This window comes from Strix uralensis, chromosome 23 (assembly GCF_047716275.1).
Source record: "Strix uralensis isolate ZFMK-TIS-50842 chromosome 23, bStrUra1, whole genome shotgun sequence".
Classification (NCBI taxonomy): Eukaryota; Metazoa; Chordata; class Aves; order Strigiformes; family Strigidae; genus Strix; species Strix uralensis.
In genome coordinates, this window is record NC_133994.1 from 10,370,563 (window position 1) to 10,440,328 (window position 69,766).

Sequence of the window (69,766 nt, forward strand, 5' to 3'; positions counted from 1 at the left end):
TTCGTTCTGAACAAGTGTTACTGTTTTCTGCACAAAAGCGATTCTGCGAAGCAATATGAACACTTGTGCTTCCCAGGCACAGAGAAGGTGCTAGCAGGGAATTCTCTGCCTGCCTTTCCCCAGTGCTCTGCAAGCTCTCCAGGACAACATAAAATCTGGGGCTCTGTGCTTTCTTTCGTTCTGAACAAGTGTTACTGTTTTCTGCACAAAAGCGATTCTGCGAAGCAATGTGAACACTTGTGCTTCCCAGGCACAGAGAAGGTGCTAGCAGGGAATTCTCTGCCTGCCTTTCCCCAGTGCTCTGCAAGCTTCCAGGACAACATAAAATCTGGGGCTCTGTGCTTTCTTTCGTTCTGAACAAGTGTTACTGTTTTCTGCACAAAAGCGATTCTGCGAAGCAATGTGAACAGGCACAGAGAAGGTGCTAGCAGGGAATTCTCTGCCTGCCTTTCCCCAGTGCTCTGCAAGCTCTCCAGGACAACATAAAATCCGGGGCTCTGTGCTTTCTTTCGTTCTGAACAAGTGTTACTGTTTTCTGCACAAAAGAGATTCTGCGAAGCAATATGAACACTTGTGCTTCCCAGGCACAGAGAAGGTGCTAGCAGGGAATTCTCTGCCTGCCTTTCCCCAGTGCTCTGCAAGCTCTCCAGGACAACATAAAATCTGGGGCTCTGTGCTTTCTTTCGTTCTGAACAAGTGTTACTGTTTTCTGCACAAAAGCGATTCTGCGAAGCAATGTGAACACTTGTGCTTCCCAGGCACAGAGAAGGTGCTAGCAGGGAATTCTCTGCCTGCCTTTCCCCAGTGCTCTGCAAGCTCTCCAGGACAACATAAAATCTGGGGCTCTGTGCTTTCTTTCGTTCTGAACAAGTGTTACTGTTTTCTGCACAAAAGCGATTCTGCGAAGCAATGTGAACACTTCTGCTTCCCAGGCACAGAGAACGTGCTAGCAGGGAATTCTCTGCCTGCCTTTCCCCAGTGCTCTGCAAGCTCTCCAGGACAACAGCAAATCTGGGGCTCTGTGCTTTCTTTCGTTCTGAACAAGTGTTACTGTTTTCTGCACAAAAGCGATTCTGCGAAGCAATGTGAACACTTCTGCTTCCCAGGCACAGAGAACGTGCTAGCAGGGAATTCTCTGCCTGCCTTTCCCCAGTGCTCTGCAAGCTCTCCAGGACAACATAAAATCTGGGGCTCTGTGCTTTCTTTCGTTCTGAACAAGTGTTACTGTTTTCTGCACAAAAGCGATTCTGCGAAGCAATGTGAACACTTGTGCTTCCCAGGCACAGAGAAGGTGCTAGCAGGGAATTCTCTGCCTGCCTTTCCCCAGTGCTCTGCAAGCTCTCCAGGACAACATAAAATCTGGGGCTCTGTGCTTTCTTTCGTTCTGAACAAGTGTTACTGTTTTCTGCACAAAAGCGATTCTGTGAAGCAATGTGAACACTTCTGCTTCCCAGGCACAGAGAAGGTGCTAGCAGGGAATTCTCTGCCTGCCTTTCCCCAGTGCTCTGCAAGCTCTCCAGGACAACATAAAATCTGGGGCTCTGTGCTTTCTTTCGTTCTGAACAAGTGTTACTGTTTTCTGCACAAAAGCGATTCTGCAAAGCAATGTGAACACTTGTGCTTCCCAGGCACAGAGAAGGTGCTAGCAGGGAATTCTCTGCCTGCCTTTCCCCAGTGCTCTGCAAGCTCTCCAGGACAACATAAAAACTGGGGCTCTGTGCTTTCTTTCGTTCTGAACAAGTGTTACTGTTTTCTGCACAAAAGCGATTCTGCGAAGCAATGTGAACAGGCACAGAGAAGGTGCTAGCAGGGAATTCTCTGCCTGCCTTTCCCCAGTGCTCTGCAAGCTCTCCAGGACAACATAAAATCTGGGGCTCTGTGCTTTCTTTCGTTTTGAACAAGTGTTACTGTTTTCTGCACAAAAGCGATTCTGCGAAGCAATGTGAACACTTGTGCTTCCCAGGCACAGAGAAGGTGCTAGCAGGGAATTCTCTGCCTGCTTTTCCCCAGTGCTCTGCAAGCTCTCCAGGACAACATAAAATCTGGGGCTCTGTGCTTTCTTTCGTTCTGAACAAGTGTTACTGTTTTCTGCACAAAAGCGATTCTGCGAAGCAATGTGAACACTTGTGCTTCCCAGGCACAGAGAAGGTGCTAGCAGGGAATTCTCTGCCTGCCTTTCCCCAGTGCTCTGCAAGCTCTCCAGGACAACATAAAATCTGGGGCTCTGTGCTTTCTTTCGTTCTGAACAAGTGTTACTGTTTTCTGCACAAAAGCGATTCTGCGAAGCAATGTGAACAGGCACAGAGAAGGTGCTAGCAGGGAATTCTCTGCCTGCCTTTCCCCAGTGCTCTGCAAGCTCTCCAGGACAACATAAAATCTGGGGCTCTGTGCTTTCTTTCGTTCTGAACAAGTGTTACTGTTTTCTGCACAAAAGCGATTCTGCGAAGCAATGTGAACACTTGTGCTTCCCAGGCACAGAGAAGGTGCTAGCAGGGAATTCTCTGCCTGCCTTTCCCCAGTGCTCTGCAAGCTCTCCAGGACAACATAAAATCTGGTGCTCTGTGCTTTCTTTCGTTCTGAACAAGTGTTACTGTTTTCTGCACAAAAGCGATTCTGCGAAGCAATATGAACACTTGTGCTTCCCAGGCACAGAGAAGGTGCTAGCAGGGAATTCTCTGCCTGCCTTTCCCCAGTGCTCTGCAAGCTCTCCAGGACAACATAAAATCTGGGGCTCTGTGCTTTCTTTCGTTCTGAACAAGTGTTACTGTTTTCTGCACAAAAGCGATTCTGCGAAGCAATGTGAACACTTGTGCTTCCCAGGCACAGAGAAGGTGCTAGCAGGGAATTCTCTGCCTGCCTTTCCCCAGTGCTCTGCAAGCTTCCAGGACAACATAAAATCTGGGGCTCTGTGCTTTCTTTCGTTCTGAACAAGTGTTACTGTTTTCTGCACAAAAGCGATTCTGCGAAGCAATGTGAACAGGCACAGAGAAGGTGCTAGCAGGGAATTCTCTGCCTGCCTTTCCCCAGTGCTCTGCAAGCTCTCCAGGACAACATAAAATCCGGGGCTCTGTGCTTTCTTTCGTTCTGAACAAGTGTTACTGTTTTCTGCACAAAAGAGATTCTGCGAAGCAATGTGAACACTTCTGCTTCCCAGGCACAGAGAAGGTGCTAGCAGGGAATTCTCTCCCTGCCTTTCCCCAGTGCTCTGCAAGCTCTCCAGGACAACATAAAATCTGGGGCTCTGTGCTTTCTTTCGTTCTGAACAAGTGTTACTGTTTTCTGCACAAAAGCGATTCTGCAAAGCAATGTGAACACTTCTGCTTCCCAGGCACAGAGAAGGTGCTAGCAGGGAATTCTCTGCCTGCCTTTCCCCAGTGCTCTGCAAGCTCTCCAGGACAACAGCAAATCTGGGGCTCTGTGCTTTCTTTCGTTCTGAACAAGTGTTACTGTTTTCTGCACAAAAGCGATTCTGCGAAGCAATGTGAACACTTGTGCTTCCCAGGCACAGAGAAGGTGCTAGCAGGGAATTCTCTGCCTGCCTTTCCCCAGTGCTCTGCAAGCTTCCAGGACAACATAAAATCTGGGGCTCTGTGCTTTCTTTCGTTCTGAACAAGTGTTACTGTTTTCTGCACAAAAGCGATTCTGCGAAGCAATGTGAACAGGCACAGAGAAGGTGCTAGCAGGGAATTCTCTGCCTGCCTTTCCCCAGTGCTCTGCAAGCTCTCCAGGACAACATAAAATCTGGGGCTCTGTGCTTTCTTTCGTTCTGAACAAGTGTTACTGTTTTCTGCACAAAAGAGATTCTGCGAAGCAATGTGAACACTTCTGCTTCCCAGGCACAGAGAAGGTGCTAGCAGGGAATTCTCTCCCTGCCTTTCCCCAGTGCTCTGCAAGCTCTCCAGGACAACATAAAATCTGGGGCTCTGTGCTTTCTTTCGTTCTGAACAAGTGTTACTGTTTTCTGCACAAAAGCGATTCTGCAAAGCAATGTGAACACTTCTGCTTCCCAGGCACAGAGAAGGTGCTAGCAGGGAATTCTCTGCCTGCCTTTCCCCAGTGCTCTGCAAGCTCTCCAGGACAACAGCAAATCTGGGGCTCTGTGCTTTCTTTCGTTCTGAACAAGTGTTACTGTTTTCTGCACAAAAGCGATTCTGCGAAGCAATGTGAACACTTCTGCTTCCCAGGCACAGAGAAGGTGCTAGCAGGGAATTCTCTGCCTGCCTTTCCCCAGTGCTCTGCAAGCTCTCCAGGACAACAGCAAATCTGGGGCTCTGTGCTTTCTTTCGTTCTGAACAAGTGTTACTGTTTTCTGCACAAAAGCGATTCTGCGAAGCAATGTGAACACTTGTGCTTCCCAGGCACAGAGAAGGTGCTAGCAGGGAATTCTCTGCCTGCCTTTCCCCAGTGCTCTGCAAGCTCTCCAGGACAACATAAAATCTGGGGCTCTGTGCTTTCTTTCGTTCTGAACAAGTGTTACTGTTTTCTGCACAAAAGCGATTCTGTGAAGCAATGTGAACACTTCTGCTTCCCAGGCACAGAGAAGGTGCTAGCAGGGAATTCTCTGCCTGCCTTTCCCCAGTGCTCTGCAAGCTCTCCAGGACAACATAAAATCTGGGGCTCTGTGCTTTCTTTCGTTCTGAACAAGTGTTACTGTTTTCTGCACAAAAGCGATTCTGCAAAGCAATGTGAACACTTGTGCTTCCCAGGCACAGAGAAGGTGCTAGCAGGGAATTCTCTGCCTGCCTTTCCCCAGTGCTCTGCAAGCTCTCCAGGACAACATAAAAACTGGGGCTCTGTGCTTTCTTTCGTTCTGAACAAGTGTTACTGTTTTCTGCACAAAAGCGATTCTGCGAAGCAATGTGAACAGGCACAGAGAAGGTGCTAGCAGGGAATTCTCTGCCTGCCTTTCCTCAGTGGTCTGCAAGCTCTCCAGGACAACATAAAATCTGGGGTTCTGTGCTTTCTTTCATTCTGAACAAGTGTTACTGTTTTCTGCACAAAAGCGATTCTGCGAAGCAATGTGAACACTTGTGCTTCCCAGGCACAGAGAAGGTGCTAGCAGGGAATTCTCTGCCTGCCTTTCCCCAGTGCTCTGCAAGCTCTCCAGGACAACATAAAATCTGGGGCTCTGTGCTTTCTTTCGTTCTGAACAAGTGTTACTGTTTTCTGCACAAAAGCGATTCTGCGAAGCAATGTGAACACTTGTGCTTCCCAGGCACAGAGAAGGTGCTAGCAGGGAATTCTCTGCCTGCCTTTCCCCAGTGCTCTGCAAGCTCTCCAGGACAACATAAAATCTGGGGCTCTGTGCTTTCTTTCGTTCTGAACAAGTGTTACTGTTTTCTGCACAAAAGCGATTCTGCGAAGCAATGTGAACAGGCACAGAGAAGGTGCTAGCAGGGAATTCTCTGCCTGCATTTCCCCAGTGCTCTGCAAGCTCTCCAGGACAACATAAAATCTGGGGCTCTGTGCTTTCTTTCATTCTGAACAAGTGTTACTGTTTTCTGCACAAAAGCGATTCTGCGAAGCAATGTGAACACTTCTGCTTCCCAGGCACAGAGAAGGTGCTAGCAGGTAATTCTCTGCCTGCCTCTCCCCAGTGCTCTGCAAGCTCTCCAGGACAACATAAAATCTGGGGCTCTGTGCTTTCTTTCGTTCTGAACAAGTGTTACTGTTTTCTGCACAAAAGCGATTCTGCGAAGCAATATGAACACTTGTGCTTCCCAGGCACAGAGAAGGTGCTAGCAGGGAATTCTCTGCCTGCCTTTCCCCAGTGCTCTGAAAGCTCTCCAGGACAACATAAAATCTGGGGCTCTGTGCTTTCTTTCGTTCTGAACAAGTGTTACTGTTTTCTGCACAAAAGCGATTCTGCGAAGCAAAGTGAACACTTGTGCTTCCCAGGCACAGAGAAGGTGCTAGCAGGGAATTCTCTGCCTGCCTTTCCCCAGTGCTCTGCAAGCTCTCCAGGACAACATAAAATCTGGGGCTCTGTGCTTTCTTTCGTTCTGAACAAGTGTTACTGTTTTCTGCACAAAAGCGATTCTGCGAAGCAATGTGAACACTTGTGCTTCCCAGGCACAGAGAAGGTGCTAGCAGGGAATTCTCTGCCTGCCTTTCCCCAGTGCTCTGCAAGCTCTCCAGGACAACATAAAATCTGGGGCTCTGTGCTTTCTTTCGTTCTGAACAAGTGTTACTGTTTTCTGCACAAAAGCGATTCTGCGAAGAATTGTGAACAGGCACAGAGAAGGTGCTAGCAGGGAATTCTCTGCCTGCCTTTCCTTAGAGCTCTGCAAGCTCTCCAGGACAACATAAAATCTGGGGTTCTGTGCTTTCTTTCATTCTGAACAAGTGTTACTGTTTTCTGCACAAAAGCGATTCTGCGAAGCAATGTGAACACTTGTGCTTCCCAGGCACAAAGAAGGTGCTAGCAGGGAATTCTCTGCCTGCCTTTCCCCAGTGCTCTGCAAGCTCTCCAGGACAACATAAAATCTGGGGCTCTGTGCTTTCTTTCGTTCTGAACAAGTGTTACTGTTTTCTGCACAAAAGCGATTCTGCAAAGCAATGTGAACACTTGTGCTTCCCAAGCACAGAGAAGGTGCTAGCAGGGAATTCTCTGCCTGCCTTTCCCCAGTGCTCTGCAAGCTCTCCAGGACAACATAAAATCTGGGGCTCTGTGCATTCTTTCGTTCTGAACAAGTGTTACTGTTTTCTGCACAAAAGCGATTCTGCGAAGCAATGTGAACACTTCTGCTTCCCAGGCACAGAGAAGGTGCTAGCAGGGAATTCTCTGCCTGCCTTTCCCCAGTGCTCTGCAAGCTCTCCAGGACAACATAAAATCTGGGGCTCTGTGCTTTCTTTCGTTCTGAACAAGTGTTACTGTTTTCTGCACAAAAGCGATTCTGCGAAGCAATGTGAACACTTGTGCTTCCCAGGCACAGAGAAGGTGCTAGCAGGGAATTCTCTGCCTGCCTTTCCCCAGTGCTCTGCAAGCTCTCCAGGACAACAGCAAATCTGGGGCTCTGTGCTTTCTTTCGTTCTGAACAAGTGTTACTGTTTTCTGCACAAAAGCGATTCTGCGAAGCAATGTGAACACTTCTGCTTCCCAGGCACAGAGAAGGTGCTAGCAGGGAATTCTCTGCCTGCCTTTCCCCAGTGCTCTGCAAGCTCTCCAGGACAACATAAAATCTGGGGCTCTGTGCTTTCTTTCGTTCTGAACAAGTGTTACTGTTTTCTGCACAAAAGCGATTCTGCAAAGCAATGTGAACACTTGTGCTTCCCAGGCACAGAGAAGGTGCTAGCAGGGAACTCTCTGCCTGCCTTCCTCAGTGCTCTGCAAGCTCTCCAGGACAACATAAAATCTGGGGCTCTGTGCTTTCTTTCGTTCTGAACAAGTGTTACTGTTTTCTGCACAAAAGCGATTCTGCGAAGAAAAGTGAACAGGCACAGAGAAGGTGCTAGCAGGGAATTCTCTGCCTGCCTTCCTCAGTGCTCTGCAAGCTCTCCAGGACAACAGCAAATCTGTGGCTCTGTGCTTTCTTTCGTTCTGGACAAGTGTTACTGTTTTCTGCACAAAAGCGATTGTGCGAAGCAATATGAACACTTGTGCTTCCCAGGCACAGAGAAGGTGCTAGCAGGGAATTCTCTGCCTGCCTTTCCCCAGTGCTCTGCAAGCTCTCCAGGACAACATAAAATCTGGGGCTCTGTGCTTTCTTTCGTTCTGAACAAGTGTTACTGTTTTCTGCACAAAAGCGATTCTGCGAAGCAATGTGAACACTTCTGCTTCCCAGGCACAGAGAAGGTGCTAGCAGGGAATTCTCTGCCTGCGTTTCCCCAGTGCTCTGCAAGCTCTCCAGGACAACAGCAAATCTGGGGCTCTGTGCTTTCTTTCGTTCTGAACAAGTGTTACTGTTTTCTGCACAAAAGCGATTCTGCGAAGCAATGTGAACACTTGTGCTTCCCAGGACAGAGAAGGTGCTAGCAGGGAATTCTCTGCCTGCCTTTCCCCAGTGCTCTGCAAGCTCTCCAGGACAACATAAAATCTGGGGCTCTGTGCTTTCTTTCGTTCTGAACAAGTGTTACTGTTTTCTGCACAAAAGCGATTCTGCGAAGCAATGTGAACACTTGTGCTTCCCAGGCACAGAGAAGGTGCTAGCAGGGATATCTCTGCCTGCCTTTCCCCAGTGCTCTGCAAGCTTCCAGGACAACATAAAATCTGGGGCTCTGTGCTTTCTTTCGTTCTGAACAAGTGTTACTGTTTTCTGCACAAAAGCGATTCTGCGAAGCAAAGTGAACACTTGTGCTTCCCAGGCACAGAGAAGGTGCTAGCAGGGAATTCTCTGCCTGCCTTTCCCCAGTGCTCTGCAAGCTCTCCAGGACAACATAAAATCTGGGGCTCTGTGCTTTCTTTCGTTCTGAACAAGTGTTACTGTTTTCTGCACAAAAGCGATTCTGCGAAGCAATATGAACACTTGTGCTTCCCAGGCACAGAGAAGGTGCTAGCAGGGAATTCTCTGCCTGCCTTTCCCCAGTGCTCTGCAAGCTCTCCAGGACAACATAAAATCTGGGGCTCTGTGCTTTCTTTCGTTCTGAACAAGTGTTACTGTTTTCTGCACAAAAGCGATTCTGCGAAGCAATGTGAACAGGCACAGAGAAGGTGCTAGCAGGGAATTCTCTGCCTGCCTCTCCCCAGTGCTCTGCAAGCTCTCCAGGACAACATAAAATATGGGGCTCTGTGCTTTCTTTCGTTCTGAACAAGTGTTACTGTTTTCTGCACAAAAGCGATTCTGCGAAGCAATATGAACACTTGTGCTTCCCAGGCACAGAGAAGGTGCTAGCAGGGAATTCTCTGCCTGCCTTTCCCCAGTGCTCTGCAAGCTCTCCAGGACAACATAAAATCTGGGGCTCTGTGCTTTCTTTCGTTCTGAACAAGTGTTACTGTTTTCTGCACAAAAGCGATTCTGCGAAGCAATGTGAACACTTGTGCTTCCCAGGCACAGAGAAGGTGCTAGCAGGGAATTCTCTGCCTGCCTTTCCCCAGTGCTCTGCAAGCTCTCCAGGACAACATAAAATCTGGGGCTCTGTGCTTTCTTTCGTTCTGAACAAGTGTTACTGTTTTCTGCACAAAAGCGATTCTGCGAAGCAATGTGAACAGGCACAGAGAAGGTGCTAGCAGGGAATTCTCTGCCTGCCTTTCCCCAGTGCTCTGCAAGCTCTCCAGGACAACATAAAATCTGGGGCTCTGTGCTTTCTTTCGTTCTGAACAAGTGTTACTGTTTTCTGCACAAAAGCGATTCTGCAAAGCAATGTGAACACTTCTGCTTCCCAGGCACAGAGAAGGTGCTAGCAGGGAATTCTCTGCCTGCCTTTCCCCAGTGCTCTGCAAGCTCTCCAGGACAACAGCAAATCTGGGGCTCTGTGCTTTCTTTCGTTCTGAACAAGTGTTACTGTTTTCTGCACAAAAGCGATTCTGCGAAGCAATGTGAACACTTGTGCTTCCCAGGCACAGAGAAGGTGCTAGCAGGGAATTCTCTGCCTGCCTTTCCCCAGTGCTCTGCAAGCTCTCCAGGACAACAGCAAATCTGGGGCTCTGTGCTTTCTTTCGTTCTGAACAAGTGTTACTGTTTTCTGCACAAAAGCGATTCTGCGAAGCAATGTGAACACTTGTGCTTCCCAGGCACAGAGAAGGTGCTAGCAGGGAATTCTCTGCCTGCCTTTCCCCAGTGCTCTGCAAGCTCTCCAGGACAACATAAAATCTGGGGCTCTGTGCTTTCTTTCGTTCTGAACAAGTGTTACTGTTTTCTGCACAAAAGCGATTCTGTGAAGCAATGTGAACACTTCTGCTTCCCAGGCACAGAGAAGGTGCTAGCAGGGAATTCTCTGCCTGCCTTTCCCCAGTGCTCTGCAAGCTCTCCAGGACAACATAAAATCTGGGGCTCTGTGCTTTCTTTCGTTCTGAACAAGTGTTACTGTTTTCTGCACAAAAGCGATTCTGCAAAGCAATGTGAACACTTGTGCTTCCCAGGCACAGAGAAGGTGCTAGCAGGGAATTCTCTGCCTGCCTTTCCCCAGTGCTCTGCAAGCTCTCCAGGACAACATAAAAACTGGGGCTCTGTGCTTTCTTTCGTTCTGAACAAGTGTTACTGTTTTCTGCACAAAAGCGATTCTGCGAAGCAATGTGAACAGGCACAGAGAAGGTGCTAGCAGGGAATTCTCTGCCTGCGTTTCCCCAGTGCTCTGCAAGCTCTCCAGGACAACATAAAATCTGGGGCTCTGTGCTTTCTTTCGTTTTGAACAATTGTTACTGTTTTCTGCACAAAAGCGATTCTGCGAAGCAATGTGAACACTTGTGCTTCCCAGGCACAGAGAAGGTGCTAGCAGGGAATTCTCTGCCTGCTTTTCCCCAGTGCTCTGCAAGCTCTCCAGGACAACATAAAATCTGGGGCTCTGTGCTTTCTTTCGTTCTGAACAAGTGTTACTGTTTTCTGCACAAAAGCGATTCTGCGAAGCAATGTGAACACTTGTGCTTCCCAGGCACAGAGAAGGTGCTAGCAGGGAATTCTCTGCCTGCCTTTCCCCAGTGCTCTGCAAGCTCTCCAGGACAACAGCAAATCTGGGGCTCTGTGCTTTCTTTCGTTCTGAACAAGTGTTACTGTTTTCTGCACAAAAGCGATTCTGCGAAGCAATGTGAACAGGCACAGAGAAGGTGCTAGCAGGGAATTCTCTGCCTGCCTTTCCCCAGTGCTCTGCAAGCTCTCCAGGACAACATAAAATCTGGGGCTCTGTGCTTTCTTTCGTTCTGAACAAGTGTTACTGTTTTCTGCACAAAAGCGATTCTGCGAAGCAATGTGAACACTTGTGCTTCCCAGGCACAGAGAAGGTGCTAGCAGGGAATTCTCTGCCTGCCTTTCCCCAGTGCTCTGCAAGCTCTCCAGGACAACATAAAATCTGGGGCTCTGTGCTTTCTTTCGTTCTGAACAAGTGTTACTGTTTTCTGCACAAAAGCGATTCTGCGAAGCAATATGAACACTTGTGCTTCCCAGGCACAGAGAAGGTGCTAGCAGGGAATTCTCTGCCTGCCTTTCCCCAGTGCTCTGCAAGCTCTCCAGGACAACATAAAATCTGGGGCTCTGTGCTTTCTTTCGTTCTGAACAAGTGTTACTGTTTTCTGCACAAAAGCGATTCTGCGAAGCAATGTGAACACTTGTGCTTCCCAGGCACAGAGAAGGTGCTAGCAGGGAATTCTCTGCCTGCCTTTCCCCAGTGCTCTGCAAGCTCTCCAGGACAACAGCAAATCTGGGGCTCTGTGCTTTCTTTCGTTCTGAACAAGTGTTACTGTTTTCTGCACAAAAGCGATTCTGCGAAGCAATGTGAACACTTGTGCTTCCCAGGCACAGAGAAGGTGCTAGCAGGGAATTCTCTGCCTGCCTTTCCCCAGTGCTCTGCAAGCTCTCCAGGACAACAGCAAATCTGGGGCTCTGTGCTTTCTTTCGTTCTGAACAAGTGTTACTGTTTTCTGCACAAAAGCGATTCTGCGAAGCAATGTGAACACTTGTGCTTCCCAGGCACAGAGAAGGTGCTAGCAGGGAATTCTCTGCCTGCCTTTCCCCAGTGCTCTGCAAGCTCTCCAGGACAACATAAAATCTGGGGCTCTGTGCTTTCTTTCGTTCTGAACAAGTGTTACTGTTTTCTGCACAAAAGCGATTCTGTGAAGCAATGTGAACACTTCTGCTTCCCAGGCACAGAGAAGGTGCTAGCAGGGAATTCTCTGCCTGCCTTTCCCCAGTGCTCTGCAAGCTCTCCAGGACAACATAAAATCTGGGGCTCTGTGCTTTCTTTCGTTCTGAACAAGTGTTACTGTTTTCTGCACAAAAGCGATTCTGCGAAGCAATGTGAACACTTGTGCTTCCCAGGCACAGAGAAGGTGCTAGCAGGGAATTCTCTGCCTGCCTTTCCCCAGTGCTCTGCAAGCTCTCCAGGACAACATAAAAACTGGGGCTCTGTGCTTTCTTTCGTTCTGAACAAGTGTTACTGTTTTCTGCACAAAAGCGATTCTGCGAAGCAATGTGAACAGGCACAGAGAAGGTGCTAGCAGGGAATTCTCTGCCTGCCTTTCCTCAGTGGTCTGCAAGCTCTCCAGGACAACATAAAATCTGGGGTTCTGTGCTTTCTTTCATTCTGAACAAGTGTTACTGTTTTCTGCACAAAAGCGATTCTGCGAAGCAAAGTGAACACTTGTGCTTCCCAGGCACAGAGAAGGTGCTAGCAGGGAATTCTCTGCCTGCCTTTCCCCAGTGCTCTGCAAGCTCTCCAGGACAACATAAAATCTGGGGCTCTGTGCTTTCTTTCGTTCTGAACAAGTGTTACTGTTTTCTGCACAAAAGCGATTCTGCGAAGCAATGTGAACACTTGTGCTTCCCAGGCACAGAGAAGGTGCTAGCAGGGAATTCTCTGCCTGCCTTTCCCCAGTGCTCTGCAAGCTCTCCAGGACAACATAAAATCTGGGGCTCTGTGCTTTCTTTCGTTCTGAAGAAGTGTTACTGTTTTCTGCACAAAAGCGATTCTGCGAAGCAATGTGAACAGGCACAGAGAAGGTGCTAGCAGGGAATTCTCTGCCTGCATTTCCCCAGTGCTCTGCAAGCTCTCCAGGACAACATAAAATCTGGGGCTCTGTGCTTTCTTTCGTTCTGAACAAGTGTTACTGTTTTCTGCACAAAAGCGATTCTGCGAAGCAATGTGAACACTTCTGCTTCCCAGGCACAGAGAAGGTGCTAGCAGGGAATTCTCTGCCTGCCTCTCCCCAGTGCTCTGCAAGCTCTCCAGGACAACATAAAATCTGGGGCTCTGTGCTTTCTTTCGTTCTGAACAAGTGTTACTGTTTTCTGCACAAAAGCGATTCTGCGAAGCAATATGAACACTTGTGCTTCCCAGGCACAGAGAAGGTGCTAGCAGGGAATTCTCTGCCTGCCTTTCCCCAGTGCTCTGCAAGCTCTCCAGGACAACATAAAATCTGGGGCTCTGTGCTTTCTTTCGTTCTGAACAAGTGTTACTGTTTTCTGCACAAAAGCGATTCTGCGAAGCAAAGTGAACACTTGTGCTTCCCAGGCACAGAGAAGGTGCTAGCAGGGAATTCTCTGCCTGCCTTTCCCCAGTGCTCTGCAAGCTCTCCAGGACAACAGCAAATCTGGGGCTCTGTGCTTTCTTTCGTTCTGAACAAGTGTTACTGTTTTCTGCACAAAAGCGATTCTGCGAAGCAATGTGAACACTTGTGCTTCCCAGGCACAGAGAAGGTGCTAGCAGGGAATTCTCTGCCTGCCTTTCCCCAGTGCTCTGCAAGCTCTCCAGGACAACATAAAATCTGGGGCTCTGTGCTTTCTTTCGTTCTGAACAAGTGTTACTGTTTTCTGCACAAAAGCGATTCTGCGAAGCAATGTGAACACTTGTGCTTCCCAGGCACAGAGAAGGTGCTAGCAGGGAATTCTCTGCCTGCCTTTCCCCAGTGCTCTGCAAGCTCTCCAGGACAACATAAAATCTGGGGCTCTGTGCTTTCTTTCGTTCTGAACAAGTGTTACTGTTTTCTGCACAAAAGCGATTCTGCGAAGCAATGTGAACACTTGTGCTTCCCAGGCACAGAGAAGGTGCTAGCAGGGAATTCTCTGCCTGCCTTTCCCCAGTGCTCTGCAAGCTCTCCAGGACAACATAAAATCTGGGGCTCTGTGCTTTCTTTCGTTCTGAACAAGTGTTACTGTTTTCTGCACAAAAGCCATTCTGCAAAGCAATGTGAACACTTGTGCTTCCCAGGCACAGAGAAGGTGCAGCAGGGAATTCTCTGCCTGCCTTTCCCCAGTGCTCTGCAAGCTCTCCAGGACAACATAAAATCTGGGGCTCTGTGCTTTCTTTCGTTCTGAACAAGTGTTACTGTTTTCTGCACAAAAGCGATTCTGCGAAGCAATGTGAACAGGCACAGAGAAGGTGCTAGCAGGGAATTCTCTGCCTGCCTTTCCTTAGAGCTCTGCAAGCTCTCCAGGACAACATAAAATCTGGGGTTCTGTGCTTTCTTTCATTCTGAACAAGTGTTACTGTTTTCTGCACAAAAGCGATTCTGCGAAGCAATGTGAACACTTGTGCTTCCCAGGCACAAAGAAGGTGCTAGCAGGGAATTCTCTGCCTGCCTTTCCCCAGTGCTCTGCAAGCTCTCCAGGACAACATAAAATCTGGGGCTCTGTGCTTTCTTTCGTTCTGAACAAGTGTTACTGTTTTCTGCACAAAAGCGATTCTGCGAAGCAATGTGAACACTTGTGCTTCCCAGGCACAGAGAAGGTGCTAGCAGGGAATTCTCTGCCTGCCTTTCCCCAGTGCTCTGCAAGCTCTCCAGGACAACAGCAAATCTGGGGCTCTGTGCTTTCTTTCGTTCTGAACAAGTGTTACTGTTTTCTGCACAAAAGCGATTCTGCGAAGCAATGTGAACACTTGTGCTTCCCAGGCACAGAGAAGGTGCTAGCAGGGAATTCTCTGCCTGCCTTTCCCCAGTGCTCTGCAAGCTCTCCAGGACAACAGCAAATCTGGGGCTCTGTGCTTTCTTTCGTTCTGAACAAGTGTTACTGTTTTCTGCACAAAAGCGATTCTGCGAAGCAATGTGAACACTTGTGCTTCCCAGGCACAGAGAAGGTGCTAGCAGGGAATTCTCTGCCTGCCTTTCCCCAGTGCTCTGCAAGCTCTCCAGGACAACATAAAATCTGGGGCTCTGTGCTTTCTTTCGTTCTGAACAAGTGTTACTGTTTTCTGCACAAAAGCGATTCTGCGAAGCAATGTGAACACTTGTGCTTCCCAGGCACAGAGAAGGTGCTAGCAGGGAATTCTCTGCCTGCCTTTCCCCAGTGCTCTGCAAGCTCTCCAGGACAACATAAAATCTGGGGCTCTGTGCTTTCTTTCGTTCTGAACAAGTGTTACTGTTTTCTGCACAAAAGCGATTCTGCGAAGCAATGTGAACACTTGTGCTTCCCAGGCACAGAGAAGGTGCTAGCAGGGAATTCTCTGCCTGCCTTTCCCCAGTGCTCTGCAAGCTCTCCAGGACAACATAAAAACTGGGGCTCTGTGCTTTCTTTCGTTCTGAACAAGTGTTACTGTTTTCTGCACAAAAGCGATTCTGCGAAGCAATGTGAACAGGCACAGAGAAGGTGCTAGCAGGGAATTCTCTGCCTGCCTTTCCTCAGTGGTCTGCAAGCTCTCCAGGACAACATAAAATCTGGGGTTCTGTGCTTTCTTTCATTCTGAACAAGTGTTACTGTTTTCTGCACAAAAGCGATTCTGCGAAGCAAAGTGAACACTTGTGCTTCCCAGGCACAGAGAAGGTGCTAGCAGGGAATTCTCTGCCTGCCTTTCCCCAGTGCTCTGCAAGCTCTCCAGGACAACATAAAATCTGGGGCTCTGTGCTTTCTTTCGTTCTGAACAAGTGTTACTGTTTTCTGCACAAAAGCGATTCTGCGAAGCAATGTGAACACTTGTGCTTCCCAGGCACAGAGAAGGTGCTAGCAGGGAATTCTCTGCCTGCCTTTCCCCAGTGCTCTGCAAGCTCTCCAGGACAACATAAAATCTGGGGCTCTGTGCTTTCTTTCGTTCTGAAGAAGTGTTACTGTTTTCTGCACAAAAGCGATTCTGCGAAGCAATGTGAACAGGCACAGAGAAGGTGCTAGCAGGGAATTCTCTGCCTGCATTTCCCCAGTGCTCTGCAAGCTCTCCAGGACAACATAAAATCTGGGGCTCTGTGCTTTCTTTCGTTCTGAACAAGTGTTACTGTTTTCTGCACAAAAGCGATTCTGCGAAGCAATGTGAACACTTCTGCTTCCCAGGCACAGAGAAGGTGCTAGCAGGGAATTCTCTGCCTGCCTCTCCCCAGTGCTCTGCAAGCTCTCCAGGACAACATAAAATCTGGGGCTCTGTGCTTTCTTTCGTTCTGAACAAGTGTTACTGTTTTCTGCACAAAAGCGATTCTGCGAAGCAATATGAACACTTGTGCTTCCCAGGCACAGAGAAGGTGCTAGCAGGGAATTCTCTGCCTGCCTTTCCCCAGTGCTCTGCAAGCTCTCCAGGACAACATAAAATCTGGGGCTCTGTGCTTTCTTTCGTTCTGAACAAGTGTTACTGTTTTCTGCACAAAAGCGATTCTGCGAAGCAAAGTGAACACTTGTGCTTCCCAGGCACAGAGAAGGTGCTAGCAGGGAATTCTCTGCCTGCCTTTCCCCAGTGCTCTGCAAGCTCTCCAGGACAACAGCAAATCTGGGGCTCTGTGCTTTCTTTCGTTCTGAACAAGTGTTACTGTTTTCTGCACAAAAGCGATTCTGCGAAGCAATGTGAACACTTGTGCTTCCCAGGCACAGAGAAGGTGCTAGCAGGGAATTCTCTGCCTGCCTTTCCCCAGTGCTCTGCAAGCTCTCCAGGACAACATAAAATCTGGGGCTCTGTGCTTTCTTTCGTTCTGAACAAGTGTTACTGTTTTCTGCACAAAAGCGATTCTGCGAAGCAATGTGAACACTTGTGCTTCCCAGGCACAGAGAAGGTGCTAGCAGGGAATTCTCTGCCTGCCTTTCCCCAGTGCTCTGCAAGCTCTCCAGGACAACATAAAATCTGGGGCTCTGTGCTTTCTTTCGTTCTGAACAAGTGTTACTGTTTTCTGCACAAAAGCGATTCTGCGAAGCAATGTGAACACTTGTGCTTCCCAGGCACAGAGAAGGTGCTAGCAGGGAATTCTCTGCCTGCCTTTCCCCAGTGCTCTGCAAGCTCTCCAGGACAACATAAAATCTGGGGCTCTGTGCTTTCTTTCGTTCTGAACAAGTGTTACTGTTTTCTGCACAAAAGCCATTCTGCAAAGCAATGTGAACACTTGTGCTTCCCAGGCACAGAGAAGGTGCAGCAGGGAATTCTCTGCCTGCCTTTCCCCAGTGCTCTGCAAGCTCTCCAGGACAACATAAAATCTGGGGCTCTGTGCTTTCTTTCGTTCTGAACAAGTGTTACTGTTTTCTGCACAAAAGCGATTCTGCGAAGCAATGTGAACAGGCACAGAGAAGGTGCTAGCAGGGAATTCTCTGCCTGCCTTTCCTTAGAGCTCTGCAAGCTCTCCAGGACAACATAAAATCTGGGGTTCTGTGCTTTCTTTCATTCTGAACAAGTGTTACTGTTTTCTGCACAAAAGCGATTCTGCGAAGCAATGTGAACACTTGTGCTTCCCAGGCACAAAGAAGGTGCTAGCAGGGAATTCTCTGCCTGCCTTTCCCCAGTGCTCTGCAAGCTCTCCAGGACAACATAAAATCTGGGGCTCTGTGCTTTCTTTCGTTCTGAACAAGTGTTACTGTTTTCTGCACAAAAGCGATTCTGCAAAGCAATGTGAACACTTGTGCCTCCCAAGCACAGAGAAGGTGCTAGCAGGGAATTCTCTGCCTGCCTTTCCCCAGTGCTCTGCAAGCTCTCCAGGACAACATAAAATCTGGGGCTCTGTGCATTCTTTCGTTCTGAACAAGTGTTACTGTTTTCTGCACAAAAGCGATTCTGCGAAGCAATGTGAACACTTCTGCTTCCCAGGCACAGAGAAGGTGCTAGCAGGGAATTCTCTGCCTGCCTTTCCCCAGTGCTCTGCAAGCTCTCCAGGACAACATAAAATCTGGGGCTCTGTGCTTTCTTTCGTTCTGAACAAGTGTTACTGTTTTCTGCACAAAAGCGATTCTGCGAAGCAATGTGAACACTTGTGCTTCCCAGGCACAGAGAAGGTGCTAGCAGGGAATTCTCTGCCTGCCTTTCCCCAGTGCTCTGCAAGCTCTCCAGGACAACATAAAATCTGGGGCTCTGTGCTTTCTTTCGTTCTGAACAAGTGTTACTGTTTTCTGCACAAAAGCGATTCTGCGAAGCAATGTGAACACTTGTGCTTCCCAGGCACAGAGAAGGTGCTAGCAGGGAATTCTCTGCCTGCCTTTCCCCAGTGCTCTGCAAGCTCTCCAGGACAACAGCAAATCTGGGGCTCTGTGCTTTCTTTCGTTCTGAACAAGTGTTACTGTTTTCTGCACAAAAGCGATTCTGCGAAGCAATGTGAACACTTCTGCTTCCCAGGCACAGAGAAGGTGCTAGCAGGGAATTCTCTGCCTGCCTTTCCCCAGTGCTCTGCAAGCTCTCCAGGACAACATAAAATCTGGGGCTCTGTGCTTTCTTTCGTTCTGAACAAGTGTTACTGTTTTCTGCACAAAAGCGATTCTGCAAAGCAATGTGAACACTTGTGCTTCCCAGGCACAGAGAAGGTGCTAGCAGGGAACTCTCTGCCTGCCTTCCTCAGTGCTCTGCAAGCTCTCCAGGACAACATAAAATCTGGGGCTCTGTGCTTTCTTTCGTTCTGAACAAGTGTTACTGTTTTCTGCACAAAAGCGATTCTGCGAAGAAAAGTGAACAGGCACAGAGAAGGTGCTAGCAGGGAATTCTCTGCCTGCCTTCCTCAGTGCTCTGCAAGCTCTCCAGGACAACAGCAAATCTGGGGCTCTGTGCTTTCTTTCGTTCTGGACAAGTGTTACTGTTTTCTGCACAAAAGCGATTGTGCGAAGCAATATGAACACTTGTGCTTCCCAGGCACAGAGAAGGTGCTAGCAGGGAATTCTCTGCCTGCCTTTCCCCAGTGCTCTGCAAGCTCTCCAGGACAACATAAAATCTGGGGCTCTGTGCTTTCTTTCGTTCTGAACAAGTGTTACTGTTTTCTGCACAAAAGCGATTCTGCGAAGCAATGTGAACACTTCTGCTTCCCAGGCACAGAGAAGGTGCTAGCAGGGAATTCTCTGCCTGCGTTTCCCCAGTGCTCTGCAAGCTCTCCAGGACAACAGCAAATCTGGGGCTCTGTGCTTTCTTTCGTTCTGAACAAGTGTTACTGTTTTCTGCACAAAAGCGATTCTGCGAAGCAATGTGAACACTTGTGCTTCCCAGGCACAGAGAAAGTGCTAGCAGGGAATTCTCTGCCTGCCTTTCCCCAGTGCTCTGCAAGCTCTCCAGGACAACATAAAATCTGGGGCTCTGTGCTTTCTTTCGTTCTGAACAAGTGTTACTGTTTTCTGCACAAAAGCGATTCTGCGAAGCAATGTGAACACTTGTGCTTCCCAGGCACAGAGAAGGTGCTAGCAGGGATATCTCTGCCTGCCTTTCCCCAGTGCTCTGCAAGCTTCCAGGACAACATAAAATCTGGGGCTCTGTGCTTTCTTTCGTTCTGAACAAGTGTTACTGTTTTCTGCACAAAAGCGATTCTGCGAAGCAATGTGAACACTTGTGCTTCCCAGGCACAGAGAAGGTGCTAGCAGGGAATTCTCTGCCTGCCTTTCCCCAGTGCTCTGCAAGCTCTCCAGGACAACATAAAATCTGGGGCTCTGTGCTTTCTTTCGTTCTGAACAAGTGTTACTGTTTTCTGCACAAAAGCGATTCTGCGAAGCAATATGAACACTTGTGCTTCCCAGGCACAGAGAAGGTGCTAGCAGGGAATTCTCTGCCTGCCTTTCCCCAGTGCTCTGCAAGCTCTCCAGGACAACATAAAATCTGGGGCTCTGTGCTTTCTTTCGTTCTGAACAAGTGTTACTGTTTTCTGCACAAAAGCGATTCTGCGAAGCAATGTGAACAGGCACAGAGAAGGTGCTAGCAGGGAATTCTCTGCCTGCCTCTCCCCAGTGCTCTGCAAGCTCTCCAGGACAACATAAAATCTGGGGCTCTGTGCTTTCTTTCGTTCTGAACAAGTGTTACTGTTTTCTGCACAAAAGCGATTCTGCGAAGCAATATGAACACTTGTGCTTCCCAGGCACAGAGAAGGTGCTAGCAGGGAATTCTCTGCCTGCCTTTCCCCAGTGCTCTGCAAGCTCTCCAGGACAACATAAAATCTGGGGCTCTGTGCTTTCTTTCGTTCTGAACAAGTGTTACTGTTTTCTGCACAAAAGCGATTCTGCGAAGCAATGTGAACACTTCTGCTTCCCAGGCACAGAGAAGGTGCTAGCAGGGAATTCTCTGCCTGCCTTTCCCCAGTGCTCTGCAAGCTCTCCAGGACAACATAAAATCTGGGGCTCTGTGCTTTCTTTCGTTCTGAACAAGTGTTACTGTTTTCTGCACAAAAGCGATTCTGCAAAGCAATGTGAACACTTCTGCTTCCCAGGCACAGAGAAGGTGCTAGCAGGGAACTCTCTGCCTGCCTTCCTCAGTGCTCTGCAAGCTCTCCAGGACAACATAAAATCTGGGGCTCTGTGCTTTCTTTCGTTCTGAACAAGTGTTACTGTTTTCTGCACAAAAGCGATTCTGCGAAGCAATGTGAACACTTGTGCTTCCCAGGCACAGAGAAGGTGCTAGCAGGGAATTCTCTGCCTGCCTTTCCCCAGTGCTCTGCAAGCTCTCCAGGACAACAGCAAATCTGGGGCTCTGTGCTTTCTTTCGTTCTGAACAAGTGTTACTGTTTTCTGCACAAAAGCGATTCTGCGAAGCAATGTGAACACTTCTGCTTCCCAGGCACAGAGAAGGTGCTAGCAGGGAATTCTCTGCCTGCCTCTCCCCAGTGCTCTGCAAGCTCTCCAGGACAACATAAAATCTGGGGTTCTGTGCTTTCTTTCATTCTGAACAAGTGTTACTGTTTTCTGCACAAAAGCGATTCTGCGAAGCAATGTGAACACTTCTGCTTCCCAGGCACAGAGAAGGTGCTAGCAGGGAATTCTCTGCCTGCCTTTCCCCAGTGCTCTGCAAGCTCTCCAGGACAACATAAAATCTGGGGCTCTGTGCTTTCTTTCGTTCTGAACAAGTGTTACTGTTTTCTGCACAAAAGCGATTCTGCGAAGCAATGTCAACAGGCACAGAGAAGGTGCTAGCAGGGAATTCTCTGCCTGCCTTTCCTCAGTGCTCTGCAAGCTCTCCAGGACAACATAAAATCTGGGGCTCTGTGCTTTCTTTCATTCTGAACAAGTATTACTGTTTTCTGCACAAAAGCGATTCTGCGAAGCAATATGAACACTTGTGCTTCCCAGGCACAGAGAAGGTGCTAGCAGGGAATTCTCTGCCTGCCTTTCCCCAGTGCTCTGCAAGCTCTCCAGGACAACATAAAATCTGGGGCTCTGTGCTTTCTTTCGTTCTGAACAAGTGTTACTGTTTTCTGCACAAAAGCGATTCTGCGAAGCAATGTGAACACTTGTGCTTCCCAGGCACAGAGAAGGTGCTAGCAGGGATATCTCTGCCTGCCTTTCCCCAGTGCTCTGCAAGCTTCCAGGACAACATAAAATCTGGGGCTCTGTGCTTTCTTTCGTTCTGAACAAGTGTTACTGTTTTCTGCACAAAAGCGATTCTGCGAAGCAATGTGAACAGGCACAGAGAAGGTGCTAGCAGGGAATTCTCTGCCTGCCTTTCCTCAGTGGTCTGCAAGCTCTCCAGGACAACATAAAATCTGGGGTTCTGTGCTTTCTTTCATTCTGAACAAGTGTTACTGTTTTCTGCACAAAAGCGATTGTGCGAAGCAATGTGAACACTTGTGCTTCCCAGGCACAGAGAAGGTGCTAGCAGGGAATTCTCTGCCTGCCTTTCCCCAGTGCTCTGCAAGCTCTCCAGGACAACATAAAATCTGGGGCTCTGTGCTTTCTTTCATTCTGAACAAGTATTACTGTTTTCTGCACAAAAGCGATTCTGCGAAGCAATATGAACACTTGTGCTTCCCAGGCACAGAGAAGGTGCTAGCAGGGAATTCTCTGCCTGCCTTTCCCCAGTGCTCTGCAAGCTCTCCAGGACAACATAAAATCTGGGGCTCTGTGCTTTCTTTCGTTCTGAACAAGTGTTACTGTTTTCTGCACAAAAGCGATTCTGCGAAGCAATGTGAACACTTGTGCTTCCCAGGCACAGAGAAGGTGCTAGCAGGGATATCTCTGCCTGCCTTTCCCCAGTGCTCTGCAAGCTTCCAGGACAACATAAAATCTGGGGCTCTGTGCTTTCTTTCGTTCTGAACAAGTGTTACTGTTTTCTGCACAAAAGCGATTCTGCGAAGCAATGTGAACAGGCACAGAGAAGGTGCTAGCAGGGAATTCTCTGCCTGCCTTTCCTCAGTGGTCTGCAAGCTCTCCAGGACAACATAAAATCTGGGGTTCTGTGCTTTCTTTCATTCTGAACAAGTGTTACTGTTTTCTGCACAAAAGCGATTGTGCGAAGCAATGTGAACACTTGTGCTTCCCAGGCACAGAGAAGGTGCTAGCAGGGAATTCTCTGCCTGCCTTTCCCCAGTGCTCTGCAAGCTCTCCAGGACAACAAAAAATCTGGGGCTCTGTGCTTTCTTTCGTTCTGAACAAGTGTTACTGTTTTCTGCACAAAAGCGATTCTGCGAAGCAATGTGAACACTTGTGCTTCCCAGGCACAGAGAAGGTGCTAGCAGGGAATTCTCTGCCTGCCTTTCCCCAGTGCTCTGCAAGCTCTCCAGGACAACATAAAATCTGGGGCTCTGTGCTTTCTTTCGTTCTGAACAAGTGTTACTGTTTTCTGCACAAAAGCGATTCTGCGAAGTAATGTGAACACTTCTGCTTCCCAGGCACAGAGAAGGTGCTAGCAGGGAATTCTCTGCCTGCCTTTCCCCAGTGCTCTGCAAGCTCTCCAGGACAACATAAAATCTGGGGCTCTGTGCTTTCTTTCGTTCTGAACAAGTGTTACTGTTTTCTGCACAAAAGCGATTCTGCGAAGCAATGTGAACAGGCACAGAGAAGGTGCTAGCAGGGAATTCTCTGCCTGCCTTTCCCCAGTGCTCTGCAAGCTCTCCAGGACAACATAAAATCTGGGGCTCTGTGCTTTCTTTCGTTCTGAACAAGTGTTACTGTTTTCTGCACAAAAGCGATTCTGCGAAGCAATGTGAACACTTCTGCTTCCCAGGCACAGAGAAGGTGCTAGCAGGGAATTCTCTGCCTGCCTTTCCCCAGTGCTCTGCAAGCTCTCCAGGACAACATAAAATCTGGGGCTCTGTGCTTTCTTTCGTTCTGAACAAGTGTTACTGTTTTCTGCACAAAAGCGATTCTGCAAAGCAATGTGAACACTTCTGCTTCCCAGGCACAGAGAAGGTGCTAGCAGGGAACTCTCTGCCTGCCTTCCTCAGTGCTCTGCAAGCTCTCCAGGACAACATAAAATCTGGGGCTCTGTGCTTTCTTTCGTTCTGAACAAGTGTTACTGTTTTCTGCACAAAAGCGATTCTGCGAAGCAATGTGAACACTTGTGCTTCCCAGGCACAGAGAAGGTGCTAGCAGGGAATTCTCTGCCTGCCTTTCCCCAGTGCTCTGCAAGCTCTCCAGGACAACAGCAAATCTGGGGCTCTGTGCTTTCTTTCGTTCTGAACAAGTGTTACTGTTTTCTGCACAAAAGCGATTCTGCGAAGCAATGTGAACACTTCTGCTTCCCAGGCACAGAGAAGGTGCTAGCAGGGAATTCTCTGCTGCCTCTCCCCAGTGCTCTGCAAGCTCTCCAGGACAACATAAAATCTGGGGTTCTGTGCTTTCTTTCATTCTGAACAAGTGTTACTGTTTTCTGCACAAAAGCGATTCTGCGAAGCAATGTGAACACTTCTGCTTCCCAGGCACAGAGAAGGTGCTAGCAGGGAATTCTCTGCCTGCCTTTCCCCAGTGCTCTGCAAGCTCTCCAGGACAACAGCAAATCTGGGGCTCTGTGCTTTCTTTCGTTCTGAACAAGTGTTACTGTTTTCTGCACAAAAGCGATTCTGCGAAGCAATGTGAACACTTGTGCTTCCCAGGCACAGAGAAGGTGCTAGCAGGGAATTCTCTGCCTGCCTTTCCCCAGTGCTCTGCAAGCTCTCCAGGACAACAGCAAATCTGGGGCTCTGTGCTTTCTTTCGTTCTGAACAAGTGTTACTGTTTTCTGCACAAAAGCGATTCTGCGAAGTAATGTGAACACTTCTGCTTCCCAGGCACAGAGAAGGTGCTAGCAGGGAATTCTCTGCCTGCCTTTCCCCAGTGCTCTGCAAGCTCTCCAGGACAACATAAAATCTGGGGCTCTGTGCTTTCTTTCGTTCTGAACAAGTGTTACTGTTTTCTGCACAAAAGCGATTCTGCGAAGCAATGTGAACAGGCACAGAGAAGGTGCTAGCAGGGAATTCTCTGCCTGCCTTTCCCCAGTGCTCTGCAAGCTCTCCAGGACAACATAAAATCTGGGGCTCTGTGCTTTCTTTCATTCTGAACAAGTGTTACTGTTTTCTGCACAAAAGCGATTCTGCGAAGCAAAGTGAACACTACTGCTTCCCAGGCACAGAGAAGGTGCTAGCAGGGAATTCTCTGCCTGCCTTTCCCCAGTGCTCTGCAAGCTCTCCAGGACAACATAAAATCTGGGGCTCTGTGCTTTCTTTCGTTCTGAACAAGTGTTACTGTTTTCTGCACAAAAGCGATTCTGCGAAGCAATATGAACACTTGTGCTTCCCAGGCACAGAGAAGGTGCTAGCAGGGAATTCTCTGCCTGCCTTTCCCCAGTGCTCTGCAAGCTCTCCAGGACAACAGCAAATCTGGGGCTCTGTGCTTTCTTTCGTTCTGAACAAGTGTTACTGTTTTCTGCACAAAAGCGATTCTGCGAAGCAATGTGAACACTTGTGCTTCCCAGGCACAGAGAAGGTGCTAGCAGGGAATTCTCTGCCTGCCTTTCCTCAGTGGTCTGCAAGCTCTCCAGGACAACATAAAATCTGGGGTCTGTGCTTTCTTTCATTCTGAACAAGTGTTACTGTTTTCTGCACAAAAGCGATTCTGCGAAGCAAAGTGAACACTTGTGCTTCCCAGGCACAGAGAAGGTGCTAGCAGGGAATTCTCTGCCTGCCTTTCCCCAGTGCTCTGCAAGCTCTCCAGGACAACAGCAAATCTGGGGCTCTGTGCTTTCTTTCGTTCTGAACAAGTGTTACTGTTTTCTGCACAAAAGCGATTCTGCGAAGCAATGTGAACACTTGTGCTTCCCAGGCACAGAGAAGGTGCTAGCAGGGAATTCTCTGCCTGCCTTTCCCCAGTGCTCTGCAAGCTCTCCAGGACAACATAAAATCTGGGGCTCTGTGCTTTCTTTCGTTCTGAACAAGTGTTACTGTTTTCTGCACAAAAGCGATTCTGCGAAGCAATGTGAACACTTGTGCTTCCCAGGCACAGAGAAGGTGCTAGCAGGGAATTCTCTGCCTGCCTTTCCCCAGTGCTCTGCAAGCTCTCCAGGACAACATAAAATCTGGGGCTCTGTGCTTTCTTTCGTTCTGAACAAGTGTTACTGTTTTCTGCACAAAAGCGATTCTGCGAAGCAATGTGAACAGGCACAGAGAAGGTGCTAGCAGGGAATTCTCTGCCTGCCTTTCCTCAGTGCTCTGCAAGCTCTCCAGGACAACATAAAATCTGGGGCTCTGTGCTTTCTTTCATTCTGAACAAGTGTTACTGCTTTCTGCACAAAAGCGATTCTGCGAAGCAATGTGAACACTTGTGCTTCCCAGGCACAGAGAAGGCGCTAGCAGGTAATTCTCTGCCTGCCTCTCCCCAGTGCTCTGCAAGCTCTCCAGGACAACATAAAATCTGGGGCTCTGTGCTTTCTTTCGTTCTGAACAAGTGTTAATGTTTTCTGCACAAAAGCGATTCTGCGAAGCAATATGAACACTTGTGCTTCCCAGGCACAGAGAAGGTGCTAGCAGGGAATTCTCTGCCTGCCTTTCCCCAGTGCTCTGCAAGCTCTCCAGGACAACATAAAATCTGGGGCTCTGTGCTTTCTTTCGTTCTGAACAAGTGTTACTGTTTTCTGCACAAAAGCGATTCTGCGAAGAAAAGTGAACAGGCACAGAGAAGGTGCTAGCAGGGAATTCTCTGCCTGCCTTCCTCAGTGCTCTGCAAGCTCTCCAGGACAACATAAAATCTGGGGCTCTGTGCTTTCTTTCATTCTGAACAAGTGTTACTGTTTTCTGCACAAAAGCGATTCTGCGAAGCAAAGTGAACACTACTGCTTCCCAGGCACAGAGAAGGTGCTAGCAGGGAATTCTCTGCCTGCCTTTCCCCAGTGCTCTGCAGGCTCTCCAGGACAACATAAAATCTGGGGCTCTGTGCTTTCTTTCGTTCTGAACAAGTGTTACTGTTTTCTGCACAAAAGCGATTCTGCGAAGCAATATGAACACTTGTGCTTCCCAGGCACAGAGAAGGTGCTAGCAGGGAATTCTCTGCCTGCCTTTCCCCAGTGCTCTGCAAGCTCTCCAGGACAACATAAAATCTGGGGCTCTGTGCTTTCTTTCGTTCTGAACAAGTGTTACTGTTTTCTGCACAAAAGCGATTCTGCGAAGCAATGTGAACACTTCTGCTTCCCAGGCACAGAGAAGGTGCTAGCAGGGAATTCTCTGCCTGCCTTTCCCCAGTGCTCTGCAAGCTCTCCAGGACAACATAAAATCTGGGGCTCTGTGCTTTCTTTCGTTCTGAACAAGTGTTACTGTTTTCTGCACAAAAGCGATTCTGCGAAGCAATGTGAACAGGCACAGAGAAGGTGCTAGCAGGGAATTCTCTGCCTGCCTTTCCTCAGTGCTCTGCAAGCTCTCCAGGACAACATAAAATCTGGGGCTCTGTGCTTTCTTTCATTCTGAACAAGTGTTACTGTTTTCTGCACAAAAGCGATTCTGCGAAGCAATGTGAACACTTGTGCTTCCCAGGCACAGAGAAGGTGCTAGCAGGTAATTCTCTGCCTGCCTCTCCCCAGTGCTCTGCAAGCTCTCCAGGACAACATAAAATCTGGGGCTCTGTGCTTTCTTTCGTTCTGAACAAGTGTTACTGTTTTCTGCACAAAAGCGATTCTGCGAAGCAATATGAACACTTGTGCTTCCCAGGCACAGAGAAGGTGCTAGCAGGGAATTCTCTGCCTGCCTTTCCCCAGTGCTCTGCAAGCTCTCCAGGACAACATAAAATCTGGGGCTCTGTGCTTTCTTTCGTTCTGAACAAGTGTTACTGTTTTCTGCACAAAAGCGATTCTGCGAAGAAAAGTGAACAGGCACAGAGAAGGTGCTAGCAGGGAATTCTCTGCCTGCCTTCCTCAGTGCTCTGCAAGCTCTCCAGGACAACATAAAATCTGGGGCTCTGTGCTTTCTTTCGTTCTGAACAAGTGTTACTGTTTTCTGCACAAAAGCGATTCTGCGAAGCAATGTGAACACTTGTGCTTCCCAGGCACAGAGAAGGTGCTAGCAGAGATATCTCTGCCTGCCTTTCCCCAGTGCTCTGCAAGCTTCCAGGACAACATAAAATCTGGGGCTCTGTGCTTTCTTTCGTTCTGAACAAGTGTTACTGTTTTCTGCACAAAAGCGATTCTGCGAAGCAATGTGAACAGGCACAGAGAAGGTGCTAGCAGGGAATTCTCTGCCTGCCTTTCCTCAGTGGTCTGCAAGCTCTCCAGGACAACATAAAATCTGGGGTTCTGTGCTTTCTTTCATTCTGAACAAGTGTTACTGTTTTCTGCACAAAAGCGATTCTGCGAAGCAAAGTGAACACTTGTGCTTCCCAGGCACAGAGAAGGTGCTAGCAGGGAATTCTCTGCCTGCCTTTCCCCAGTGCTCTGCAAGCTCTCCAGGACAACATAAAATCTGGGGCTCTGTGCTTTCTTTCGTTCTGAACAAGTGTTACTGTTTTCTGCACAAAAGCGATTCTGCGAAGCAATATGAACACTTGTGCTTCCCAGGCACAGAGAAGGTGCTAGCAGGGAATTCTCTGCCTGCCTTTCCCCAGTGCTCTGCAAGCTCTCCAGGACAACATAAAATCTGGGGCTCTGTGCTTTCTTTCGTTCTGAACAAGTGTTACTGTTTTCTGCACAAAAGCGATTCTGCGAAGCAATGTGAACACTTGTGCTTCCCAGGCACAGAGAAGGTGCTAGCAGGGAATTCTCTGCCTGCCTTTCCCCAGTGCTCTGCAAGCTCTCCAGGACAACATAAAATCTGGGGCTCTGTGGTTTCTTTCGTTCTGAACAAGTGTTACTGTTTTCTGCACAAAAGCGATTCTGCGAAGTAATGTGAACACTTCTGCTTCCCAGGCACAGAGAAGGTGCTAGCAGGGAATTCTCTGCCTGCCTTTCCCCAGGGCTCTGCAAGCTCTCCAGGACAACAGCAAATCTGGGGCTCTGTGCTTTCTTTCGTTCTGAACAAGTGTTACTGTTTTCTGCACAAAAGCGATTCTGCGAAGCAATGTGAACACTTGTGCTTCCCAGGCACAGAGAAGGTGCTAGCAGGGAATTCTCTGCCTGCCTTTCCCCAGTGCTCTGCAAGCTCTCCAGGACAACATAAAATCTGGTGCTCTGTGCTTTCTTTCGTTCTGAACAAGTGTTACTGTTTTCTGCACAAAAGCGATTCTGCGAAGCAATGTGAACAGGCACAGAGAAGGTGCTAGCAGGGAATTCTCTGCCTGCCTTTCCTCAGTGCTCTGCAAGCTCTCCAGGACAACATAAAATCTGGGGCTCTGTGCTTTCTTTCATTCTGAACAAGTGTTACTGTTTTCTGCACAAAAGCGATTCTGCGAAGCAATGTGAACACTTCTGCTTCCCAGGCACAGAGAAGGTGCTAGCAGGTAATTCTCTGCCTGCCTCTCCCCAGTGCTCTGCAAGCTCTCCAGGACAACATAAAATCTGGGGCTCTGTGCTTTCTTTCGTTCTGAACAAGTGTTACTGTTTTCTGCACAAAAGCGATTCTGCAAAGCAATGTGAACACTTGTGCTTCCCAGGCACAGAGAAGGTGCTAGCAGGGAATTCTCTGCCTGCCTTTCCCCAGTGCTCTGCAAGCTTCCAGGACAACATAAAATCTGGGGCTCTGTGCTTTCTTTCGTTCTGAACAAGTGTTACTGTTTTCTGCACAAAAGCGATTCTGCGAAGCAATGTGAACAGGCACAGAGAAGGTGCTAGCAGGGAATTCTCTGCCTGCCTTTCCTCAGTGGTCTGCAAGCTCTCCAGGACAACATAAAATCTGGGGTTCTGTGCTTTCTTTCATTCTGAACAAGTGTTACTGTTTTCTGCACAAAAGCGATTCTGCGAAGCAAAGTGAACACTTGTGCTTCCCAGGCACAGAGAAGGTGCTAGCAGGGAATTCTCTGCCTGCCTTTCCCCAGTGCTCTGCAAGCTCTCCAGGACAACATAAAATCTGGGGCTCTGTGCTTTCTTTCGTTCTGAACAAGTGTTACTGTTTTCTGCACAAAAGCGATTCTGCGAAGCAATATGAACACTTGTGCTTCCCAGGCACAGAGAAGGTGCTAGCAGGGAATTCTCTGCCTGCCTTTCCCCAGTGCTCTGCAAGCTCTCCAGGACAACAGCAAATCTGGGGCTCTGTGCTTTCTTTCGTTCTGAACAAGTGTTACTGTTTTCTGCACAAAAGCGATTCTGCGAAGCAATGTGAACACTTGTGCTTCCCAGGCACAGAGAAGGTGCTAGCAGGGAATTCTCTGCCTGCCTTTCCCCAGTGCTCTGCAAGCTCTCCAGGACAACATAAAATCTGGGGCTCTGTGCTTTCTTTCGTTCTGAACAAGTGTTACTGTTTTCTGCACAAAAGCGATTCTGCGAAGTAATGTGAACACTTCTGCTTCCCAGGCACAGAGAAGGTGCTAGCAGGGAATTCTCTGCCTGCCTTTCCCCAGGGCTCTGCAAGCTCTCCAGGACAACAGCAAATCTGGGGCTCTGTGCTTTCTTTCGTTCTGAACAAGTGTTACTGTTTTCTGCACAAAAGCGATTCTGCGAAGCAATGTGAACACTTGTGCTTCCCAGGCACAGAGAAGGTGCTAGCAGGGAATTCTCTGCCTGCCTTTCCCCAGTGCTCTGCAAGCTTCCAGGACAACATAAAATCTGGGGCTCTGTGCTTTCTTTCGTTCTGAACAAGTGTTACTGTTTTCTGCACAAAAGCGATTCTGCGAAGCAATGTGAACAGGCACAGAGAAGGTGCTAGCAGGGAATTCTCTGCCTGCCTTTCCCCAGTGCTCTGCAAGCTCTCCAGGACAACATAAAATCTGGGGCTCTGTGCTTTCTTTCGTTCTGAACAAGTGTTACTGTTTTCTGCACAAAAGCGATTCTGCGAAGCAATGTGAACACTTGTGCTTCCCAGGCACAGAGAAGGTGCTAGCAGGGAATTCTCTGCCTGCCTTTCCCCAGTGCTCTGCAAGCTCTCCAGGACAACATAAAATCTGGGGCTCTGTGCTTTCTTTCGTTCTGAACAAGTGTTACTGTTTTCTGCACAAAAGCGATTCTGCGAAGTAATGTGAACACTTCTGCTTCCCAGGCACAGAGAAGGTGCTAGCAGGGAATTCTCTGCCTGCCTTTCCCCAGGGCTCTGCAAGCTCTCCAGGACAACAGCAAATCTGGGGCTCTGTGCTTTCTTTCGTTCTGAACAAGTGTTACTGTTTTCTGCACAAAAGCGATTCTGCGAAGCAATGTGAACACTTGTGCTTCCCAGGCACAGAGAAGGTGCTAGCAGGGAATTCTCTGCCTGCCTTTCCCCAGTGCTCTGCAAGCTCTCCAGGACAACATAAAATCTGGGGCTCTGTGCTTTCTTTCGTTCTGAACAAGTGTTACTGTTTTCTGCACAAAAGCGATTCTGCGAAGCAATGTGAACACTTGTGCTTCCCAGGCACAGAGAAGGTGCTAGCAGGGAATTCTCTGCCTGCCTTTCCTCAGTGGTCTGCAAGCTCTCCAGGACAACATAAAATCTGGGGTCTGTGCTTTCTTTCATTCTGAACAAGTGTTACTGTTTTCTGCACAAAAGCGATTCTGCGAAGCAAAGTGAACACTTGTGCTTCCCAGGCACAGAGAAGGTGCTAGCAGGGAATTCTCTGCCTGCCTTTCCCCAGTGCTCTGCAAGCTCTCCAGGACAACAGCAAATCTGGGGCTCTGTGCTTTCTTTCGTTCTGAACAAGTGTTACTGTTTTCTGCACAAAAGCGATTCTGCGAAGCAATGTGAACACTTGTGCTTCCCAGGCACAGAGAAGGTGCTAGCAGGGAATTCTCTGCCTGCCTTTCCCCAGTGCTCTGCAAGCTCTCCAGGACAACATAAAATCTGGGGCTCTGTGCTTTCTTTCGTTCTGAACAAGTGTTACTGTTTTCTGCACAAAAGCGATTCTGCGAAGCAATGTGAACACTTGTGCTTCCCAGGCACAGAGAAGGTGCTAGCAGGGAATTCTCTGCCTGCCTTTCCCCAGTGCTCTGCAAGCTCTCCAGGACAACATAAAATCTGGGGCTCTGTGCTTTCTTTCGTTCTGAACAAGTGTTACTGTTTTCTGCACAAAAGCGATTCTGCGAAGCAATGTGAACAGGCACAGAGAAGGTGCTAGCAGGGAATTCTCTGCCTGCCTTTCCTCAGTGCTCTGCAAGCTCTCCAGGACAACATAAAATCTGGGGCTCTGTGCTTTCTTTCATTCTGAACAAGTGTTACTGCTTTCTGCACAAAAGCGATTCTGCGAAGCAATGTGAACACTTGTGCTTCCCAGGCACAGAGAAGGCGCTAGCAGGTAATTCTCTGCCTGCCTCTCCCCAGTGCTCTGCAAGCTCTCCAGGACAACATAAAATCTGGGGCTCTGTGCTTTCTTTCGTTCTGAACAAGTGTTAATGTTTTCTGCACAAAAGCGATTCTGCGAAGCAATATGAACACTTGTGCTTCCCAGGCACAGAGAAGGTGCTAGCAGGGAATTCTCTGCCTGCCTTTCCCCAGTGCTCTGCAAGCTCTCCAGGACAACATAAAATCTGGGGCTCTGTGCTTTCTTTCGTTCTGAACAAGTGTTACTGTTTTCTGCACAAAAGCGATTCTGCGAAGAAAAGTGAACAGGCACAGAGAAGGTGCTAGCAGGGAATTCTCTGCCTGCCTTCCTCAGTGCTCTGCAAGCTCTCCAGGACAACATAAAATCTGGGGCTCTGTGCTTTCTTTCATTCTGAACAAGTGTTACTGTTTTCTGCACAAAAGCGATTCTGCGAAGCAAAGTGAACACTACTGCTTCCCAGGCACAGAGAAGGTGCTAGCAGGGAATTCTCTGCCTGCCTTTCCCCAGTGCTCTGCAGGCTCTCCAGGACAACATAAAATCTGGGGCTCTGTGCTTTCTTTCGTTCTGAACAAGTGTTACTGTTTTCTGCACAAAAGCGATTCTGCGAAGCAATATGAACACTTGTGCTTCCCAGGCACAGAGAAGGTGCTAGCAGGGAATTCTCTGCCTGCCTTTCCCCAGTGCTCTGCAAGCTCTCCAGGACAACATAAAATCTGGGGCTCTGTGCTTTCTTTCGTTCTGAACAAGTGTTACTGTTTTCTGCACAAAAGCGATTCTGCGAAGCAATGTGAACACTTCTGCTTCCCAGGCACAGAGAAGGTGCTAGCAGGGAATTCTCTGCCTGCCTTTCCCCAGTGCTCTGCAAGCTCTCCAGGACAACATAAAATCTGGGGCTCTGTGCTTTCTTTCGTTCTGAACAAGTGTTACTGTTTTCTGCACAAAAGCGATTCTGCGAAGCAATGTGAACAGGCACAGAGAAGGTGCTAGCAGGGAATTCTCTGCCTGCCTTTCCTCAGTGCTCTGCAAGCTCTCCAGGACAACATAAAATCTGGGGCTCTGTGCTTTCTTTCATTCTGAACAAGTGTTACTGTTTTCTGCACAAAAGCGATTCTGCGAAGCAATGTGAACACTTGTGCTTCCCAGGCACAGAGAAGGTGCTAGCAGGTAATTCTCTGCCTGCCTCTCCCCAGTGCTCTGCAAGCTCTCCAGGACAACATAAAATCTGGGGCTCTGTGCTTTCTTTCGTTCTGAACAAGTGTTACTGTTTTCTGCACAAAAGCGATTCTGCGAAGCAATATGAACACTTGTGCTTCCCAGGCACAGAGAAGGTGCTAGCAGGGAATTCTCTGCCTGCCTTTCCCCAGTGCTCTGCAAGCTCTCCAGGACAACATAAAATCTGGGGCTCTGTGCTTTCTTTCGTTCTGAACAAGTGTTACTGTTTTCTGCACAAAAGCGATTCTGCGAAGAAAAGTGAACAGGCACAGAGAAGGTGCTAGCAGGGAATTCTCTGCCTGCCTTCCTCAGTGCTCTGCAAGCTCTCCAGGACAACATAAAATCTGGGGCTCTGTGCTTTCTTTCGTTCTGAACAAGTGTTACTGTTTTCTGCACAAAAGCGATTCTGCGAAGCAATGTGAACACTTGTGCTTCCCAGGCACAGAGAAGGTGCTAGCAGAGATATCTCTGCCTGCCTTTCCCCAGTGCTCTGCAAGCTTCCAGGACAACATAAAATCTGGGGCTCTGTGCTTTCTTTCGTTCTGAACAAGTGTTACTGTTTTCTGCACAAAAGCGATTCTGCGAAGCAATGTGAACAGGCACAGAGAAGGTGCTAGCAGGGAATTCTCTGCCTGCCTTTCCTCAGTGGTCTGCAAGCTCTCCAGGACAACATAAAATCTGGGGTTCTGTGCTTTCTTTCATTCTGAACAAGTGTTACTGTTTTCTGCACAAAAGCGATTCTGCGAAGCAAAGTGAACACTTGTGCTTCCCAGGCACAGAGAAGGTGCTAGCAGGGAATTCTCTGCCTGCCTTTCCCCAGTGCTCTGCAAGCTCTCCAGGACAACATAAAATCTGGGGCTCTGTGCTTTCTTTCGTTCTGAACAAGTGTTACTGTTTTCTGCACAAAAGCGATTCTGCGAAGCAATATGAACACTTGTGCTTCCCAGGCACAGAGAAGGTGCTAGCAGGGAATTCTCTGCCTGCCTTTCCCCAGTGCTCTGCAAGCTCTCCAGGACAACATAAAATCTGGGGCTCTGTGCTTTCTTTCGTTCTGAACAAGTGTTACTGTTTTCTGCACAAAAGCGATTCTGCGAAGCAATGTGAACACTTGTGCTTCCCAGGCACAGAGAAGGTGCTAGCAGGGAATTCTCTGCCTGCCTTTCCCCAGTGCTCTGCAAGCTCTCCAGGACAACATAAAATCTGGGGCTCTGTGGTTTCTTTCGTTCTGAACAAGTGTTACTGTTTTCTGCACAAAAGCGATTCTGCGAAGTAATGTGAACACTTCTGCTTCCCAGGCACAGAGAAGGTGCTAGCAGGGAATTCTCTGCCTGCCTTTCCCCAGGGCTCTGCAAGCTCTCCAGGACAACAGCAAATCTGGGGCTCTGTGCTTTCTTTCGTTCTGAACAAGTGTTACTGTTTTCTGCACAAAAGCGATTCTGCGAAGCAATGTGAACACTTGTGCTTCCCAGGCACAGAGAAGGTGCTAGCAGGGAATTCTCTGCCTGCCTTTCCCCAGTGCTCTGCAAGCTCTCCAGGACAACATAAAATCTGGTGCTCTGTGCTTTCTTTCGTTCTGAACAAGTGTTACTGTTTTCTGCACAAAAGCGATTCTGCGAAGCAATGTGAACAGGCACAGAGAAGGTGCTAGCAGGGAATTCTCTGCCTGCCTTTCCTCAGTGCTCTGCAAGCTCTCCAGGACAACATAAAATCTGGGGCTCTGTGCTTTCTTTCATTCTGAACAAGTGTTACTGTTTTCTGCACAAAAGCGATTCTGCGAAGCAATGTGAACACTTCTGCTTCCCAGGCACAGAGAAGGTGCTAGCAGGTAATTCTCTGCCTGCCTCTCCCCAGTGCTCTGCAAGCTCTCCAGGACAACATAAAATCTGGGGCTCTGTGCTTTCTTTCGTTCTGAACAAGTGTTACTGTTTTCTGCACAAAAGCGATTCTGCAAAGCAATGTGAACACTTGTGCTTCCCAGGCACAGAGAAGGTGCTAGCAGGGAATTCTCTGCCTGCCTTTCCCCAGTGCTCTGCAAGCTTCCAGGACAACATAAAATCTGGGGCTCTGTGCTTTCTTTCGTTCTGAACAAGTGTTACTGTTTTCTGCACAAAAGCGATTCTGCGAAGCAATGTGAACAGGCACAGAGAAGGTGCTAGCAGGGAATTCTCTGCCTGCCTTTCCTCAGTGGTCTGCAAGCTCTCCAGGACAACATAAAATCTGGGGTTCTGTGCTTTCTTTCATTCTGAACAAGTGTTACTGTTTTCTGCACAAAAGCGATTCTGCGAAGCAAAGTGAACACTTGTGCTTCCCAGGCACAGAGAAGGTGCTAGCAGGGAATTCTCTGCCTGCCTTTCCCCAGTGCTCTGCAAGCTCTCCAGGACAACATAAAATCTGGGGCTCTGTGCTTTCTTTCGTTCTGAACAAGTGTTACTGTTTTCTGCACAAAAGCGATTCTGCGAAGCAATATGAACACTTGTGCTTCCCAGGCACAGAGAAGGTGCTAGCAGGGAATTCTCTGCCTGCCTTTCCCCAGTGCTCTGCAAGCTCTCCAGGACAACATAAAATCTGGGGCTCTGTGCTTTCTTTCGTTCTGAACAAGTGTTACTGTTTTCTGCACAAAAGCGATTCTGCGAAGCAATGTGAACACTTGTGCTTCCCAGGCACAGAGAAGGTGCTAGCAGGGAATTCTCTGCCTGCCTTTCCCCAGTGCTCTGCAAGCTCTCCAGGACAACATAAAATCTGGGGCTCTGTGCTTTCTTTCGTTCTGAACAAGTGTTACTGTTTTCTGCACAAAAGCGATTCTGCGAAGTAATGTGAACACTTCTGCTTCCCAGGCACAGAGAAGGTGCTAGCAGGGAATTCTCTGCCTGCCTTTCCCCAGGGCTCTGCAAGCTCTCCAGGACAACAGCAAATCTGGGGCTCTGTGCTTTCTTTCGTTCTGAACAAGTGTTACTGTTTTCTGCACAAAAGCGATTCTGCGAAGCAATGTGAACACTTGTGCTTCCCAGGCACAGAGAAGGTGCTAGCAGGGAATTCTCTGCCTGCCTTTCCCCAGTGCTCTGCAAGCTCTCCAGGACAACATAAAATCTGGGGCTCTGTGCTTTCTTTCGTTCTGAACAAGTGTTACTGTTTTCTGCACAAAAGCGATTCTGCGAAGCAATGTGAACAGGCACAGAGAAGGTGCTAGCAGGGAATTCTCTGCCTGCCTTTCCTCAGTGCTCTGCAAGCTCTCCAGGACAACATAAAATCTGGGGCTCTGTGCTTTCTTTCATTCTGAACAAGTGTTACTGTTTTCTGCACAAAAGCGATTCTGCGAAGCAATGTGAACACTTCTGCTTCCCAGGCACAGAGAAGGTGCTAGCAGGTAATTCTCTGCCTGCCTCTCCCCAGTGCTCTGCAAGCTCTCCAGGACAACATAAAATCTGGGGCTCTGTGCTTTCTTTCGTTCTGAACAAGTGTTACTGTTTTCTGCACAAAAGCGATTCTGCAAAGCAATGTGAACACTTGTGCTTCCCAGGCACAGAGAAGGTGCTAGCAGGGAATTCTCTGCCTGCCTTTCCCCAGTGCTCTGCAAGCTCTCCAGGACAACATAAAATCTGGGGCTCTGTGCTTTCTTTCGTTCTGAACAAGTGTTACTGTTTTCTGCACAAAAGCGATTCTGCGAAGCAATGTGAACAGGCACAGAGAAGGTGCTAGCAGGGAATTCTCTGCCTGCCTTTCCCCAGTGCTCTGCAAGCTCTCCAGGACAACATAAAATCTGGGGCTCTGTGCTTTCTTTCGTTCTGAACAAGTGTTACTGTTTTCTGCACAAAAGCGATTCTGCGAAGCAATGTGAACACTTGTGCTTCCCAGGCACAGAGAAGGTGCTAGCAGGGATATCTCTGCCTGCGTTTCCCCAGTGCTCTGCAAGCTTCCAGGACAACATAAAATCTGGGGCTCTGTGCTTTCTTTCGTTCTGAACAAGTGTTACTGTTTTCTGCACAAAAGCGATTCTGCGAAGCAATGTGAACAGGCACAGAGAAGGTGCTAGCAGGGAATTCTCTGCCTGCCTTTCCTCAGTGGTCTGCAAGCTCTCCAGGACAACATAAAATCTGGGGTTCTGTGCTTTCTTTCATTCTGAACAAGTGTTACTGTTTTCTGCACAAAAGCGATTCTGCGAAGCAAAGTGAACACTTGTGCTTCCCAGGCACAGAGAAGGTGCTAGCAGGGAATTCTCTGCCTGCCTTTCCCCAGTGCTCTGCAAGCTCTCCAGGACAACATAAAATCTGGGGCTCTGTGCTTTCTTTCGTTCTGAACAAGTGTTACTGTTTTCTGCACAAAAGCGATTCTGCGAAGCAATGTGAACACTTGTGCTTCCCAGGCACAGAGAAGGTGCTAGCAGGGAATTCTCTGCCTGCCTTTCCCCAGTGCTCTGCAAGCTCTCCAGGACAACAGCAAATCTGGGGCTCTGTGCTTTCTTTCGTTCTGAACAAGTGTTACTGTTTTCTGCACAAAAGCGATTCTGCGAAGCTATGTGAACACTTCTGCTTCCCAGGCACAGAGAAGGTGCTAGCAGGGAATTCTCTGCCTGCCTTTCCCCAGTGCTCTGCAAGCTCTCCAGGACAACATAAAATCTGGGGCTCTGTGCTTTCTTTCGTTCTGAACAAGTGTTACTGTTTTCTGCACAAAAGCGATTCTGCGAAGCAATGTGAACAGGCACAGAGAAGGTGCTAGCAGGGAATTCTCTGCCTGCCTTTCCTCAGTGCTCTGCAAGCTCTCCAGGACAACATAAAATCTGGGGCTCTGTGCTTTCTTTCATTCTGAACAAGTGTTACTGTTTTCTGCACAAAAGCGATTCTGCGAAGCAATGTGAACACTTCTGCTTCCCAGGCACAGAGAAGGTGCTAGCAGGGAATTCTCTGCCTGCCTCTCCCCAGTGCTCTGCAAGCTCTCCAGGACAACATAAAATCTGGGGCTCTGTGCTTTCTTTCGTTCTGAACAAGTGTTACTGTTTTCTGCACAAAAGCGATTCTGCGAAGTAATGTGAACACTTCTGCTTCCCAGGCACAGAGAAGGTGCTAGCAGGGAATTCTCTGCCTGCCTTTCCCCAGTGCTCTGCAAGCTCTCCAGGACAACATAAAATCTGGGGCTCTGTGCTTTCTTTCGTTCTGAACAAGTGTTACTGTTTTCTGCACAAAAGCGATTCTGCGAAGCAATGTGAACAGGCACAGAGAAGGTGCTAGCAGGGAATTCTCTGCCTGCCTTTCCTCAGTGCTCTGCAAGCTCTCCAGGACAACATAAAATCTGGGGCTCTGTGCTTTCTTTCATTCTGAACAAATGTTACTGTTTTCTGCACAAAAGCGATTCTGCGAAGCAAAGTGAACACTACTGCTTCCCAGGCACAGAGAAGGTGCTAGCAGGGATATCTCTGCCTGCCTTTCCCCAGTGCTCTGCAAGCTCTCCAGGACAACATAAAATCTGGGGCTCTGTGCTTTCTTTCGTTCTGAACAAGTGTTACTGTTTTCTGCACAAAAGCGATTCTGCGAAGCAATATGAACACTTGTGCTTCCCAGGCACAGAGAAGGTGCTAGCAGGGAATTCTCTGCCTGCCTTTCCCCAGTGCTCTGCAAGCTCTCCAGGACAACATAAAATCTGGGGCTCTGTGCTTTCTTTCGTTCTGAACAAGTGTTACTGTTTTCTGCACAAAAGCGATTCTGCGAAGCAATGTGAACAGGCACAGAGAAGGTGCTAGCAGGGAATTCTCTGCCTGCCTTTCCTCAGTGGTCTGCAAGCTCTCCAGGACAACATAAAATCTGGGGTTCTGTGCTTTCTTTCATTCTGAACAAGTGTTACTGTTTTCTGCACAAAAGCGATTCTGCGAAGCAAAGTGAACACTTGTGCTTCCCAGGCACAGAGAAGGTGCTAGCAGGGAATTCTCTGCCTGCCTTTCCCCAGTGCTCTGCAAGCTCTCCAGGACAACATAAAATCTGGGGCTCTGTGCTTTCTTTCGTTCTGAACAAGTGTTACTGTTTTCTGCACAAAAGCGATTCTGCGAAGCAATGTGAACACTTGTGCTTCCCAGGCACAGAGAAGGTGCTAGCAGGGAATTCTCTGCCTGCCTTTCCCCAGTGCTCTGCAAGCTCTCCAGGACAACATAAAATCTGGGGCTCTGTGCTTTCTTTCGTTCTGAACAAGTGTTACTGTTTTCTGCACAAAAGCGATTCTGCGAAGCAATGTGAACACTTGTGCTTCCCAGGCACAGAGAAGGTGCTAGCAGGGAATTCTCTGCCTGCCTTTCCCCAGTGCTCTGCAAGCTCTCCAGGACAACAGCAAATCTGGGGCTCTGTGCTTTCTTTCGTTCTGAACAAGTGTTACTGTTTTCTGCACAAAAGCGATTCTGCGAAGCTATGTGAACACTTCTGCTTCCCAGGCACAGAGAAGGTGCTAGCAGGGAATTCTCTGCCTGCCTTTCCCCAGTGCTCTGCAAGCTCTCCAGGACAACATAAAATCTGGGGCTCTGTGCTTTCTTTCGTTCTGAACAAGTGTTACTGTTTTCTGCACAAAAGCGATTCTGCGAAGCAATGTGAACAGGCACAGAGAAGGTGCTAGCAGGGAATTCTCTGCCTGCCTTTCCTCAGTGCTCTGCAAGCTCTCCAGGACAACATAAAATCTGGGGCTCTGTGCTTTCTTTCATTCTGAACAAGTGTTACTGTTTTCTGCACAAAAGCGATTCTGCGAAGCAATGTGAACACTTCTGCTTCCCAGGCACAGAGAAGGTGCTAGCAGGGAATTCTCTGCCTGCCTCTCCCCAGTGCTCTGCAAGCTCTCCAGGACAACATAAAATCTGGGGCTCTGTGCTTTCTTTCGTTCTGAACAAGTGTTACTGTTTTCTGCACAAAAGCGATTCTGCGAAGTAATGTGAACACTTCTGCTTCCCAGGCACAGAGAAGGTGCTAGCAGGGAATTCTCTGCCTGCCTTTCCCCAGTGCTCTGCAAGCTCTCCAGGACAACATAAAATCTGGGGCTCTGTGCTTTCTTTCGTTCTGAACAAGTGTTACTGTTTTCTGCACAAAAGCGATTCTGCGAAGCAATGTGAACAGGCACAGAGAAGGTGCTAGCAGGGAATTCTCTGCCTGCCTTTCCTCAGTGCTCTGCAAGCTCTCCAGGACAACATAAAATCTGGGGCTCTGTGCTTTCTTTCATTCTGAACAAATGTTACTGTTTTCTGCACAAAAGCGATTCTGCGAAGCAAAGTGAACACTACTGCTTCCCAGGCACAGAGAAGGTGCTAGCAGGGATATCTCTGCCTGCCTTTCCCCAGTGCTCTGCAAGCTCTCCAGGACAACATAAAATCTGGGGCTCTGTGCTTTCTTTCGTTCTGAACAAGTGTTACTGTTTTCTGCACAAAAGCGATTCTGCGAAGCAATATGAACACTTGTGCTTCCCAGGCACAGAGAAGGTGCTAGCAGGGAATTCTCTGCCTGCCTTTCCCCAGTGCTCTGCAAGCTCTCCAGGACAACATAAAATCTGGGGCTCTGTGCTTTCTTTCGTTCTGAACAAGTGTTACTGTTTTCTGCACAAAAGCGATTCTGCGAAGCAATGTGAACACTTGTGCTTCCCAGGCACAGAGAAGGTGCTAGCAGGGATATCTCTGCCTGCCTTTCCCCAGTGCTCTGCAAGCTTCCAGGACAACATAAAATCTGGGGCTCTGTGCTTTCTTTCGTTCTGAACAAGTGTTACTGTTTTCTGCACAAAAGCGATTCTGCGAAGAATTGTGAACAGGCACAGAGAAGGTGCTAGCAGGGAATTCTCTGCCTGCCTTTCCTCAGTGGTCTGCAAGCTCTCCAGGACAACATAAAATCTGGGGCTCTGTGCTTTCTTTCATTCTGAACAAGTGTTACTGTTTTCTGCACAAAAGCGATTCTGCGAAGCAATGTGAACACTTCTGCTTCCCAGGCACAGAGAAGGCGCTAGCAGGTAATTCTCTGCCTGCCTCTCCCCAGTGCTCTGCAAGCTCTCCAGGACAACATAAAATCTGGGGCTCTGTGCTTTCTTTCGTTCTGAACAAGTGTTACTGTTTTCTGCACAAAAGCGATTCTGCGAAGCAATATGAACACTTGTGCTTCCCAGGCACAGAGAAGGTGCTAGCAGGGAATTCTCTGCCTGCCTTTCCCCAGTGCTCTGCAAGCTCTCCAGGACAACATCAAATCTGGGGCTCTGTGCTTTCTTTCGTTCTGAACAAGTGTTACTGTTTTCTGCACAAAAGCGATTCTGCGAAGCAATGTGAACACTTCTGCTTCCCAGGCACAGAGAAGGTGCTAGCAGGGAATTCTCTGCCTGCCTTTCCCCAGTGCTCTGCAAGCTCTCCAGGACAACAGCAAATCTGGGGCTCTGTGCTTTCTTTCGTTCTGAACAAGTGTTACTGTTTTCTGCACAAAAGCGATTCTGCGAAGCAATGTGAACACTTCTGCTTCCCAGGCACAGAGAAGGTGCTAGCAGGGAATTCTCTGCCTGCCTTTCCCCAGTGCTCTGCAAGCTCTCCAGGACAACATAAAATCTGGGGCTCTGTGCTTTCTTTCGTTCTGAACAAGTGTTACTGTTTTCTGCACAAAAGCGATTCTGCGAAGCAATGTGAACACTTCTGCTTCCCAAGCACAGAAGAAGATGCTAGCAGGGAACTCTCTGCCTGCCTTCCTCAGTGCTCTGCAAGCTCTCCAGGACAACATAAAATCTGGGGCTCTGTGCTTTCTTTCGTTCTGAACAAGTGTTACTGTTTTCTGCACAAAAGCGATTCTGCAAAGCAATGTGAACACTTGTGCTTCCCAGGCACAGAGAAGGTGCTAGCAGGGAATTCTCTGCCTGCCTTTCCCCAGTGCTCTGCAAGCTCTCCAGGACAACATAAAATCTGGGGCTCTGTGCTTTCTTTCGTTCTGAACAAGTGTTACTGTTTTCTGCACAAAAGCGATTCTGCGAAGCAATGTGAACACTTGTGCTTCCCAGGCACAGAGAAGGTGCTAGCAGGGAATTCTCTGCCTGCCTTTCCCCAGTGCTCTGCAAGCTCTCCAGGACAACAGCAAATCTGGGGCTCTGTGCTTTCTTTCGTTCTGAACAAGTGTTACTGTTTTCTGCACAAAAGCGATTCTGCGAAGCAATGTGAACAGGCACAGAGAAGGTGCTAGCAGGGAATTCTCTGCCTGCCTTTCCTCAGTGGTCTGCAAGCTCTCCAGGACAACATAAAATCTGGGGTTCTGTGCTTTCTTTCATTCTGAACAAGTGTTACTGTTTTCTGCACAAAAGCGATTCTGCGAAGCAAAGTGAACACTTGTGCTTCCCAGGCACAGAGAAGGTGCTAGCAGGGAATTCTCTGCCTGCCTTTCCCCAGTGCTCTGCAAGCTCTCCAGGACAACATAAAATCTGGGGCTCTGTGCTTTCTTTCGTTCTGAACAAGTGTTACTGTTTTCTGCACAAAAGCGATTCTGCGAAGCAATGTGAACACTTGTGCTTCCCAGGCACAGAGAAGGTGCTAGCAGGGAATTCTCTGCCTGCCTTTCCCCAGTGCTCTGCAAGCTCTCCAGGACAACATAAAATCTGGGGCTCTGTGCTTTCTTTCGTTCTGAACAAGTGTTACTGTTTTCTGCACAAAAGCGATTCTGCGAAGCAATGTGAACACTTGTGCTTCCCAGGCACAGAGAAGGTGCTAGCAGGGAATTCTCTGCCTGCCTTTCCCCAGTGCTCTGCAAGCTCTCCAGGACAACAGCAAATCTGGGGCTCTGTGCTTTCTTTCGTTCTGAACAAGTGTTACTGTTTTCTGCACAAAAGCGATTCTGCGAAGCAATGTGAACACTTCTGCTTCCCAGGCACAGAGAAGGTGCTAGCAGGGAATTCTCTGCCTGCCTTTCCCCAGTGCTCTGCAAGCTCTCCAGGACAACATAAAATCTGGGGCTCTGTGCTTTCTTTCGTTCTGAACAAGTGTTACTGTTTTCTGCACAAAAGCGATTCTGCGAAGCAATGTGAACAGGCACAGAGAAGGTGCTAGCAGGGAATTCTCTGCCTGCCTGTCCTCAGTGCTCTGCAAGCTCTCCAGGACAACATAAAATCTGGGGCTCTGTGCTTTCTTTCATTCTGAACAAGTGTTACTGTTTTCTGCACAAAAGCGATTCTGCGAAGCAATGTGAACACTTCTGCTTCCCAGGCACAGAGAAGGTGCTAGCAGGGAATTCTCTGCCTGCCTCTCCCCAGTGCTCTGCAAGCTCTCCAGGACAACATAAAATCTGGGGCTCTGTGCTTTCTTTCGTTCTGAACAAGTGTTACTGTTTTCTGCACAAAAGCGATTCTGCGAAGCAATGTGAACACTTGTGCTTCCCAGGCACAGAGAAGGTGCTAGCAGGGAATTCTCTGCCTGCCTTTCCCCAGTGCTCTGCAAGCTTCCAGGACAACATAAAATCTGGGGCTCTGTGCTTTCTTTCGTTCTGAACAAGTGTTACTGTTTTCTGCACAAAAGCGATTCTGCGAAGCAATGTGAACAGGCACAGAGAAGGTGCTAGCAGGGAATTCTCTGCCTGCCTTTCCTCAGTGGTCTGCAAGCTCTCCAGGACAACATAAAATCTGGGGTTCTGTGCTTTCTTTCATTCTGAACAAGTGTTACTGTTTTCTGCACAAAAGCGATTCTGCGAAGCAAAGTGAACACTTGTGCTTCCCAGGCACAGAGAAGGTGCTAGCAGGGAATTCTCTGCCTGCCTTTCCCCAGTGCTCTGCAAGCTCTCCAGGACAACATAAAATCTGGGGCTCTGTGCTTTCTTTCGTTCTGAACAAGTGTTACTGTTTTCTGCACAAAAGCGATTCTGCGAAGCAATGTGAACACTTGTGCTTCCCAGGCACAGAGAAGGTGCTAGCAGGGAATTCTCTGCCTGCCTTTCCCCAGTGCTCTGCAAGCTCTCCAGGACAACATAAAATCTGGGGCTCTGTGCTTTCTTTCGTTCTGAACAAGTGTTACTGTTTTCTGCACAAAAGCGATTCTGCGAAGCAATGTGAACACTTGTGCTTCCCAGGCACAGAGAAGGTGCTAGCAGGGAATTCTCTGCCTGCCTTTCCCCAGTGCTCTGCAAGCTCTCCAGGACAACAGCAAATCTGGGGCTCTGTGCTTTCTTTCGTTCTGAACAAGTGTTACTGTTTTCTGCACAAAAGCGATTCTGCGAAGCTATGTGAACACTTCTGCTTCCCAGGCACAGAGAAGGTGCTAGCAGGGAATTCTCTGCCTGCCTTTCCCCAGTGCTCTGCAAGCTCTCCAGGACAACATAAAATCTGGGGCTCTGTGCTTTCTTTCGTTCTGAACAAGTGTTACTGTTTTCTGCACAAAAGCGATTCTGCGAAGCAATGTGAACAGGCACAGAGAAGGTGCTAGCAGGGAATTCTCTGCCTGCCTTTCCTCAGTGCTCTGCAAGCTCTCCAGGACAACATAAAATCTGGGGCTCTGTGCTTTCTTTCATTCTGAACAAGTGTTACTGTTTTCTGCACAAAAGCGATTCTGCGAAGCAATGTGAACACTTCTGCTTCCCAGGCACAGAGAAGGTGCTAGCAGGGAATTCTCTGCCTGCCTCTCCCCAGTGCTCTGCAAGCTCTCCAGGACAACATAAAATCTGGGGCTCTGTGCTTTCTTTCGTTCTGAACAAGTGTTACTGTTTTCTGCACAAAAGCGATTCTGCGAAGTAATGTGAACACTTCTGCTTCCCAGGCACAGAGAAGGTGCTAGCAGGGAATTCTCTGCCTGCCTTTCCCCAGTGCTCTGCAAGCTCTCCAGGACAACATAAAATCTGGGGCTCTGTGCTTTCTTTCGTTCTGAACAAGTGTTACTGTTTTCTGCACAAAAGCGATTCTGCGAAGCAATGTGAACAGGCACAGAGAAGGTGCTAGCAGGGAATTCTCTGCCTGCCTTTCCTCAGTGCTCTGCAAGCTCTCCAGGACAACATAAAATCTGGGGCTCTGTGCTTTCTTTCATTCTGAACAAATGTTACTGTTTTCTGCACAAAAGCGATTCTGCGAAGCAAAGTGAACACTACTGCTTCCCAGGCACAGAGAAGGTGCTAGCAGGGATATCTCTGCCTGCCTTTCCCCAGTGCTCTGCAAGCTCTCCAGGACAACATAAAATCTGGGGCTCTGTGCTTTCTTTCGTTCTGAACAAGTGTTACTGTTTTCTGCACAAAAGCGATTCTGCGAAGCAATATGAACACTTGTGCTTCCCAGGCACAGAGAAGGTGCTAGCAGGGAATTCTCTGCCTGCCTTTCCCCAGTGCTCTGCAAGCTCTCCAGGACAACATAAAATCTGGGGCTCTGTGCTTTCTTTCGTTCTGAACAAGTGTTACTGTTTTCTGCACAAAAGCGATTCTGCGAAGCAATGTGAACAGGCACAGAGAAGGTGCTAGCAGGGAATTCTCTGCCTGCCTTTCCTCAGTGGTCTGCAAGCTCTCCAGGACAACATAAAATCTGGGGTTCTGTGCTTTCTTTCATTCTGAACAAGTGTTACTGTTTTCTGCACAAAAGCGATTCTGCGAAGCAAAGTGAACACTTGTGCTTCCCAGGCACAGAGAAGGTGCTAGCAGGGAATTCTCTGCCTGCCTTTCCCCAGTGCTCTGCAAGCTCTCCAGGACAACATAAAATCTGGGGCTCTGTGCTTTCTTTCGTTCTGAACAAGTGTTACTGTTTTCTGCACAAAAGCGATTCTGCGAAGCAATGTGAACACTTGTGCTTCCCAGGCACAGAGAAGGTGCTAGCAGGGAATTCTCTGCCTGCCTTTCCCCAGTGCTCTGCAAGCTCTCCAGGACAACATAAAATCTGGGGCTCTGTGCTTTCTTTCGTTCTGAACAAGTGTTACTGTTTTCTGCACAAAAGCGATTCTGCGAAGCAATGTGAACACTTGTGCTTCCCAGGCACAGAGAAGGTGCTAGCAGGGAATTCTCTGCCTGCCTTTCCCCAGTGCTCTGCAAGCTCTCCAGGACAACAGCAAATCTGGGGCTCTGTGCTTTCTTTCGTTCTGAACAAGTGTTACTGTTTTCTGCACAAAAGCGATTCTGCGAAGCTATGTGAACACTTCTGCTTCCCAGGCACAGAGAAGGTGCTAGCAGGGAATTCTCTGCCTGCCTTTCCCCAGTGCTCTGCAAGCTCTCCAGGACAACATAAAATCTGGGGCTCTGTGCTTTCTTTCGTTCTGAACAAGTGTTACTGTTTTCTGCACAAAAGCGATTCTGCGAAGCAATGTGAACAGGCACAGAGAAGGTGCTAGCAGGGAATTCTCTGCCTGCCTTTCCTCAGTGCTCTGCAAGCTCTCCAGGACAACATAAAATCTGGGGCTCTGTGCTTTCTTTCATTCTGAACAAGTGTTACTGTTTTCTGCACAAAAGCGATTCTGCGAAGCAATGTGAACACTTCTGCTTCCCAGGCACAGAGAAGGTGCTAGCAGGGAATTCTCTGCCTGCCTCTCCCCAGTGCTCTGCAAGCTCTCCAGGACAACATAAAATCTGGGGCTCTGTGCTTTCTTTCGTTCTGAACAAGTGTTACTGTTTTCTGCACAAAAGCGATTCTGCGAAGTAATGTGAACACTTCTGCTTCCCAGGCACAGAGAAGGTGCTAGCAGGGAATTCTCTGCCTGCCTTTCCCCAGTGCTCTGCAAGCTCTCCAGGACAACATAAAATCTGGGGCTCTGTGCTTTCTTTCGTTCTGAACAAGTGTTACTGTTTTCTGCACAAAAGCGATTCTGCGAAGCAATGTGAACAGGCACAGAGAAGGTGCTAGCAGGGAATTCTCTGCCTGCCTTTCCTCAGTGCTCTGCAAGCTCTCCAGGACAACATAAAATCTGGGGCTCTGTGCTTTCTTTCATTCTGAACAAATGTTACTGTTTTCTGCACAAAAGCGATTCTGCGAAGCAAAGTGAACACTACTGCTTCCCAGGCACAGAGAAGGTGCTAGCAGGGATATCTCTGCCTGCCTTTCCCCAGTGCTCTGCAAGCTCTCCAGGACAACATAAAATCTGGGGCTCTGTGCTTTCTTTCGTTCTGAACAAGTGTTACTGTTTTCTGCACAAAAGCGATTCTGCGAAGCAATATGAACACTTGTGCTTCCCAGGCACAGAGAAGGTGCTAGCAGGGAATTCTCTGCCTGCCTTTCCCCAGTGCTCTGCAAGCTCTCCAGGACAACATAAAATCTGGGGCTCTGTGCTTTCTTTCGTTCTGAACAAGTGTTACTGTTTTCTGCACAAAAGCGATTCTGCGAAGCAATGTGAACACTTGTGCTTCCCAGGCACAGAGAAGGTGCTAGCAGGGATATCTCTGCCTGCCTTTCCCCAGTGCTCTGCAAGCTTCCAGGACAACATAAAATCTGGGGCTCTGTGCTTTCTTTCGTTCTGAACAAGTGTTACTGTTTTCTGCACAAAAGCGATTCTGCGAAGAATTGTGAACAGGCACAGAGAAGGTGCTAGCAGGGAATTCTCTGCCTGCCTTTCCTCAGTGGTCTGCAAGCTCTCCAGGACAACATAAAATCTGGGGCTCTGTGCTTTCTTTCATTCTGAACAAGTGTTACTGTTTTCTGCACAAAAGCGATTCTGCGAAGCAATGTGAACACTTCTGCTTCCCAGGCACAGAGAAGGCGCTAGCAGGTAATTCTCTGCCTGCCTCTCCCCAGTGCTCTGCAAGCTCTCCAGGACAACATAAAATCTGGGGCTCTGTGCTTTCTTTCGTTCTGAACAAGTGTTACTGTTTTCTGCACAAAAGCGATTCTGCGAAGCAATATGAACACTTGTGCTTCCCAGGCACAGAGAAGGTGCTAGCAGGGAATTCTCTGCCTGCCTTTCCCCAGTGCTCTGCAAGCTCTCCAGGACAACATCAAATCTGGGGCTCTGTGCTTTCTTTCGTTCTGAACAAGTGTTACTGTTTTCTGCACAAAAGCGATTCTGCGAAGCAATGTGAACACTTCTGCTTCCCAGGCACAGAGAAGGTGCTAGCAGGGAATTCTCTGCCTGCCTTTCCCCAGTGCTCTGCAAGCTCTCCAGGACAACAGCAAATCTGGGGCTCTGTGCTTTCTTTCGTTCTGAACAAGTGTTACTGTTTTCTGCACAAAAGCGATTCTGCGAAGCAATGTGAACACTTCTGCTTCCCAGGCACAGAGAAGGTGCTAGCAGGGAATTCTCTGCCTGCCTTTCCCCAGTGCTCTGCAAGCTCTCCAGGACAACATAAAATCTGGGGCTCTGTGCTTTCTTTCGTTCTGAACAAGTGTTACTGTTTTCTGCACAAAAGCGATTCTGCGAAGCAATGTGAACACTTCTGCTTCCCAAGCACAGAAGAAGATGCTAGCAGGGAACTCTCTGCCTGCCTTCCTCAGTGCTCTGCAAGCTCTCCAGGACAACATAAAATCTGGGGCTCTGTGCTTTCTTTCGTTCTGAACAAGTGTTACTGTTTTCTGCACAAAAGCGATTCTGCGAAGAAAAGTGAACAGGCACAGAGAAGGTGCTAGCAGGGAATTCTCTGCCTGCCTTCCTCAGTGCTCTGCAAGCTCTCCAGGACAACATAAAATCTGGGGCTCTGTGCTTTCTTTCGTTCTGAACAAGTGTTACTGTTTTCTGCACAAAAGCGATTCTGCGAAGCAATGTGAACACTTCTGCTTCCCAGGCACAGAGAAGGTGCTAGCAGGGAATTCTCTGCCTGCCTTTCCCCAGTGCTCTGCAAGCTCTCCAGGACAACAGCAAATCTGGGGCTCTGTGCTTTCTTTCGTTCTGAACAAGTGTTACTGTTTTCTGCACAAAAGCGATTCTGCGAAGCAATGTGAACACTTCTGCTTCCCAGGCACAGAGAAGGTGCTAGCAGGGAATTCTCTGCCTGCCTTTCCCCAGTGCTCTGCAAGCTCTCCAGGACAACATAAAATCTGGGGCTCTGTGCTTTCTTTCGTTCTGAACAAGTGTTACTGTTTTCTGCACAAAAGCGATTCTGCGAAGCAATGTGAACACTTGTGCTTCCCAGGCACAGAGAAGGTGCTAGCAGGGATATCTCTGCCTGCCTTTCCCCAGTGCTCTGCAAGCTTCCAGGACAACATAAAATCTGGGGCTCTGTGCTTTCTTTCGTTCTGAACAAGTGTTACTGTTTTCTGCACAAAAGCGATTCTGCGAAGCAATGTGAACAGGCACAGAGAAGGTGCTAGCAGGGAATTCTCTGCCTGCCTTTCCTCAGTGGTCTGCAAGCTCTCCAGGACAACATAAAATCTGGGGTTCTGTGCTTTCTTTCATTCTGAACAAGTGTTACTGTTTTCTGCACAAAAGCGATTCTGCGAAGCAAAGTGAACACTTGTGCTTCCCAGGCACAGAGAAGGTGCTAGCAGGGAATTCTCTGCCTGCCTTTCCCCAGTGCTCTGCAAGCTCTCCAGGACAACATAAAATCTGGGGCTCTGTGCTTTCTTTCGTTCTGAACAAGTGTTACTGTTTTCTGCACAAAAGCGATTCTGCGAAGCAATGTGAACACTTGTGCTTCCCAGGCACAGAGAAGGTGCTAGCAGGGAATTCTCTGCCTGCCTTTCCCCAGTGCTCTGCAAGCTCTCCAGGACAACATAAAATCTGGGGCTCTGTGCTTTCTTTCGTTCTGAACAAGTGTTACTGTTTTCTGCACAAAAGCGATTCTGCGAAGCAATGTGAACACTTGTGCTTCCCAGGCACAGAGAAGGTGCTAGCAGGGAATTCTCTGCCTGCCTTTCCCCAGTGCTCTGCAAGCTCTCCAGGACAACAGCAAATCTGGGGCTCTGTGCTTTCTTTCGTTCTGAACAAGTGTTACTGTTTTCTGCACAAAAGCGATTCTGCGAAGCAATGTGAACACTTCTGCTTCCCAGGCACAGAGAAGGTGCTAGCAGGGAATTCTCTGCCTGCCTTTCCCCAGTGCTCTGCAAGCTCTCCAGGACAACATAAAATCTGGGGCTCTGTGCTTTCTTTCGTTCTGAACAAGTGTTACTGTTTTCTGCACAAAAGCGATTCTGCGAAGCAATGTGAACAGGCACAGAGAAGGTGCTAGCAGGGAATTCTCTGCCTGCCTTTCCTCAGTGCTCTGCAAGCTCTCCAGGACAACATAAAATCTGGGGCTCTGTGCTTTCTTTCATTCTGAACAAGTGTTACTGTTTTCTGCACAAAAGCGATTCTGCGAAGCAATGTGAACACTTCTGCTTCCCAGGCACAGAGAAGGTGCTAGCAGGGAATTCTCTGCCTGCCTCTCCCCAGTGCTCTGCAAGCTCTCCAGGACAACATAAAATCTGGGGCTCTGTGCTTTCTTTCGTTCTGAACAAGTGTTACTGTTTTCTGCACAAAAGCGATTCTGCGAAGTAATGTGAACACTTCTGCTTCCCAGGCACAGAGAAGGTGCTAGCAGGGAATTCTCTGCCTGCCTTTCCCCAGTGCTCTGCAAGCTCTCCAGGACAACATAAAATCTGGGGCTCTGTGCTTTCTTTCGTTCTGAACAAGTGTTACTGTTTTCTGCACAAAAGCGATTCTGCGAAGCAATGTGAACAGGCACAGAGAAGGTGCTAGCAGGGAATTCTCTGCCTGCCTTTCCTCAGTGCTCTGCAAGCTCTCCAGGACAACATAAAATCTGGGGCTCTGTGCTTTCTTTCATTCTGAACAAATGTTACTGTTTTCTGCACAAAAGCGATTCTGCGAAGCAAAGTGAACACTACTGCTTCCCAGGCACAGAGAAGGTGCTAGCAGGGATATCTCTGCCTGCCTTTCCCCAGTGCTCTGCAAGCTCTCCAGGACAACATAAAATCTGGGGCTCTGTGCTTTCTTTCGTTCTGAACAAGTGTTACTGTTTTCTGCACAAAAGCGATTCTGCGAAGCAATATGAACACTTGTGCTTCCCAGGCACAGAGAAGGTGCTAGCAGGGAATTCTCTGCCTGCCTTTCCCCAGTGCTCTGCAAGCTCTCCAGGACAACATAAAATCTGGGGCTCTGTGCTTTCTTTCGTTCTGAACAAGTGTTACTGTTTTCTGCACAAAAGCGATTCTGCGAAGCAATGTGAACACTTGTGCTTCCCAGGCACAGAGAAGGTGCTAGCAGGGATATCTCTGCCTGCCTTTCCCCAGTGCTCTGCAAGCTTCCAGGACAACATAAAATCTGGGGCTCTGTGCTTTCTTTCGTTCTGAACAAGTGTTACTGTTTTCTGCACAAAAGCGATTCTGCGAAGAATTGTGAACAGGCACAGAGAAGGTGCTAGCAGGGAATTCTCTGCCTGCCTTTCCTCAGTGGTCTGCAAGCTCTCCAGGACAACATAAAATCTGGGGCTCTGTGCTTTCTTTCATTCTGAACAAGTGTTACTGTTTTCTGCACAAAAGCGATTCTGCGAAGCAATGTGAACACTTCTGCTTCCCAGGCACAGAGAAGGCGCTAGCAGGTAATTCTCTGCCTGCCTCTCCCCAGTGCTCTGCAAGCTCTCCAGGACAACATAAAATCTGGGGCTCTGTGCTTTCTTTCGTTCTGAACAAGTGTTACTGTTTTCTGCACAAAAGCGATTCTGCGAAGCAATATGAACACTTGTGCTTCCCAGGCACAGAGAAGGTGCTAGCAGGGAATTCTCTGCCTGCCTTTCCCCAGTGCTCTGCAAGCTCTCCAGGACAACATCAAATCTGGGGCTCTGTGCTTTCTTTCGTTCTGAACAAGTGTTACTGTTTTCTGCACAAAAGCGATTCTGCGAAGCAATGTGAACACTTCTGCTTCCCAGGCACAGAGAAGGTGCTAGCAGGGAATTCTCTGCCTGCCTTTCCCCAGTGCTCTGCAAGCTCTCCAGGACAACAGCAAATCTGGGGCTCTGTGCTTTCTTTCGTTCTGAACAAGTGTTACTGTTTTCTGCACAAAAGCGATTCTGCGAAGCAATGTGAACACTTCTGCTTCCCAGGCACAGAGAAGGTGCTAGCAGGGAATTCTCTGCCTGCCTTTCCCCAGTGCTCTGCAAGCTCTCCAGGACAACATAAAATCTGGGGCTCTGTGCTTTCTTTCGTTCTGAACAAGTGTTACTGTTTTCTGCACAAAAGCGATTCTGCGAAGCAATGTGAACACTTCTGCTTCCCAAGCACAGAAGAAGATGCTAGCAGGGAACTCTCTGCCTGCCTTCCTCAGTGCTCTGCAAGCTCTCCAGGACAACATAAAATCTGGGGCTCTGTGCTTTCTTTCGTTCTGAACAAGTGTTACTGTTTTCTGCACAAAAGCGATTCTGCAAAGCAATGTGAACACTTGTGCTTCCCAGGCACAGAGAAGGTGCTAGCAGGGAATTCTCTGCCTGCCTTTCCCCAGTGCTCTGCAAGCTCTCCAGGACAACATAAAATCTGGTGCTCTGTGCTTTCTTTCGTTCTGAACAAGTGTTACTGTTTTCTGCACAAAAGCGATTCTGCGAAGCAATGTGAACACTTGTGCTTCCCAGGCACAGAGAAGGTGCTAGCAGGGAATTCTCTGCCTGCCTTTCCCCAGTGCTCTGCAAGCTCTCCAGGACAACAGCAAATCTGGGGCTCTGTGCTTTCTTTCGTTCTGAACAAGTGTTACTGTTTTCTGCACAAAAGCGATTCTGCGAAGCAATGTGAACACTTGTGCTTCCCAGGCACAGAGAAGGTGCTAGCAGGGAATTCTCTGCCTGCCTTTCCCCAGTGCTCTGCAAGCTCTCCAGGACAACATAAAATCTGGGGCTCTGTGCTTTCTTTCGTTCTGAACAAGTGTTACTGTTTTCTGCACAAAAGCGATTCTGCGAAGAAAAGTGAACAGGCACAGAGAAGGTGCTAGCAGGGAATTCTCTGCCTGCCTTCCTCAGTGCTCTGCAAGCTCTCCAGGACAACATAAAATCTGGGGCTCTGTGCTTTCTTTCGTTCTGAACAAGTGTTACTGTTTTCTGCACAAAAGCGATTCTGCGAAGCAATGTGAACACTTCTGCTTCCCAGGCACAGAGAAGGTGCTAGCAGGGAATTCTCTGCCTGCCTTTCCCCAGTGCTCTGCAAGCTCTCCAGGACAACAGCAAATCTGGGGCTCTGTGCTTTCTTTCGTTCTGAACAAGTGTTACTGTTTTCTGCACAAAAGCGATTCTGCGAAGCAATGTGAACACTTCTGCTTCCCAGGCACAGAGAAGGTGCTAGCAGGGAATTCTCTGCCTGCCTTTCCCCAGTGCTCTGCAAGCTCTCCAGGACAACATAAAATCTGGGGCTCTGTGCTTTCTTTCGTTCTGAACAAGTGTTACTGTTTTCTGCACAAAAGCGATTCTGCGAAGCAATATGAACACTTGTGCTTCCCAGGCACAGAGAAGGTGCTAGCAGGGAATTCTCTGCCTGCCTTTCCCCAGTGCTCTGCAAGCTCTCCAGGACAACAGCAAATCTGGGGCTCTGTGCTTTCTTTCGTTCTGAACAAGTGTTACTGTTTTCTGCACAAAAGCGATTCTGCGAAGCAATAAGAACACTTGTGCTTCCCAGGCACAGAGAAGGTGCTAGCAGGGAATTCTCTGCCTGCCTTTCCCCAGTGCTCTGCAAGCTCTCCAGGACAACATAAAATCTGGGGCTCTGTGCTTTCTTTCGTTCTGAACAAGTGTTACTGTTTTCTGCACAAAAGCGATTCTGCGAAGCAAAGTGAACACTTGTGCTTCCCAGGCACAGAGAAGGTGCTAGCAGGGAATTCTCTGCCTGCCTTTCCCCAGTGCTCTGCAAGCTCTCCAGGACAACAGCAAATCTGGGGCTCTGTGCTTTCTTTCGTTCTGAACAAGTGTTACTGTTTTCTGCACAAAAGCGATTCTGCGAAGCAATGTGAACACTTGTGCTTCCCAGGCACAGAGAAGGTGCTAGCAGGGAATTCTCTGCCTGCCTTTCCCCAGTGCTCTGCAAGCTCTCCAGGACAACATAAAATCTGGGGCTCTGTGCTTTCTTTCGTTCTGAACAAGTGTTACTGTTTTCTGCACAAAAGCGATTCTGCGAAGCAATGTGAACACTTGTGCTTCCCAGGCACAGAGAAGGTGCTAGCAGGGAATTCTCTGCCTGCCTTTCCCCAGTGCTCTGCAAGCTCTCCAGGACAACATAAAATCTGGGGCTCTGTGCTTTCTTTCGTTCTGAACAAGTGTTACTGTTTTCTGCACAAAAGCGATTCTGCGAAGCAATGTGAACACTTCTGCTTCCCAGGCACAGAGAAGGTGCTAGCAGGGAATTCTCTGCCTGCCTTTCCCCAGTGCTCTGCAAGCTCTCCAGGACAACATAAAATCTGGGGCTCTGTGCTTTCTTTCGTTCTGAACAAGTGTTACTGTTTTCTGCACAAAAGCGATTCTGCAAAGCAATGTGAACACTTGTGCTTCCCAGGCACAGAGAAGGTGCAGCAGGGAATTCTCTGCCTGCCTTTCCCCAGTGCTCTGCAAGCTCTCCAGGACAACATAAAATCTGGGGCTCTGTGCTTTCTTTCGTTCTGAACAAGTGTTACTGTTTTCTGCACAAAAGCGATTCTGCGAAGAATTGTGAACAGGCACAGAGAAGGTGCTAGCAGGGAATTCTCTGCCTGCCTTTCCTTAGAGCTCTGCAAGCTCTCCAGGACAACATAAAATCTGGGGTTCTGTGCTTTCTTTCATTCTGAACAAGTGTTACTGTTTTCTGCACAAAAGCGATTCTGCGAAGCAATGTGAACACTTGTGCTTCCCAGGCACAAAGAAGGTGCTAGCAGGGAATTCTCTGCCTGCCTTTCCCCAGTGCTCTGCAAGCTCTCCAGGACAACATAAAATCTGGGGCTCTGTGCTTTCTTTCGTTCTGAACAAGTGTTACTGTTTTCTGCACAAAAGCGATTCTGCAAAGCAATGTGAACACATGTGCTTCCCAAGCACAGAGAAGGTGCTAGCAGGGAATTCTCTGCCTGCCTTTCCCCAGTGCTCTGCAAGCTCTCCAGGACAACATAAAATCTGGGGCTCTGTGCATTCTTTCGTTCTGAACAAGTGTTACTGTTTTCTGCACAAAAGCGATTCTGCGAAGCAATGTGAACACTTCTGCTTCCCAGGCACAGAGAAGGTGCTAGCAGGGAATTCTCTGCCTGCCTTTCCCCAGTGCTCTGCAAGCTCTCCAGGACAACATAAAATCTGGGGCTCTGTGCTTTCTTTCGTTCTGAACAAGTGTTACTGTTTTCTGCACAAAAGCGATTCTGCGAAGCAATGTGAACACTTGTGCTTCCCAGGCACAGAGAAGGTGCTAGCAGGGATATCTCTGCCTGCCTTTCCCCAGTGCTCTGCAAGCTCTCCAGGACAACAGCAAATCTGGGGCTCTGTGCTTTCTTTCGTTCTGAACAAGTGTTACTGTTTTCTGCACAAAAGCGATTCTGCGAAGCAATGTGAACACTTGTGCTTCCCAGGCACAGAGAAGGTGCTAGCAGGGAATTCTCTGCCTGCCTTTCCCCAGTGCTCTGCAAGCTCTCCAGGACAACAGCAAATCTGGGGCTCTGTGCTTTCTTTCGTTCTGAACAAGTGTTACTGTTTTCTGCACAAAAGCGATTCTGCGAAGCAATGTGAACACTTGTGCTTCCCAGGCACAGAGAAGGTGCTAGCAGGGAATTCTCTGCCTGCCTTTCCCCAGTGCTCTGCAAGCTCTCCAGGACAACATAAAATCTGGGGCTCTGTGCTTTCTTTCGTTCTGAACAAGTGTTACTGTTTTCTGCACAAAAGCGATTCTGCGAAGCAATGTGAACACTTGTGCTTCCCAGGCACAGAGAAGGTGCTAGCAGGGAATTCTCTGCCTGCCTTTCCCCAGTGCTCTGCAAGCTCTCCAGGACAACATAAAATCTGGGGCTCTGTGCTTTCTTTCGTTCTGAACAAGTGTTACTGTTTTCTGCACAAAAGCGATTCTGCGAAGCAATGTGAACACTTCTGCTTCCCAGGCACAGAGAAGGTGCTAGCAGGGAATTCTCTGCCTGCCTTTCCCCAGTGCTCTGCAAGCTCTCCAGGACAACATAAAATCTGGGGCTCTGTGCTTTCTTTCGTTCTGAACAAGTGTTACTGTTTTCTGCACAAAAGCGATTCTGCAAAGCAATGTGAACACTTGTGCTTCCCAGGCACAGAGAAGGTGCAGCAGGGAATTCTCTGCCTGCCTTTCCCCAGTGCTCTGCAAGCTCTCCAGGACAACATAAAATCTGGGGCTCTGTGCTTTCTTTCGTTCTGAACAAGTGTTACTGTTTTCTGCACAAAAGCGATTCTGCGAAGAATTGTGAACAGGCACAGAGAAGGTGCTAGCAGGGAATTCTCTGCCTGCCTTTCCTTAGAGCTCTGCAAGCTCTCCAGGACAACATAAAATCTGGGGTTCTGTGCTTTCTTTCATTCTGAACAAGTGTTACTGTTTTCTGCACAAAAGCGATTCTGCGAAGCAATGTGAACACTTGTGCTTCCCAGGCACAAAGAAGGTGCTAGCAGGGAATTCTCTGCCTGCCTTTCCCCAGTGCTCTGCAAGCTCTCCAGGACAACATAAAATCTGGGGCTCTGTGCTTTCTTTCGTTCTGAACAAGTGTTACTGTTTTCTGCACAAAAGCGATTCTGCAAAGCAATGTGAACACATGTGCTTCCCAAGCACAGAGAAGGTGCTAGCAGGGAATTCTCTGCCTGCCTTTCCCCAGTGCTCTGCAAGCTCTCCAGGACAACATAAAATCTGGGGCTCTGTGCATTCTTTCGTTCTGAACAAGTGTTACTGTTTTCTGCACAAAAGCGATTCTGCGAAGCAATGTGAACACTTCTGCTTCCCAGGCACAGAGAAGGTGCTAGCAGGGAATTCTCTGCCTGCCTTTCCCCAGTGCTCTGCAAGCTCTCCAGGACAACATAAAATCTGGGGCTCTGTGCTTTCTTTCGTTCTGAACAAGTGTTACTGTTTTCTGCACAAAAGCGATTCTGCAAAGCAATGTGAACACTTGTGCTTCCCAGGCACAGAGAAGGTGCAGCAGGGAATTCTCTGCCTGCCTTTCCCCAGTGCTCTGCAAGCTCTCCAGGACAACATAAAATCTGGGGCTCTGTGCTTTCTTTCGTTCTGAACAAGTGTTACTGTTTTCTGCACAAAAGCGATTCTGCGAAGAATTGTGAACAGGCACAGAGAAGGTGCTAGCAGGGAATTCTCTGCCTGCCTTTCCTTAGAGCTCTGCAAGCTCTCCAGGACAACATAAAATCTGGGGTTCTGTGCTTTCTTTCATTCTGAACAAGTGTTACTGTTTTCTGCACAAAAGCGATTCTGCGAAGCAATGTGAACACTTGTGCTTCCCAGGCACAAAGAAGGTGCTAGCAGGGAATTCTCTGCCTGCCTTTCCCCAGTGCTCTGCAAGCTCTCCAGGACAACATAAAATCTGGGGCTCTGTGCTTTCTTTCGTTCTGAACAAGTGTTACTGTTTTCTGCACAAAAGCGATTCTGCAAAGCAATGTGAACACATGTGCTTCCCAAGCACAGAGAAGGTGCTAGCAGGGAATTCTCTGCCTGCCTTTCCCCAGTGCTCTGCAAGCTCTCCAGGACAACATAAAATCTGGGGCTCTGTGCATTCTTTCGTTCTGAACAAGTGTTACTGTTTTCTGCACAAAAGCGATTCTGCGAAGCAATGTGAACACTTCTGCTTCCCAGGCACAGAGAAGGTGCTAGCAGGGAATTCTCTGCCTGCCTTTCCCCAGTGCTCTGCAAGCTCTCCAGGACAACATAAAATCTGGGGCTCTGTGCTTTCTTTCGTTCTGAACAAGTGTTACTGTTTTCTGCACAAAAGCGATTCTGCGAAGCAATGTGAACACTTGTGCTTCCCAGGCACAGAGAAGGTGCTAGCAGGGAATTCTCTGCCTGCCTTTCCCCAGTGCTCTGCAAGCTCTCCAGGACAACAGCAAATCTGGGGCTCTGTGCTTTCTTTCGTTCTGAACAAGTGTTACTGTTTTCTGCACAAAAGCGATTCTGCGAAGCAATGTGAACACTTGTGCTTCCCAGGCACAGAGAAGGTGCTAGCAGGGAATTCTCTGCCTGCCTTTCCCCAGTGCTCTGCAAGCTCTCCAGGACAACATAAAATCTGGGGCTCTGTGCTTTCTTTCGTTCTGAACAAGTGTTACTGTTTTCTGCACAAAAGCGATTCTGCGAAGAAAAGTGAACAGGCACAGAGAAGGTGCTAGCAGGGAATTCTCTGCCTGCCTTCCTCAGTGCTCTGCAAGCTCTCCAGGACAACATAAAATCTGGGGCTCTGTGCTTTCTTTCGTTCTGAACAAGTGTTACTGTTTTCTGCACAAAAGCGATTCTGCGAAGCAATGTGAACACTTCTGCTTCCCAGGCACAGAGAAGGTGCTAGCAGGGAATTCTCTGCCTGCCTTTCCCCAGTGCTCTGCAAGCTCTCCAGGACAACAGCAAATCTGGGGCTCTGTGCTTTCTTTCGTTCTGAACAAGTGTTACTGTTTTCTGCACAAAAGCGATTCTGCGAAGCAATGTGAACACTTCTGCTTCCCAGGCACAGAGAAGGTGCTAGCAGGGAATTCTCTGCCTGCCTTTCCCCAGTGCTCTGCAAGCTCTCCAGGACAACATAAAATCTGGGGCTCTGTGCTTTCTTTCGTTCTGAACAAGTGTTACTGTTTTCTGCACAAAAGCGATTCTGCGAAGCAATATGAACACTTGTGCTTCCCAGGCACAGAGAAGGTGCTAGCAGGGAATTCTCTGCCTGCCTTTCCCCAGTGCTCTGCAAGCTCTCCAGGACAACAGCAAATCTGGGGCTCTGTGCTTTCTTTCGTTCTGAACAAGTGTTACTGTTTTCTGCACAAAAGCGATTCTGCGAAGCAATAAGAACACTTGTGCTTCCCAGGCACAGAGAAGGTGCTAGCAGGGAATTCTCTGCCTGCCTTTCCCCAGTGCTCTGCAAGCTCTCCAGGACAACATAAAATCTGGGGCTCTGTGCTTTCTTTCGTTCTGAACAAGTGTTACTGTTTTCTGCACAAAAGCGATTCTGCGAAGCAAAGTGAACACTTGTGCTTCCCAGGCACAGAGAAGGTGCTAGCAGGGAATTCTCTGCCTGCCTTTCCCCAGTGCTCTGCAAGCTCTCCAGGACAACAGCAAATCTGGGGCTCTGTGCTTTCTTTCGTTCTGAACAAGTGTTACTGTTTTCTGCACAAAAGCGATTCTGCGAAGCAATGTGAACACTTGTGCTTCCCAGGCACAGAGAAGGTGCTAGCAGGGAATTCTCTGCCTGCCTTTCCCCAGTGCTCTGCAAGCTCTCCAGGACAACATAAAATCTGGGGCTCTGTGCTTTCTTTCGTTCTGAACAAGTGTTACTGTTTTCTGCACAAAAGCGATTCTGCGAAGCAATGTGAACACTTGTGCTTCCCAGGCACAGAGAAGGTGCTAGCAGGGAATTCTCTGCCTGCCTTTCCCCAGTGCTCTGCAAGCTCTCCAGGACAACATAAAATCTGGGGCTCTGTGCTTTCTTTCGTTCTGAACAAGTGTTACTGTTTTCTGCACAAAAGCGATTCTGCGAAGCAATGTGAACACTTCTGCTTCCCAGGCACAGAGAAGGTGCTAGCAGGGAATTCTCTGCCTGCCTTTCCCCAGTGCTCTGCAAGCTCTCCAGGACAACATAAAATCTGGGGCTCTGTGCTTTCTTTCGTTCTGAACAAGTGTTACTGTTTTCTGCACAAAAGCGATTCTGCAAAGCAATGTGAACACTTGTGCTTCCCAGGCACAGAGAAGGTGCAGCAGGGAATTCTCTGCCTGCCTTTCCCCAGTGCTCTGCAAGCTCTCCAGGACAACATAAAATCTGGGGCTCTGTGCTTTCTTTCGTTCTGAACAAGTGTTACTGTTTTCTGCACAAAAGCGATTCTGCGAAGAATTGTGAACAGGCACAGAGAAGGTGCTAGCAGGGAATTCTCTGCCTGCCTTTCCTTAGAGCTCTGCAAGCTCTCCAGGACAACATAAAATCTGGGGTTCTGTGCTTTCTTTCATTCTGAACAAGTGTTACTGTTTTCTGCACAAAAGCGATTCTGCGAAGCAATGTGAACACTTGTGCTTCCCAGGCACAAAGAAGGTGCTAGCAGGGAATTCTCTGCCTGCCTTTCCCCAGTGCTCTGCAAGCTCTCCAGGACAACATAAAATCTGGGGCTCTGTGCTTTCTTTCGTTCTGAACAAGTGTTACTGTTTTCTGCACAAAAGCGATTCTGCAAAGCAATGTGAACACATGTGCTTCCCAAGCACAGAGAAGGTGCTAGCAGGGAATTCTCTGCCTGCCTTTCCCCAGTGCTCTGCAAGCTCTCCAGGACAACATAAAATCTGGGGCTCTGTGCATTCTTTCGTTCTGAACAAGTGTTACTGTTTTCTGCACAAAAGCGATTCTGCGAAGCAATGTGAACACTTCTGCTTCCCAGGCACAGAGAAGGTGCTAGCAGGGAATTCTCTGCCTGCCTTTCCCCAGTGCTCTGCAAGCTCTCCAGGACAACATAAAATCTGGGGCTCTGTGCTTTCTTTCGTTCTGAACAAGTGTTACTGTTTTCTGCACAAAAGCGATTCTGCGAAGCAATGTGAACACTTGTGCTTCCCAGGCACAGAGAAGGTGCTAGCAGGGATATCTCTGCCTGCCTTTCCCCAGTGCTCTGCAAGCTCTCCAGGACAACAGCAAATCTGGGGCTCTGTGCTTTCTTTCGTTCTGAACAAGTGTTACTGTTTTCTGCACAAAAGCGATTCTGCGAAGCAATGTGAACACTTGTGCTTCCCAGGCACAGAGAAGGTGCTAGCAGGGAATTCTCTGCCTGCCTTTCCCCAGTGCTCTGCAAGCTCTCCAGGACAACAGCAAATCTGGGGCTCTGTGCTTTCTTTCGTTCTGAACAAGTGTTACTGTTTTCTGCACAAAAGCGATTCTGCGAAGCAATGTGAACACTTGTGCTTCCCAGGCACAGAGAAGGTGCTAGCAGGGAATTCTCTGCCTGCCTTTCCCCAGTGCTCTGCAAGCTCTCCAGGACAACATAAAATCTGGGGCTCTGTGCTTTCTTTCGTTCTGAACAAGTGTTACTGTTTTCTGCACAAAAGCGATTCTGCGAAGCAATGTGAACACTTGTGCTTCCCAGGCACAGAGAAGGTGCTAGCAGGGAATTCTCTGCCTGCCTTTCCCCAGTGCTCTGCAAGCTCTCCAGGACAACATAAAATCTGGGGCTCTGTGCTTTCTTTCGTTCTGAACAAGTGTTACTGTTTTCTGCACAAAAGCGATTCTGCAAAGCAATGTGAACACTTGTGCTTCCCAGGCACAGAGAAGGTGCAGCAGGGAATTCTCTGCCTGCCTTTCCCCAGTGCTCTGCAAGCTCTCCAGGACAACATAAAATCTGGGGCTCTGTGCTTTCTTTCGTTCTGAACAAGTGTTACTGTTTTCTGCACAAAAGCGATTCTGCGAAGAATTGTGAACAGGCACAGAGAAGGTGCTAGCAGGGAATTCTCTGCCTGCCTTTCCTTAGAGCTCTGCAAGCTCTCCAGGACAACATAAAATCTGGGGTTCTGTGCTTTCTTTCATTCTGAACAAGTGTTACTGTTTTCTGCACAAAAGCGATTCTGCGAAGCAATGTGAACACTTGTGCTTCCCAGGCACAAAGAAGGTGCTAGCAGGGAATTCTCTGCCTGCCTTTCCCCAGTGCTCTGCAAGCTCTCCAGGACAACATAAAATCTGGGGCTCTGTGCTTTCTTTCGTTCTGAACAAGTGTTACTGTTTTCTGCACAAAAGCGATTCTGCAAAGCAATGTGAACACATGTGCTTCCCAAGCACAGAGAAGGTGCTAGCAGGGAATTCTCTGCCTGCCTTTCCCCAGTGCTCTGCAAGCTCTCCAGGACAACATAAAATCTGGGGCTCTGTGCTTTCTTTCGTTCTGAACAAGTGTTACTGTTTTCTGCACAAAAGCGATTCTGCGAAGCAATGTGAACACTTCTGCTTCCCAGGCACAGAGAAGGTGCTAGCAGGGAATTCTCTGCCTGCCTTTCCCCAGTGCTCTGCAAGCTCTCCAGGACAACATAAAATCTGGGGCTCTGTGCTTTCTTTCGTTCTGAACAAGTGTTACTGTTTTCTGCACAAAAGCGATTCTGCGAAGCAATGTGAACACTTGTGCTTCCCAGGCACAGAGAAGGTGCTAGCAGGGATATCTCTGCCTGCCTTTCCCCAGTGCTCTGCAAGCTCTCCAGGACAACAGCAAATCTGGGGCTCTGTGCTTTCTTTCGTTCTGAACAAGTGTTACTGTTTTCTGCACAAAAGCGATTCTGCGAAGCAATGTGAACACTTGTGCTTCCCAGGCACAGAGAAGGTGCTAGCAGGGAATTCTCTGCCTGCCTTTCCCCAGTGCTCTGCAAGCTCTCCAGGACAACAGCAAATCTGGGGCTCTGTGCTTTCTTTCGTTCTGAACAAGTGTTACTGTTTTCTGCACAAAAGCGATTCTGCGAAGCAATGTGAACACTTCTGCTTCCCAGGCACAGAGAAGGTGCTAGCAGGGAATTCTCTGCCTGCCTTTCCCCAGTGCTCTGCAAGCTCTCCAGGACAACATAAAATCTGGGGCTCTGTGCTTTCTTTCGTTCTGAACAAGTGTTACTGTTTTCTGCACAAAAGCGATTCTGCAAAGCAATGTGAACACTTGTGCTTCCCAGGCACAGAGAAGGTGCTAGCAGGGAACTCTCTGCCTGCCTTCCTCAGTGCTCTGCAAGCTCTCCAGGACAACATAAAATCTGGGGCTCTGTGCTTTCTTTCGTTCTGAACAAGTGTTACTGTTTTCTGCACAAAAGCGATTCTGCGAAGAAAAGTGAACAGGCACAGAGAAGGTGCTAGCAGGGAACTCTCTGCCTGCCTTCCTCAGTGCTCTGCAAGCTCTCCAGGACAACATAAAATCTGGGGCTCTGTGCTTTCTTTCGTTCTGAACAAGTGTTACTGTTTTCTGCACAAAAGCGATTCTGCAAAGCAATGTGAACACTTGTGCTTCCCAGGCACAGAGAAGGTGCTAGCAGGGAATTCTCTGCCTGCCTTTCCCCAGTGCTCTGCAAGCTCTCCAGGACAACATAAAATCTGGTGCTCTGTGCTTTCTTTCGTTCTGAACAAGTGTTACTGTTTTCTGCACAAAAGCGATTCTGCGAAGCAATGTGAACAGGCACAGAGAAGGTGCTAGCAGGGAATTCTCTGCCTGCCTTTCCTCAGTGCTCTGCAAGCTCTCCAGGACAACATAAAATCTGGGGCTCTGTGCTTTCTTTCATTCTGAACAAATGTTACTGTTTTCTGCACAAAAGCGATTCTGCGAAGCAAAGTGAACACTACTGCTTCCCAGGCACAGAGAAGGTGCTAGCAGGGATATCTCTGCCTGCCTTTCCCCAGTGCTCTGCAAGCTCTCCAGGACAACATAAAATCTGGGGCTCTGTGCTTTCTTTCGTTCTGAACAAGTGTTACTGTTTTCTGCACAAAAGCGATTCTGCGAAGCAATATGAACACTTGTGCTTCCCAGGCACAGAGAAGGTGCTAGCAGGGAATTCTCTGCCTGCCTTTCCCCAGTGCTCTGCAAGCTCTCCAGGACAACATAAAATCTGGGGCTCTGTGCTTTCTTTCGTTCTGAACAAGTGTTACTGTTTTCTGCACAAAAGCGATTCTGCGAAGCAATGTGAACACTTGTGCTTCCCAGGCACAGAGAAGGTGCTAGCAGGGATATCTCTGCCTGCCTTTCCCCAGTGCTCTGCAAGCTTCCAGGACAACATAAAATCTGGGGCTCTGTGCTTTCTTTCGTTCTGAACAAGTGTTACTGTTTTCTGCACAAAAGCGATTCTGCGAAGAATTGTGAACAGGCACAGAGAAGGTGCTAGCAGGGAATTCTCTGCCTGCCTTTCCTCAGTGGTCTGCAAGCTCTCCAGGACAACATAAAATCTGGGGCTCTGTGCTTTCTTTCATTCTGAACAAGTGTTACTGTTTTCTGCACAAAAGCGATTCTGCGAAGCAATGTGAACACTTCTGCTTCCCAGGCACAGAGAAGGCGCTAGCAGGTAATTCTCTGCCTGCCTCTCCCCAGTGCTCTGCAAGCTCTCCAGGACAACATAAAATCTGGGGCTCTGTGCTTTCTTTCGTTCTGAACAAGTGTTACTGTTTTCTGCACAAAAGCGATTCTGCGAAGCAATATGAACACTTGTGCTTCCCAGGCACAGAGAAGGTGCTAGCAGGGAATTCTCTGCCTGCCTTTCCCCAGTGCTCTGCAAGCTCTCCAGGACAACATCAAATCTGGGGCTCTGTGCTTTCTTTCATTCTGAACAAGTGTTACTGTTTTCTGCACAAAAGCGATTCTGCGAAGCAATGTGAACACTTCTGCTTCCCAGGCACAGAGAAGGTGCTAGCAGGGAATTCTCTGCCTGCCTTTCCCCAGTGCTCTGCAAGCTCTCCAGGACAACAGCAAATCTGGGGCTCTGTGCTTTCTTTCGTTCTGAACAAGTGTTACTGTTTTCTGCACAAAAGCGATTCTGCGAAGCAATGTGAACACTTCTGCTTCCCAGGCACAGAGAAGGTGCTAGCAGGGAATTCTCTGCCTGCCTTTCCCCAGTGCTCTGCAAGCTCTCCAGGACAACATAAAATCTGGGGCTCTGTGCTTTCTTTCGTTCTGAACAAGTGTTACTGTTTTCTGCACAAAAGCGATTCTGCGAAGCAATGTGAACACTTCTGCTTCCCAAGCACAGAAGAAGATGCTAGCAGGGAACTCTCTGCCTGCCTTCCTCAGTGCTCTGCAAGCTCTCCAGGACAACATAAAATCTGGGGCTCTGTGCTTTCTTTCGTTCTGAACAAGTGTTACTGTTTTCTGCACAAAAGCGATTCTGCAAAGCAATGTGAACACTTGTGCTTCCCAGGCACAGAGAAGGTGCTAGCAGGGAATTCTCTGCCTGCCTTTCCCCAGTGCTCTGCAAGCTCTCCAGGACAACATAAAATCTGGTGCTCTGTGCTTTCTTTCGTTCTGAACAAGTGTTACTGTTTTCTGCACAAAAGCGATTCTGCGAAGCAATGTGAACACTTGTGCTTCCCAGGCACAGAGAAGGTGCTAGCAGGGAATTCTCTGCCTGCCTTTCCCCAGTGCTCTGCAAGCTCTCCAGGACAACAGCAAATCTGGGGCTCTGTGCTTTCTTTCGTTCTGAACAAGTGTTACTGTTTTCTGCACAAAAGCGATTCTGCGAAGCAATGTGAACACTTGTGCTTCCCAGGCACAGAGAAGGTGCTAGCAGGGAATTCTCTGCCTGCCTTTCCCCAGTGCTCTGCAAGCTCTCCAGGACAACATAAAATCTGGGGCTCTGTGCTTTCTTTCGTTCTGAACAAGTGTTACTGTTTTCTGCACAAAAGCGATTCTGCGAAGAAAAGTGAACAGGCACAGAGAAGGTGCTAGCAGGGAATTCTCTGCCTGCCTTCCTCAGTGCTCTGCAAGCTCTCCAGGACAACATAAAATCTGGGGCTCTGTGCTTTCTTTCGTTCTGAACAAGTGTTACTGTTTTCTGCACAAAAGCGATTCTGCGAAGCAATGTGAACACTTCTGCTTCCCAGGCACAGAGAAGGTGCTAGCAGGGAATTCTCTGCCTGCCTTTCCCCAGTGCTCTGCAAGCTCTCCAGGACAACAGCAAATCTGGGGCTCTGTGCTTTCTTTCGTTCTGAACAAGTGTTACTGTTTTCTGCACAAAAGCGATTCTGCGAAGCAATGTGAACACTTCTGCTTCCCAGGCACAGAGAAGGTGCTAGCAGGGAATTCTCTGCCTGCCTTTCCCCAGTGCTCTGCAAGCTCTCCAGGACAACATAAAATCTGGGGCTCTGTGCTTTCTTTCGTTCTGAACAAGTGTTACTGTTTTCTGCACAAAAGCGATTCTGCGAAGCAAAGTGAACACTTGTGCTTCCCAGGCACAGAGAAGGTGCTAGCAGGGAATTCTCTGCCTGCCTTTCCCCAGTGCTCTGCAAGCTCTCCAGGACAACAGCAAATCTGGGGCTCTGTGCTTTCTTTCGTTCTGAACAAGTGTTACTGTTTTCTGCACAAAAGCGATTCTGCGAAGCAATAAGAACACTTGTGCTTCCCAGGCACAGAGAAGGTGCTAGCAGGGAATTCTCTGCCTGCCTTTCCCCAGTGCTCTGCAAGCTCTCCAGGACAACATAAAATCTGGGGCTCTGTGCTTTCTTTCGTTCTGAACAAGTGTTACTGTTTTCTGCACAAAAGCGATTCTGCGAAGCAAAGTGAACACTTGTGCTTCCCAGGCACAGAGAAGGTGCTAGCAGGGAATTCTCTGCCTGCCTTTCCCCAGTGCTCTGCAAGCTCTCCAGGACAACAGCAAATCTGGGGCTCTGTGCTTTCTTTCGTTCTGAACAAGTGTTACTGTTTTCTGCACAAAAGCGATTCTGCGAAGCAATGTGAACACTTGTGCTTCCCAGGCACAGAGAAGGTGCTAGCAGGGAATTCTCTGCCTGCCTTTCCCCAGTGCTCTGCAAGCTCTCCAGGACAACATAAAATCTGGGGCTCTGTGCTTTCTTTCGTTCTGAACAAGTGTTACTGTTTTCTGCACAAAAGCGATTCTGCGAAGCAATGTGAACACTTGTGCTTCCCAGGCACAGAGAAGGTGCTAGCAGGGAATTCTCTGCCTGCCTTTCCCCAGTGCTCTGCAAGCTCTCCAGGACAACATAAAATCTGGGGCTCTGTGCTTTCTTTCGTTCTGAACAAGTGTTACTGTTTTCTGCACAAAAGCGATTCTGCGAAGCAATGTGAACACTTCTGCTTCCCAGGCACAGAGAAGGTGCTAGCAGGGAATTCTCTGCCTGCCTTTCCCCAGTGCTCTGCAAGCTCTCCAGGACAACATAAAATCTGGGGCTCTGTGCTTTCTTTCGTTCTGAACAAGTGTTACTGTTTTCTGCACAAAAGCGATTCTGCAAAGCAATGTGAACACTTGTGCTTCCCAGGCACAGAGAAGGTGCAGCAGGGAATTCTCTGCCTGCCTTTCCCCAGTGCTCTGCAAGCTCTCCAGGACAACATAAAATCTGGGGCTCTGTGCTTTCTTTCGTTCTGAACAAGTGTTACTGTTTTCTGCACAAAAGCGATTCTGCGAAGAATTGTGAACAGGCACAGAGAAGGTGCTAGCAGGGAATTCTCTGCCTGCCTTTCCTTAGAGCTCTGCAAGCTCTCCAGGACAACATAAAATCTGGGGTTCTGTGCTTTCTTTCATTCTGAACAAGTGTTACTGTTTTCTGCACAAAAGCGATTCTGCGAAGCAATGTGAACACTTGTGCTTCCCAGGCACAAAGAAGGTGCTAGCAGGGAATTCTCTGCCTGCCTTTCCCCAGTGCTCTGCAAGCTCTCCAGGACAACATAAAATCTGGGGCTCTGTGCTTTCTTTCGTTCTGAACAAGTGTTACTGTTTTCTGCACAAAAGCGATTCTGCAAAGCAATGTGAACACTTGTGCTTCCCAAGCACAGAGAAGGTGCTAGCAGGGAATTCTCTGCCTGCCTTTCCCCAGTGCTCTGCAAGCTCTCCAGGACAACATAAAATCTGGGGCTCTGTGCATTCTTTCGTTCTGAACAAGTGTTACTGTTTTCTGCACAAAAGCGATTCTGCGAAGCAATGTGAACACTTCTGCTTCCCAGGCACAGAGAAGGTGCTAGCAGGGAATTCTCTGCCTGCCTTTCCCCAGTGCTCTGCAAGCTCTCCAGGACAACATAAAATCTGGGGCTCTGTGCTTTCTTTCGTTCTGAACAAGTGTTACTGTTTTCTGCACAAAAGCGATTCTGCGAAGCAATGTGAACACTTGTGCTTCCCAGGCACAGAGAAGGTGCTAGCAGGGATATCTCTGCCTGCCTTTCCCCAGTGCTCTGCAAGCTCTCCAGGACAACAGCAAATCTGGGGCTCTGTGCTTTCTTTCGTTCTGAACAAGTGTTACTGTTTTCTGCACAAAAGCGATTCTGCGAAGCAATGTGAACACTTGTGCTTCCCAGGCACAGAGAAGGTGCTAGCAGGGAATTCTCTGCCTGCCTTTCCCCAGTGCTCTGCAAGCTCTCCAGGACAACAGCAAATCTGGGGCTCTGTGCTTTCTTTCGTTCTGAACAAGTGTTACTGTTTTCTGCACAAAAGCGATTCTGCGAAGCAATGTGAACACTTCTGCTTCCCAGGCACAGAGAAGGTGCTAGCAGGGAATTCTCTGCCTGCCTTTCCCCAGTGCTCTGCAAGCTCTCCAGGACAACATAAAATCTGGGGCTCTGTGCTTTCTTTCGTTCTGAACAAGTGTTACTGTTTTCTGCACAAAAGCGATTCTGCAAAGCAATGTGAACACTTGTGCTTCCCAGGCACAGAGAAGGTGCTAGCAGGGAACTCTCTGCCTGCCTTCCTCAGTGCTCTGCAAGCTCTCCAGGACAACATAAAATCTGGGGCTCTGTGCTTTCTTTCGTTCTGAACAAGTGTTACTGTTTTCTGCACAAAAGCGATTCTGCGAAGAAAAGTGAACAGGCACAGAGAAGGTGCTAGCAGGGAACTCTCTGCCTGCCTTCCTCAGTGCTCTGCAAGCTCTCCAGGACAACATAAAATCTGGGGCTCTGTGCTTTCTTTCGTTCTGAACAAGTGTTACTGTTTTCTGCACAAAAGCGATTCTGCAAAGCAATGTGAACACTTGTGCTTCCCAGGCACAGAGAAGGTGCTAGCAGGGAATTCTCTGCCTGCCTTTCCCCAGTGCTCTGCAAGCTCTCCAGGACAACATAAAATCTGGTGCTCTGTGCTTTCTTTCGTTCTGAACAAGTGTTACTGTTTTCTGCACAAAAGCGATTCTGCGAAGCAATGTGAACACTTGTGCTTCCCAGGCACAGAGAAGGTGCTAGCAGGGAATTCTCTGCCTGCCTTTCCCCAGTGCTCTGCAAGCTCTCCAGGACAACAGCAAATCTGGGGCTCTGTGCTTTCTTTCGTTCTGAACAAGTGTTACTGTTTTCTGCACAAAAGCGATTCTGCGAAGCAAAGTGAACACTTGTGCTTCCCAGGCACAGAGAAGGTGCTAGCAGGGAATTCTCTGCCTGCCTTTCCCCAGTGCTCTGCAAGCTCTCCAGGACAACAGCAAATCTGGGGCTCTGTGCTTTCTTTCGTTCTGAACAAGTGTTACTGTTTTCTGCACAAAAGCGATTCTGCGAAGAAAAGTGAACAGGCACAGAGAAGGTGCTAGCAGGGAATTCTCTGCCTGCCTTCCTCAGTGCTCTGCAAGCTCTCCAGGACAACATAAAATCTGGGGCTCTGTGCTTTCTTTCGTTCTGAACAAGTGTTACTGTTTTCTGCACAAAAGCGATTCTGCGAAGCAATGTGAACACTTCTGCTTCCCAGGCACAGAGAAGGTGCTAGCAGGGAATTCTCTGCCTGCCTTTCCCCAGTGCTCTGCAAGCTCTCCAGGACAACAGCAAATCTGGGGCTCTGTGCTTTCTTTCGTTCTGAACAAGTGTTACTGTTTTCTGCACAAAAGCGATTCTGCGAAGCAATATGAACACTTGTGCTTCCCAGGCACAGAGAAGGTGCTAGCAGGGAATTCTCTGCCTGCCTTTCCCCAGTGCTCTGCAAGCTCTCCAAGACAACAGCAAATCTGGGGCTCTGTGCTTTCTTTCGTTCTGAACAAGTGTTACTGTTTTCTGCACAAAAGCGATTCTGCGAAGCAATATGAACACTTGTGCTTCCCAGGCACAGAGAAGGTGCTAGCAGGGAATTCTCTGCCTGCCTTTCCCCAGTGCTCTGCAAGCTCTCCAGGACAACATAAAATCTGGGGCTCTGTGCTTTCTTTCGTTCTGAACAAGTGTTACTGTTTTCTGCACAAAAGCGATTCTGCGAAGCAAAGTGAACACTTGTGCTTCCCAGGCACAGAGAAGGTGCTAGCAGGGAATTCTCTGCCTGCCTTTCCCCAGTGCTCTGCAAGCTCTCCAGGACAACAGCAAATCTGGGGCTCTGTGCTTTCTTTCGTTCTGAACAAGTGTTACTGTTTTCTGCACAAAAGCGATTCTGCGAAGCAATGTGAACACTTGTGCTTCCCAGGCACAGAGAAGGTGCTAGCAGGGAATTCTCTGCCTGCCTTTCCCCAGTGCTCTGCAAGCTCTCCAGGACAACATAAAATCTGGGGCTCTGTGCTTTCTTTCGTTCTGAAC